The following is a 60,948-nucleotide window of genomic DNA, read 5'->3' on the forward strand; positions in this document are numbered from 1 at the left end:
TCCGAGTCTGGCAGTGCATTGTGGGAAGGGAAGGGACAGCGCCACCAAAACTGAATCAAGAGACCAAGTGACTCAGCTCAGGAAAAGCGGCCCACACCACAAGCTCCTCGCTCGTCACCTGCAGGGACCGGACAGAGGTGAAGGTGAGGGAGGAGGGGGTGGGTCTGAGAGAATGAGGGGGGGGGGGGTACAAAGAAACCTGGCAGGGGTGCACACAAAACCTGAGGAAAAACTTCAACTTTCAAAACTGTTTTGTCCAGCCACACCTCTGATGGATCTGACCTGTGAAACCAGCTCCTGCCACCATCGTGAAATTCTGCGAAGGCATTGCTGTGCTGTGCCGCCCGGCTCCACTGTGGATGAATAGCGGACCCCCCCCTCTAATCCCTCTACCTGCCTTCCACAGACTCTGCGACTGGTCGGAGGAGTGTGCCCATGTCCATACTGTGGAAAAACAACCCAGACTAATTAACCAAAATGACTGAGATCAGCCCTGAGCAGAGATGAGATTTTTTTAAGTGCTTATTTTCCTCCTCGTCAGTGCTGGCCCTGTTGAAGGGGAGGTCCCTCCTGTCTGAGTGAAACAGTGCTGACAGGGAAAGCAGTTTGGGGAGAAACTTCACATTATCAGCTGCAAAGTGCAAAATCATTGATGTTATTATTACATTTACCTACTTTATCTGTTAGCAGTCTGGGGCAAATTACAGAGCTACCAGCTGGATACATTTACTGAAGCAATTTGGTTTAAATATTTTGCTCATTACTTTAAGTATTTTTCTGAACCTGCAATCTTCACAGTCCAGCTTCACCATGATACATTACTGCCCAGATTGTTGTGTCAAATGGAGAAAATTCAGCTTTTTTCCTGAGCAATTTTCCGTTTGCTTATGGTAGTCTCTCTGCTGTGAGGTGCAGTGGGCATTGCTGTATGGCGAGGCACATGGACAGTTTCAGTAGCGTGGGCCTGTCTGGTGTCTGACAGACCTGCAGCACTGGCCAGAATTCATTACAGAAACTTAGAGTGAAATTAACACACGGACAACAAAACTTTGCACCCTCGCCCACTCTCTCTGTCTCTCCTTCTCTCTCTCTCTCTGTCTGTCTCTCTCTCACCCTTTCTGTTTCTCTCTCTCTGTTTCTCTTTCTCTCTGTTTTCCCTGAGATACACTGCAGCATCTGTGCTTTCAAGGTGTCTGGCTGTTGCCAGATGTCTGTATTTGTTGGGGTTTTTTTTATTGTGAAATTTTGCAGCTCTGCAAGCTTCCCCGTGCACAGGTATTTGGACTGTTCATTATGGCTAAGAAAGGGGATTGGTGGGTTGTAAAAGATCTCTTCCTGTTTATTCGTAGTGCTTCTATGCCTTTGTGTGACCTCATGTTCGACTTGTTGGTTTATGCTCAAGCTCCCTGGGCAGAAGGACCAGGGCCATTGTAACTGTTGGTTTATGTGGAAAATGTTTTATGTTTTATGGCTTCTATTTATTCTGTCTGATCAGTGAGAGATACAGGTCTTTAATAAATTTGTCAGCAAAATCCAAACACCATCTCAGCCTGAGTCTGATCTCACCAACAACACAGAACTCTCAGTACAAACCGGGTTGGACTGCTGTAAGTGAGAACTTGTCACTTATAAAATATTACATCTCTTGGAAACAAAAAAAACAAAACAAAATCTGGAAAAAGGAAAATGACATTTTTAAAAAGAAAATGCTAAACATTACTCTAATAGACTGCATGGAGCCAGGTCAATATATTTTAATTTCCTGGTTGCTAAACTATGGAGGATACTTGAAGGAGTATTTTAACGACAGTTGAGAAAGAATATAAAAGGAAACAGAAAAAGTAGTCATTCTGTCTGTTTTCTTTCTCAGCTTCCTACTTACCTCTCAGTAATTGGTCTCTATGGCACAGTGGGCAGAAAATCAATTCTCTAGCGGCTTTTCCTCTGATATCCATCAGTGTCACACAGATTACTCAAATATTAGTAGTGGTTACAGGGGTGTTAGTTATGTTTTTATATAAAGAATATTATTAATTTTGCTACTTGTAATTGACACTGTACTGTATTTGACCTCAACAAATGCAAATGCAATCACACAATGAATAAAACAGCACCCACTATAAGCACATAGGGGTACTTGTTGGTACATTTAAGCACATATGAGATCAAATATGTTTATCTCTTTCAACACTTAAACCTATTTTTCCTTTTTATACAAAAGCACAAATTTGAAGTAGGAACCATAATATGACCAATATCTGTTTTTATTTATTCTGTTTACAAACAAGTTCCCAGAAATCTCTCCAGTTGTAGGAAATGGGAACATTTCTCAGGACATGAACAAGCAGCACAGACATGACCGTGACTAAATGATTGGGTGGATGTTTTTAAAATGAATAACAGGCACAAAGGGCCCTTGACAGCAGCCGCTTCCAGCCTGAGCCTCATGTGAATGGAGATGTTATTTCGCTCCGCTGAGTCCCGGTTTCCTGTCGTGGAGAGAGGCAGGTGGGCAGGGAGATGCATGTGAATGTCTGTGGGTGGTGGAGACGGTGAGCGTTGTCTCAAAAGCATCCCTAATCCCGGAAAATCCAAGCTCTGGTTAACTAATTGGGAGGTTTACCGGACAGCTAGTACCGTGGATTTGCCAGTGAGATACAGACGCACGCTTAACACTCTGAAATCCTGTGTTCACAAAAGCAACTGAAAACAAACTCTTTCTGGTTCCTGCCCATTGTCCACGCTCTACAGGTGTAAACTGTTTGGAGCAGACAGGTGTGATAATTTCATTACCTTTTTAGAGTCACATGGACATCTCATACTTTCCACCTGGTTCAGCATGTGCAACTCAACACGCTTCTGCATTTCATGAGAGCAACTTAGTATCCGGGAAATCTGATCTTTACTGCTAGGCCTGGCTCAGTTTGACCAAACAGATCCACACCTGAGCCCCATAAAGACTGAAAGCATGCAGATCACCTTGCAGCTGTCATCTTCCATCGCTGACATGTGTCCCTGTTCAGCAGAATGGAGGCCCTGTCTCTAGATTCTCCTGCTTCCTACTTCCTGCTTGCTGCTTTCTGCATCCCGACTGACTTACAGACAGCAAAAGGTCAGGGTGTGGTCCACCTGCAGTTGACTAAATCAAAGTGGAAAACACCACATAAAATCAGAAACTCTTGAGTGACTTGAGTGCATATTCATCAATACCTCTTGGATGTGAGGGATGAATGTTTGTATGACATCACATTATTTGCTTAGCAGATGCTCTTATCCACAGTGATTCATACTGTTTTACACGTAATCCATTTATACAAGTGGATATTTACCAAAGCACTTTGGATTAAGCACCGCTCTTAACTTTACATTACCCATCACCCATTGTCCACAACAAGAAGGGGAAGCTGATTTGTGTGTGTCTATGAAAAGTAAGTAAAGTAAGTGATTTAAAGGGAAGATGCCATGCTGAAGCACAGGACAGAGTTTAGGGATACTGATAAAATCAAACATTTGGAGGTTAAAAGCTAAGAGGCTCAGATTACAGTGAGACCGGCCATTGGTGAGTCACTGATACCAGCTGGTCTCTGCTGCAATGTCAGCTATGGATTGTGTAGTTATACAGCTTCACCTGGACCTGTTCTCAGAAAAAGGCAAGGTCCTTTAATCTACCAAGCAGAATGCCATACACTTCTATGGCTGCATTTGTGTTAACCGTCATTAGCTATATGTGCACCAAGTTTCCGCTAATAGAGTCTGATTGACTTGCCAAGCGCCGCTGAACCAAAACTACCTTTAGAACTGAACTGTTCAGGCGCTCAGAACCTGCCTATATTTCATTGGTTTGTCAATAATAGAGAGAGGTCACCTGATTCATCATCTTTATTAATACCCCATATATTCCAGATAGTCACTAGATTCGTTCCTTGTGTTTTACCACTGGTTTGCATGTAGGGCATTGTTCTCTGTAGAAGTGGGAGATGGGAACAGTCAGGTGATGTTACGGTTCTGCAGAGTTTTGCTGTATTTCCCCAGGACTACAGAGACCTACAAATGTCATTCATCTTTCAGGGCAATACACCAGCCTGGTCAAGAAATTGGTAACCAATCTGTACTACGCGGGGTGTTTACAGTCCAGGAGCGAGATGAGCCTTAGTAAAATAACATTCACTGTTAAAGGACAAGATGCTTTGTGCTTAGATTGAATCAGGCCTCAACCCTGTTACAGTCTGCCATGCCCCGCCCTTCCTCCTCAGGGTCCTCGGACTGTGGGGTCTGGCATGTGAATACAGAGGCGCTGTGGCCAAGAGGGGGGGGGGGGGGGTTTGCCTCCCCAACACGCACACACGCACACACACACACACACGCTGCATCAGCGTCAGCTGGCCGGAGTAAATCAGCTCTGACAGTGACACCTCCCTGGGGGCCCACACATTACTGCAACAATTCAGGGGTAATGGGGCAGCAAAGTGGCCCGGTACCCCTGCTGTGGGGCTCCGGCTGGACGGGCATTTCAGGGCGTGTGGGAGGCGGAGGGTGGGGGGAGGCAGGGGGAGGCAGGGGGAGGCAGGGGTCAATCAGAGGATCAGTAAACAGTCAGTTCAACATCGCCACACGCTGCATTTGACTGCATGTATGACATATGGGATGATGGGTCCTATGTGTGGGTCGCTGCAGAGTTTAAGCACATGGCAGGGGGTCCAGGGAGCTCCACACACACACACACACACACATACACACACACACACGTAAATTACCATACACCACTATACACACATGCATGCACAAACAAATATGCATACACACAAGTATGCAGACACTTGCACACATACACACACACAAACACACACACATACACACACACACACACACACACATTGATAATGCACACACAGCACTGGGTCATAGTTGTTGGTACTGCAGATGACCACAGTGTCTTTACAGCTTTCTAATGAATTAACAGGCATGTTAGTTAGGTAGGCAATATGTTTAAGCTGATGCCTTTGATCCCGTTGCCATGGGAGCAGGTTTTCATTATCCGCTGGCTAAATGGTTATCTGCTCATTTTATCGCTGGACTGAGGAACAATATCTGGTGTTTCACCCAAGATGCTGGGCAGACATATTGTGCAATGGTGGCCTCTACACCAACAGAAAACCATTTATGTACAAATGGATTCATTCTGTGTTTATGTCTGTATTCAGAGCAGCACGCTCAGTAATTGCAGCCCTCTGTGACATGTGCTCAGGTGACCAGGTGCTCTGACCTTTTCTGTGCGTACTGCTCTTCATGTGGCCTTATGGAACACACTTATGTGCTGTTTCTGTGTAAGAACATCGGCCAAATGACTAAATGTCAATGTAAATACACTCGTTGATCCCTCCTCACGTGGAAAACATTATGTTTTAACTTCACTGTGAGACGGGCTTTTGTACAACTTCACAGTATTATTATAAATAGAAGTAGGGTAATAGTAGCGGTAGTAACAGTATTAGTAGTCGTAATAATTCATAATATTATAATTAATTAATCAGTCCATCAATCTGTTAAATCTTTATCTATGTATTTGGCTGGTGTTGGCAGCATACATTAAATACACAGCACAGGAGCAACAACAGCACGGGTGAAGAGCAGCCAGAATTACAGTAAGTAGGTATTAAGATGAAAACCACTTCTAAAATAAAAACACGACAGAAAAAAACACAGCCTCTAACCGCTATCATCATATTATTGTGTTATCAACACTGTATCTGATATGGCTTTGGTTAAATCCTCCCTGCATTTTTTTACAAAACACTCTCCAGCCATTGACAAAGCTCCTCGCTGCCTCGAGATGCACGTTCACAAAAATCCATTCTTTTTCTGTAGGAGCAGTAACTGAGCACTTTGTCTCTGTCGCCGCCGCCGGGTCCTCCTGCCTTTCCTGTTGATGGGGATGAAGTGTTAAGTGCCCCCCTGGGGCCCCGCGGGCCCTCGAGACCCCCACAGCTCACAGCTACAGATGGCCCCACCAGCCACCACACTTTTCAATTACATCCAGAGAAGAGGCCGTTCTATTGCAGCTGAGGAGGGATAGGATGGAGAGAGGTAAAGAGAGAGAAAGAGAATGTGTGTGTGTGTGTGTGTGTGTGTGAGAGAGAGCATGCGTGCATGTGTGTGTGCATGTGTGTGTGTGTGTGTGCGCTTGTGTGTGCGTGTGCGCGCGCGCGCGTGTGTGTGTGTGTGAGTGTGCGTGTTTGTGTGTGTGTGCGTGTGTGTGTGTGTGTGTGTGTGTGTGTGTGTGTGTGTGTGTGTGTGTGTGTGTGTCGCAGCATTACTGGTAATATGTTTTCATACATTTCTCTGTCTAGCACTGGGTGACACATTTATTCATAAACACAGAGCAAATCAGCTTGCTATTGGTCTGTGGTCCCATGTGGTGGTGGTCCACACCACCAAGGCAAGCACAGCCCAGGCAAACCTGGCCGCTCACACAGGACAGCCTGTGCTTACAGTCAGCTGCAGCATCTGCACAAGAGAGCCTCATAAAGCCCAACCCCTGATACAGCACTTCTGTGTAGCACAGCTGTGATCAGTATGCAGGGAAACTTTGTCCCCTCACAAGCAATGAGCTCAACCCAAGTTATACAGACCTGACAAATAGCAGGAAAAAGCCTACATGCTTTGTGTGTAAGACAAAGCCATCTGCCACAGTCCTGGGGACAAAGTGACCAACAATGCACCAGAACATATATACTGAAATAACATGCCTATAACATTATAGAGGGATATGAGAACAAATGTAGACATTTTTTCTTTATCCAAGTGGAATGTTTGAGGAAAAAACAATGTAAGCTATACACATATGGTGCGCCTTTCCACCCCCACAGGTTGGTTTAAAAAGGTTGAACATTTCTCAGGATATTAACCCTTCTGATCCAGCTCGTTAAAGATGACGTATTACTGTGTCACGCTTTGGAACAACATGTCTAGACGTGGGTGTTAAGCTGGGAGCTTGGGGGTGGGGGTGGACGGAAGAAGGGGTCTCTAAAATATCACACTGAAACGGGTCATAAATCACTTAGCGTAATTGTTGGGTTCGGGGTGCCGGGCATGCCGTCTTGCACGTGTCTGCTTTGTCGCCGACTCTCGAGGCAGGGCGCGAGGTTGCGGCCCGGCGCGCGAGCTCAGCTGATACCCCATATGTGCTCGTTAGGTTTTAATTTAAATATGACTTTATGGGTCTCGGGGGTGTTAAAGCTCCGCAAGTCGGATTTATTCAGCCCCGCGTGATTTACGGGGTCAGTTATTTGCAACTACAAGCTATTTGCGGGAGTAAACGCAATGAGATTCTTTGAGAAAAGCGAGGTTAAAAGCTAAAGCAATGATTTGTCTTTTCCTGAACCGGTGCTAAATATGCATAAAACCCCCACAGCCATGTCTGTACTTAAAAACGATACAATCAATGAGGAATGTTGTAATCCATTTTGTTGGTATACAACACATACAGGCTATTTCGTAAATATAGAATTGATAAAATGTATTTTGTAACATCTATATTTTAGTTCATACAATGAATTATTTGCTAAACAACAGGAAGGTTCCCAATTTCCTAAAATTGTTTAGATTCCTGGAGAGTTGTGCATCTTTTGCTGTCGATTGTGCCTAAGCTGGTATGCACATATTAACGGGCAAAACCTGAGCCCTAGGTGAAAACGCCCCTTACCTGAGTGTAATGTGTATCATGCAGCCATTATGCCTTGTAATGTAATGTAATGTTTGACTGAGTTTGAAAGGTTCTTCTCTTGACCCCGTGACCTTCCTGTACTCCGGGACAACAGGTGAAAGGTAAACAGGGGAATTCCAATAAAAAGTAAAAGATCAGGGCTCAGATTTATCCTCAGCAATACGCTATGTAAGTAAGTATTTTTGATTCAGAACTGTGGAGCCGCCCTCGGCTCGTGTGTTCGCACAACACGGACAGGTCTTATGGGGCAACTTCAGTCGTTTAGCTTCCTAAAGACAACGCGGACCATGTTAATTTGTTGCATCCGGTCCGCAGGGGACAGCAAATCGATGCGAGGCCGGGGATCGCAGCCCGAGGTTCGGATCTGGCTTTGATGTCGCTAAAGGAGACAGAGTCATGTCGGTAGTTAGTTAATATTTGAAGCACAGATGATCGTATTTTACGGGCGATGATTTTTTGAGCGCCGACTTCTATAAACCTGTCACAAGTTTCCATCTGTGAAACCTTAACATTTTTAAATGTTATTACCAGCAGAATTACCGTGTGTCTAATCAGTGAATTCCTCTTACAATACGTTTGTATCATGCACCGATATTTGCATGTTTGCCTTTAACCTACTTAATTTCATTCTGTGCTAAAATAAGGACAACGTACTGAAATAAAACTAATAGGGTAATAGGGTAAAATTTACGATAGGCTCCAAAATATTTGAAATAAGCCAGATCAATATTGTCCACGTGGCATTATTTATAACTGCACTGTACTATAGTACGATATATACTATATGTATATATACATATATATTCCTATGTATTATATTGTTATATAATTATTATTATTTTTGAAAATTAAAAAATATATTGTGACTTTTATTCGTTGTAACTTCAAAATGGTTTGTTTTTGACTTTTATAAACACATTCAAGATATGTTTGACAAATGTGTCATTTCTTTTAACATATTAGATGTTAGCAGCCACTGGGGGAAGAATCTAAACACCAAAGTAATCACTGCTCAGTGTAAGGATGAAGGGCATTGTGGCTGACTTGGCTCTGGTCCTGGACACTCCTGGCATTAACGCTGTGGTGACAGAGATGAGACAGCAGGCATTTTCTGATTCTTCTTCAGAGGCCCTATAAGACTGTAACATCAGCTGAACAGGAAACCCACTGCCAGAGCTCTCCAAACCTTCAGTAATCCACACACACAACACCAGGACACTCATGTAACTGTGCACAATCCAGACCAGAACATTTGTTCTCCAAATCTATTGTTTTATAATAATTCATGTCAGAAAGATCATCTTATCTCCTCAAAGGGGGGCGACAGGGGCATCCAGTTAATCCCCAGGCCAAGATGTATTTATTGAAGATTAATAATATTGCAGCAATCTCGTCCCCGGCTCCGTGATTTCATAATTTTGCCAGAGAAGGATCAAGGCACAAAGACGAAGAGAGGAAGCTCTCCTGGTGGGAAGAGTAGATTTAGGGATTTAAAGAAAAAATTAATATAAATGAAAAGGTACAAAGAGGTTTTCTTGTGGTATTAGATCTATTCCTGCTCCATCAGAAGACAAACCCAAATGAAAAATTTGATCTGATGACAATGTGTAGCTCTGTGAATGTGGTTGTCTGTGGGTGGGTTTACTCATTTGGAGTACATATTCATTAAATTACATCATGTATCTGTTTCTGAGATTGCTATTCCCCTGTGTAGTGCAATTTACACAGCTTACATTGTTACCAAATATCCATTCATAAAGCTGGGTATTTAGAGAAGCTATTCAAATGAAGCACTTTGTTCAAGAACACAACAGCGGTGTCCCACCTGGGCATCTGACATAAAACCTTTTGGATACAGTTCCTTTGGCAGTAATCCCTTTGTACTTTGTATCCAGTGGCTAAAGATTCTCCCCGCAGACCTGTGTAATTCTCTCTATGCTATATTTGCCCTCCTGGTACCATTGCCTAATGTCACTTTGTTATAGTTTGGTGTCATTTTTATGCATCTGACCGGCACCTGTGTACCCCCCTCACCAACTCTGTCCTTCACCTGCATGTTTGGGTTTTATCAGAGGACACTGAGTCCACTATAAATAATCATACCTTCATTTCATCTGTTGGGGGGGTTTAAAAAAAACAATAAAATTAATATTCTTTTCTAGCCCATCTCCATATTGAAATTGTCCCTGAGATAGCTGCATATGTAGAGTGGCCTCGTCCATCTCATTGTCCTAATGGAGACGGCCGGCATGGACATCTCCATAAACATGGCAGAGAGGGAAGCGGGGGAGGAAAAAATAAGAAAGATACATTTCTCCAGGGGTCAGAGTTCAAAGTTCAAGGTTCAGTCCTCATCCAAATTATTCATATCCGTAATAAGTGAGTGGATTGAATAGATTGCTCGTCCGTGACCTTGGTGTTCATAGAAACCTCATCCCACTATATCAGGCAGGGAACCAGCACTGGGTCTAGCAGCCGTGTTTGTCTGTGTGGAGTCGGGAGCAAAGCGGGGGGGGGGGTTGTGTGACACGGAGAGGGGTGTGGGGGGGCACCTTGTTTGCATTCCGTATGGAAATAAGCTGGACCCAAGGGTACATGAAGGGCGCTGTGTACAGGCTGCAGACAGGGTGAGGGGATCTGTGGGGTAGGGTAGGGTGGGGAGGGGGGTTCAGGGGTAGAGGGTTTTCAGGAAACGCGTTGATTTCGAGAGCAGGGAGAACACAGCACCAGGAAAACGTCCAGGTGATTCTGTTTCTGATGTTTTCTGAGAAGGTCCATTCAATCAGAGGTACAAACCACTTCAACATGCACTCATTTCATGTTGATTCATAACATTTTTCAAACAAGAACTGGTTGAGGACATATCTTCAGTACTGAGATATGATATATCTCTCATATCTCATCTCTCATATCTCAGTACTGAAGCCAGTAGATTTATACACCAAGTTTAAGATCCAGTCAAACACCTGTAGGTTTTATCCTTAGGGTTGAGTCTCGATTAGAACAGTAAAACAGTAATATTTTTTTTTCAATTTTCAATGATTTCAATTTTCAATGATTTCAATTTTCACAGATTTCAATGACTGTCGAATTCCTGACTTGTTTAAGAATAGAAAAGATGAATAAATTGGACACAAAAAAACAGACCACAACCACAATCAGACATTACATAACAGCAGGGCAGTTCCACACAGGGGCGTGTAATCAGCTGATTGTGTGGATCATGATGTGGTTCTCCTCTCTGATTCCTGTTAAAACATGTACCCAGTGGCCTGAGGAAAAGGACCTGGAGTAATGTATGGGGAAGTGGGCGGTACAGTAGTGGGGGGGGGGGGGGGGTGCTGAGCCAGTGCCGGCAGTATTGATCACAGAGACTCTCTCTGTTTCCCTGACCTGATCTCTGGCCTTTAAATGGCGAATGAATCTCAATCCAATAGACTGGAGTGTCCACACGCTCCCCCGCAACACCCACCCCCCCCAGCCACGCCCCCCACGGGCGGGGCACAATCGATGCCCAGGGAGCATGGTTCACGCATAACAGATTAGCTGCCGATTTATTATGGGAATAAATGTGTGCGTGTGTGTGTGTGTGTGTGTGTGTGTGAGAGAGAGACAGAGAGTGTGAATTTGTGTAAAGTATTTTCCAGGTGTAGGCCAGGTTTTTTCAGTCCAGACCATCATTTACCTGTGTCCTCTGTGTTTTCGCTGACCGTCAGCCCTGCGGTCACTGTTCTGTTCTGCTCTCTGGGCTCTGTGGAGGCACAGAGTCTGCAGAGTTTGTTCTTGGTGGTGCATTAGGTATTGATCAGCGGGTAGATTTTACTCTGACTGCACACATACATCCTCCGGAAAGGTCTGGGAAAAACAAAGCGGGAAACAGAAAGCTGTCGTGTTCGGCAGAACATACGAAGGAACAAATTCACATTCCAGCTTAATATATGGACCTGAAATGACCTATCATTACATTTTGGTGATGGTATGAATTATGCATCTTCTGCAAACATAGAAAAAATAATAAAGTCAAAGCCATTTCCTGCATTGCTCATGTTCATTTTCACTAAAGTTGATTGGAAATCAGATCAGCCTGATATAAAAGCCCCTCACTATTTCTTAAAATACAATTATGGATATTCCCTTTTTCATTTATTGTTGATCCTTTTTTGAAACAGACAGGCTTTTCGCATTAGTTATGACCTCTGTGCCAACTTTTACAAAACACACACACATACACACACACACACACACACACACACACACACACACAGGCACACACACACAGGCACCCATGGAGGCAATTATGCATGTGTACATGCATGTACAAACACAGACACACATGCACACACACACACAACATGCATATATACACACATCCAAGTATGCATGTGTACATACACAGACAAACAGACAGAAACACACACACACACACACATTCTCATAAAAATGCATGACATGCATATATACACACAGGCACATCCACCTCCCTCCTCCCCCCGGTCCCCACAAACCCACAGGCCCCTTTTATGTAATGAAATTACGAGAAGTCCTGTTCCATCGTATCTCAGAGTTATGGGAGTGTTTTACATAAAATTCATATTGGGACGGACTCCAGGATGCACGTGTGCATATGGATTTACATTTGGAGAGGTATTAAAGAAATGAGCCAGGAGCAGCGTGAAAAAAAGGAAAAAAACTGGGCTGGTCATTTCAGATCCCGGCAACCATAAATTACACCACCCCCCCACTTGGGTCTGAGGGCTCTCACTGTTTCTAGATGGCAAATAAAGACCTCCCAGATTTGTGTGTGTGTGTATGTATGTGTGTGTTGGTGTGTGTGTGTATGTGAGTGAGTGCATGGGTGTTTGTGACTTTTGATTTTCTTTTTTTACTAAAATATGTTTTAAAAAACATGAAATAAATAGAAAACCAAAAAGAATCCAACTGTTTTCCCCTTGTTTGTATTAGAATATATTTTAGCGTATTTTTTGTATATTTTTAGTTTATTGTTGTTCTAGAACCCTGTAGCACATACCAGACTGCAACAGCCTTGTGATGCTGGACGGTGGTGGCTGACCTGAACTCTTCACGGATGTCTGTCAGTGTCGTGGGAGGGAGGAAGAGGGACCGTTCCTCTCTGACAGGCAAGAATAACCCAACCACCCCTGACGGATTTCCACAAGTAAATCTCATATTTTTAACACGGGATTACACATTTTTATTACAACAGTGGAGAAGGAGGGGGGACTGAAGGGATTATATAGAAAAGCTCTTTGACACAAATATGAAAAGTGGAATAAAAAAAAAATTAAGATATGGAAAAAAGGAAGAACCTAAAAATAAACAAATCTTAGAGAACAAGGCTACATGTTTGTCCTTCTCATATGATCAGCACCTATCCTGATTTGTGGGAAGAGCAGAAGAGTTGTATAAATAGCTAAACACTAGGAAACGCTAGGAACATCACCCCAGCCTGTCTCTGTGATGCAGAAAGCAAAACAGAAACACACCGGGACCATTTTACATCATTCATCAATATTATGGCCCTAAAACCTCTTAAAATAATAATGATGACATTAACAATAATACACTGCATTTTATAGATGTAGATACACAAGTAGATATAGATATAGCTGTAGATATAGATTTTAATAGATGTCACAGGTAACTGGATATGAATGAAATGCTAAATTATTACCATTGTCATATTTGCAATGTTTGCCATTTACAGATTATGTAAATTATATAATCCACAATAAAATGTATATATTACAATATATGTATAGTAAAATGTATAGTATATTATTATAACAATAGATAACATTTTCATTTCATATAAACCAGAGACTCTCTACTGTCATCTACTGGAGACCTGAGTACAGTGCTAAGCTTAATGCGTACGCTTGCCTAGTGAGCCCCCTAACCTTCCTCAGTGCGAGTAAATGAATGAGTTTGCCTGGAACACAAACAGATCAGCAGCGTCTCTTATTCTAATCACAGTAATTGTGTCTGTGAGGGTCTCAGCTAAGACCTGTCATCAAAATATTTCTCTCTTCAGAACTACAGTATCTGTCATATGCACTAACATATAAGAGTATATTCCATTGTTTTCATTAGTATGTTATATTTTTCTCTTGTGGCATGTTTTTACACTCCTTGTATTATTGCACATTGTTTTTTACAGATATTTTGAAGATAAATAGGAAGGGGGTGAACACACACAGACACACTCGGGACAACCATCCCATATTCATTTCCATGTGATGATATACTGAAATGAATAAATATTTTGACTTTTTTCATAGTGTGGTTTCAGGGTTTAGAGCTCACACCTGGTCCTAAGACTGGGCTTTCAGAGAGATATCAGCCATCATCAGGTTTGTGACACAGTCCTACCTGCAGATCTCAATGCAGACAGGGGCAAGAGACCATCTTCAAGCCTCAGTTTAAATCTATATCACCCCCCCTGGGAGCACTGTCACCAGACAGAGACCTGAGTTTAACACTATAATACCTCCTGGAAAAAAAATAATGGTGAAGATCTGCAGTTAGCGATAGAATCCTATCAGCTCTCTGTGTAGTTGTAAGTGAAGGTATATACGTCATCAACCACACATAGGAAATCATTCTTCATGATGCAAGGATTGACATCTGGCTCACTAAAGCGCTGTGACATGCGAGAGAAATAGAGAAATATCTGTAAAAGTATCTCCTTTCAAAGTGTCAGAAGTAAAGCTGACAGGTTTAGTGGCTTTTTAGAATTCATAAAAGAAAACAAAACAAAACAGAGCATGCAGGAGAGAGAGCATCACCACCTTTATGCTGCCTGTAAATATATCTGTAAAAACCATGACCATGTTTTTCTGTTTTTCCCCTGGAAACAGAGGAGAGAGTTTCCACATGCTGTGGAAGTATTTTACAGTGAAGAGATCAGTGGAATTTCTTCCCATTAATGTAGATCCCATTTGACCAAAAAAAAAAAAAAAAAAGCCGGTGCTGAAATGGCTGCAAAGGCCAGAATTGCCCTGAAAGATTAAAAAGCGATTCCCAGAGGACGAATTGCCGGCCTTTCTGTGGGACCTGCAGAATGCTGTGTTGAAGGGTGCACCATTAGGAAGAGAGATCGGCTCTCTGTCTGCAATTCCCAGCCCAGCAGTGCCATTTCCCTGGGGCTGCAATCTTCAGAGACATTCCCTCACTGTGACTGACAGGATCAGACAGCACAGACTTTCACCACAGACCAGCTCCTTCACAGCCGACTGACTGAGGGGGCGTTCAATATAACGACAATGCGCTTGGTGCCTGACTTCAAGTAAGTAACTTATGCAAGTACTTCATTATTTTTTTATCATTACTTTGTAAGTCAGTGTGTGACGGAGCTAGCCGATGCTCTGCACATAAACTAACAGAAGGAGTAAAACTTTACAAAAAAAGCAATAATTTATTTTTAAAAAACCACTCGCAAGCACAGGAGAACCAGTCTACAACCTCCAGCACACCAAAATGGCTTGCAGCAATCTGAACCTGGCCACATACTTGTATATAACAAGCCTTAATTAGTGCAGGTGTGACCAGTTAACTGGTTCTCAGAGACAAGACAATTAACAAAACAATTAAACAATTATTAAATAATCAAGACAAACATGAAACCTGTTCCAGTTGTGATTTATTGATCAAAGCGCTTATTTTACCAGATGGAAAGTAGACGATGAGCATCCTCAGTTTAACCAATTAAACAATTAGCATTGAACATTCAGTCTTGGGTTGGGTGAAGGGCTGCTCCTTCACATTTCCTCCCCCCTCTCCCTGTCTCAAGCCAGTGCTGTGGCTCAGAGTCCATAATGTCCATACACAGCAGGCCTTGGCACATCCATTGTGGGTCCCTCCTGACAGGACCTCCGGCCAGCAGGTAACTTCCTACCAGCCTTGCAGACAACCACTCCCCCCTTTCCATCCTGGGCAATGTAGCTCTCCCCTCTGGCTCTATCCAGCCCTCTCTGGGGCTCCCGAGCTACCCCCACCAAGGGCTACAGGGTGGTCTCTGGCTGGTCCCTGGGCGTTCCCCTTCCAGTCTCCCAAACTGCTCCCCTTCTGCTGCCCCTGCACCAGCTCTCCCTCCTGGCCTCGCCAGTCCCCGAGGGCTCCCTGAGCTATGCCCCAAACCGGGCCCCAGAGGTCAGCAGTACCTGGAACAGTTCTTCTCTGTCCTCTTCAACTACCCCAATGGCTATCTTGCTTTGCTTTGTCTTCTGGTTCTCCTGGTTAGCTTTCCCCCTCCTGCTTTCTCTTGTTATCATCAAAAATTAAAACTGTGGGTCACTCCTTTGTAGCAGGAAGTACGATCTGACACCAGATGTCGTGGGATGACCGAGAGGCAGTGAGGTTGATGAGGTGATGGTAGTTTATTCCGCCCAAGCAGTGACCGGTGAAAATAACAACAAATAATAATAAATTAACAATGAAGAAAAAAGAAAAAAAAAACAAAGAATATCACAAACAAAATGCCAATAATAATTGCCTAAGCAGGCATAAAAAGAACACATCAATTATACTGTGATTCTCAATCCCACACAGTGCAATTACAGTTTTTTAACCGTTTTCACACTTAGGTCATACCATGCCCACTTTTTCAAAACTCTTAACACAGTGTGCTTAACAACCATGCATATGGTTCATGCAAAATGCACTACAACCACCAAAACGCTTCATACTTCACCCAAAAGTGACTCTAGCAACTATAGCAAATGCTCTCTCCCAGCAAGACTACTTTGTCACTCAAAATACAATAGACTAAAAAAAGGAAACAACTTGAAGCATTGCAAAATGCATATAGAGAGTATCTAAATGTCTGCAATATTTGCTGTAGTTGTACTGAATTTTGTTGGTGGTGAACATTGACTGAGAGAAGTATTCACAAATGTGGTGATTGAATGCATTTTGTATCAAAGCAATGCAAAAGTATACACAGTTTAGTTCACATAGTCTACTCATATGGTGGATGTGTTAAGTGTTTTGAAAAAGTGGACATGGTATTGAGACACGTGTGAAAATGATTGTGAAATACTGTAATTAAAAACCGTGCAATAATAAAAATAGTAATGTCTTAAATGAATGAATTGAATTTCCCATCAATATCAGAGTCCCAATAATGTGGTACTGATCCACAATTGATTCACAGTTTAAGAATTAGTCTCGAGATTCTGGTCTGGAAGAAAGCACACGGTGAATCTGATCTGGTTTGGGGGTTTATTGGGTTATTTTCCCTGTGTCAACTTAATCAATTTGTAGCCAATGCTGCGTGAGTGCAGAATCCACACTGTGATGTTTGAAAAGTCAGAAGGGTTTGTAACCATGACAACAGGGGTCCTGAATGAAGGGGACCTTGAACACCTGCCCGAGCACCCCCACGCATCCGTACCCTGGAACTTTGGGAAGGGGAAAACTAACAGCCACCCCCTCTGCCCCCACGCTGTGATTCATCTTTATGAATTCCACGCTGCTGATTAGGGCCCATAATCGCCTGTGCAGTTCGCCACTTTAATTATCCGAGCTGCATCTGCCCAAACACAGCGGCCAGCACTTCATAAATCCCGGCTGCGAAAAAACCAGGGATCTGACCCCCGTCTGTAAATCCCAGCACAGATGAAAGCATGGGTGATCAAAATGGTCTTACTTCCTCTCTGATTTATACTATGTGTTTTTTTTCCTTTAAAATTAGGTCCAGATTAATTTGGAGTTGAGAAACTAAGTCAGGATCATATCTTTTCATTTTTCCAGCAACCTAAATTTTTAGGTTACAAAAATGACAGGAACGTGTCAAACATGATGAAAGGAAGAAAATCTTGAATTAGTTACTAAAAGTTACTGACAGCTTTTGGATTTAGACCTTAAAATGTCAAGGCCAGTTTAGTCTTTACCCTTGATCCCGTTTAAGGAGGAATGGGCAGAGCCTGGTGCTGCAGACTACTGTGTGTATGTGTGTGTGTTTAGATGTGTGTGTGTGTGTGTGTGTGTGTATAGATGTGTGTGTGTATGTTTAGATGTGTGTGTGTGTGTTTGTGTGTGTGTGTGTGTGTGTTTAGATGTGTGTGTGTGTATAGATGTGTGTGTGTGTGTAGATGTGTGTGTGTGTTTAGATGTGTGTGTGTGTGTGTGTCACATCTACACACACACACACACACACACACACACACACACACACAGAATTACAGAGGAAAGAATCTGAAGCCTGTGTGATAAAGTGTGGTAAAGTTTTTCATGCCATACCATCTCTACAGAGCACTGAACGCAATGAATGGGCCGGCCCCATGCCAGCTCCTCACACTCTCTCTCACTCCACCTCATTCTACATCTCTCTCTCACTCCACCTCATTCCATATTCAGGTGGGTGTTTGTACTGTTTGCGAAGGTGACTGCAAGCAGACGTAGCGTCACAGAGTCCAGAGACCTGCATGAACTCATTAGAAAAATTAATTTCTCATCATAGATGATTCATCTGAAAACACCAGTGTGTTCTTTGCTGTGACAGCATTGAAAACAGCCAAAAAAAAGGCAGGAAATCAGAACTCAGTCTTACCCACAAAGGGGTGAGTGTGACCTTCCTGCGTCTTGTCCTCCCCTTTTAACTCTCACCTGAACTCTCACCCTCCTCTTTCTCAAACGTGCACCCTCCTCCCTCCAAATCTATACCAGTGCCAGTGCTCTCCTCCCTCCCCACTGAGCATGCAGCCCCCTCTGCCTCTTAAATGCTCTCCAGAGCTGCTCTCTCTCCTCCCCAGCACCCCATCACCGAGAGGAATGCTGTGGACATGGCCTGGGTTTCTGTGGGCATGGAGAAACAAAAAAAGGAAATCAATTCATCAGAGGTGAAAAGTTTCCTCAGCGATCCACTCTGCCAGGGAATGGGATTGCTGTGGATTTCACACAGGTGTCAAAGAAGGAAAGAGAATGGGGGGGGGGGGGGGGGGGGCTGGTGATCGGGGTGGTGTGCAGGGAGGTGATGAGTGGGGCAGAACCATTTTTCACAACAGACAAAAGCATTTTCCCGGGTATCAATTTGGAGAACCTCAGCAGTCTTACTCTTCCACCTTATCATCCATCATCTTTTACACCCCTTCTCCCTCCCCCTCCCTCGCTCTCTCTCTGTCCCTCTCTCCCTCCTCCCCCCATCCCCACCTCCCCCTCACCCTAGCCTCCTACACCTGCGACCAGCCTTTGGGCAGGTGTGGCAGGTTGCGGAGGGACGGGGCTCTGGGGTCAGTTTCCTCCCAGTCTCCGGTGGCCTGGGGTCCTGTCCTGAGCAGCCCCTCTGCTGGCACCCCCTGCTGGGCCACATCACTCCACCCCAAACCTCCATCCATCACCCACTGAGACCAATACAGTAAGCTGGGGAGGGGGGGACAAGGGGAGGGAAAGAGGGAGAGAGAGAGAGAGAGAGAGAGAGAGAGAGAGGGGGGAGAGAGGGAGAGAGAGAGAGAGAGAGAGAGAGGGAGAGAGAGAGAGAGAGAGAGAGAGAGAGAGGGGAGAGAGGGAGAGAGAGAGGGAGAGAGAGAGAGAGGGGGGGGAGAGAGAGAGAGGGGGGAGAGGGGGGAGAGAGAGGGAGAGAGGGGAGGGAGAGAGAGGGGGGGAGAGGGGGAGAGAGAGAAAGAGAGGGAGAGAGGGGGAGAGAGAGAGAGGGAGAGAGGGGGGAGAGAGAGAGGGAGGGGGGGAGGGGGGAGAGGGATTTTCATGCCTTTTCTTCTTCATTTATTATGATGATGATGATGATGATGATGACGATGATGATGATGACTATACTTTGGCAAAATTGACCTTACACATGGTCATGCCAGTGGAAACAAGTTTGTGTGTGTGTGTGTGTGTGTGTGTGTGTGTGTGTGTGTGTATATGTGTATGTGTGTATATGTGTGTATGTGTGTGTGTATGTGTGTATATGTGTGTATGTGTGTGGATTGAGGGAGAGGGAAAGATAGTAATGTATGAATTGTATGAAAAGTAATGGATGAATTTAATGAATTTTATCAATCTCATTCTAGATGATTTAGGATTTAAAATAGGATACCCACATATATGGGTTGTGAATATGTGAGCAACCTGCTCATACTAAGGTAACCTGGGAAGTACTGAGATACACTGATACTCACTAAAATGATTATTTTTGAGAAATCATATTTCCCAGCAACACCCTGCATGCAGTGTCAGTAAAATTCCTCTGTGTAAAACGCACTCTTTGCAGGAAAGAGGGAAAAAAAGTGAGGGGAAAAAAATCAATGATCCCGCTGGCTGCTCCGTGCGTGACCTTTTGATAAGAGGCCGGTTGTTAAGTGAATTTCGGGAATCCCGTAAACACAAATTGCCGGTCGTAATTCCCTGCCAGTGTGTGGGGAAATATGGCTGTGCAGTAATCAATCAGACACTTAGAGCCCCAGGTACCAGAGAGGGACAGGAGGGGAGGGGGGAGAAGAGGGGGGTTGGAGGCGAAAAAGAAGGAGGAAGAGGAGAGAAAAGAAGAAGAGTGAGGTAGAGAGGAGGGGAAGGAGGAGAGGACAGGAGATGAAGGAAGTGGATGAGGAGAGAGAAGGAGGAAGAGGAGAGAAGGAAAGAAGAGAGGAAGAGGACAGGAGGAGAGAGGAGAGGAGAGAAGATGAGAGGAGGGGGTGGGGAGAGAGAAGGAGGAGGATGAGGAGAAGAGGAGAGGACAGGATGGGGGAAAAGACGAGCAAAGGAGAGGAGGGGATAGAGGAGATAGAGGGAGAGAACAGGAGAGGAGAAGGGGGAGAAGAGGCAGAGAGAGCAGAATGGAGAGGCATTCTGTTAGCATCATTACCAGCAACAGGAGGAATTCTTCCACTCCTCCCTCCTTAATCTCCTGAACTCTGACCCCTGACCCTGACATGAGAACAGAAAGTTTAAAGGTATCCCCTGAGCTCAGTACCCTGGCTGTATGTGGGGTTGGAGGCTGTTCAGATTCAGATTTCAGATTTCCTTTGTCATTTTCTCATGCACTTGTGTACAATCAAGAATGAAATAATGTATCTCCTGTACCAACAGTGTACATAAGTTAAGAAAGAGAGTTTCCAATGGTATCTGACATTAGGCTGGGCAAGTATGAGGAAGACTAAAAGAAGTCCCAGACCTGATCCACTTTGATCCAAGCTGAGAAAAAAGCTCTCCATAATGCATGTTTTTCCAGTAAGTTACAATCTGTTATTTCAATTCTGATGTTGAAATCTGAGAACTTTTGAAGAGAAGCATGTTTTTGCAAGTCGCAATACACTTCACTGGATATGTTTTAACATGTCTAAGAAAAAGCAGAAAATCTCTTATCTGGCTCTTGTGTGTTTTGGCTTTCAGATATATCGTTTTATTATTGATCGGGATGTCCCAGCGGCACCGTTAGCGACCAAATAAGGCTTGAACTTTGATATGACTCCATCGCGCCACGTGATTCATATCGGCTGTTTCCACAGAACACACAGGAAGTGGGAGTGGGAACTCTCCTGACATTGAAATACACTGTGTAAAAAAATGAATAATTAACACATAAATCCCCGCTTGTATGAAATATTCATTTGAACTGGTCAAGAAGAAAGAGCGTGGGGAGGTGTAAATCATGAATGAAAATAAATAAATGGGTGAACTGATTGATTTCTCTGTAATGTAGTGAGACCTCAGTCTGCTCATAACTCAGGCTGAGTGGAGGGTGATGGGCCTCACCTCCCCAACCCCCCCGCCCTAGCTCCCTGCATCCTGATTGGTTGGAGGAATCGACGTTGTGATTGACCCCCTATGACCTCTCAGGCCAATCAGGTTGATGGGGCACGAGTGGGCCTCTAACCTGCCCCTAATGCAGCGGTCTCGTCCTGAGCGCCGATATCCCCGCGTCTGTCCGTGATGAAGGTGTGTCTGTGCTGACCTCTCTCTTTCCTGTGGTTCACAGGGCAATAAAATGTAACAGCCACCAGCTCAATCACTTTTTAATAGAGGGCCGGGGCTAAGTCAGGCTCTTTACAATGCGGGGGGCATTTAGACACAAGGCATTTCCGTGACTTAATGTTTAAGTCAAAAGAAGTGACAGACAGTTATTTGTCGGACAGTATGATGTAATGCTTTGGGTTCTGCAGTGTGATGTAATGCTCACGGCTCTGTGAGGTGATTTCATGCTCAGAACTCTCTTGTGTGATGTAATTCTCAGGACTTAGCTCTGCAGTGAGATGTAATGTCCAGTGCTCTGCAGTGTGATGTAATGCTTATGGTTCTGTAGTGTGCTGTAATGCTCAGGACTCTACAGTGTGCTGTAATGCTCAGGACTCTACAGTGTGATGTAATGCTTATGGTTCTGCAGTGTGATGTAATGCTAAGGACTCTACAGTGTGATGTAATGCTTATGGTTCTGCAGTGTGCTGTAATGATCAGGACTCTACAGTGTGATGTGATGCACAGTGTTCCACAGTGTAATGTAATGCTCACATAATGAAATGCAGATCATGCCTAACTGATTATGACCTGAATTCAGCGTTTGATTTAGCTGATGAGAAGAAGGACCTGTGTGATCTGCATGTGTTAAAACACACTTGGACCTGGCAGGATGTGTGTCTCTGCCCTGCAGGAGAGCTGGATGCAGGGTGCAGGGTGCGGGGTGCAGGGTGCGTGGTGCAGGGTGGTGGGGGGTGCGGGGTGCGTGGTGCAGGGTGGTGCGGGGTGCGGGGTGGTGCGGGGTGCGGGGTGGTGCGGGGTGCGGGGTGCGGGGTGCAGGGTGGTGCGGGGTGCAGGGTGGTGCGGGGTGCGGGGTGCAGGGTGCAGGGTGCAGGGTGCAGGGTGCAGGGTGCAGGGTGGTGCGGGGTGCAGGGTGCGGGGTGCGGGGTGCGGGGTGCGGGGTGCGGGGTGCGGGGTGCAGGGTGCAGGGTGCAGGGTGGTGCGGGGTGCGGGGTGCGGGGTGCGGGGTGCAGGGTGCGGGGTGGTGCGGGGTGCGGGGTGCGGGGTGCGGGGTGCAGGGTGGTGCGGGGTGCGGGGTGCAGGGTGGTGCGGGGTGCGGGGTGCGGGGTGCGGGGTGCAGGGTGGTGCGGGGTGCGGGGTGCGGGGTGGTGCGGGGTGCAGGGTGGTGCGGGGTGCAGGGTGCGGGGTGCGGGGTGCAGGGTGCGGGGTGCAGGGTGGTGCGGGGTGCAGGGTGCGGGGTGCGGGGTGCAGGGTAGTGCGGGGTGCGGGGTGCGGGGTGCGGGGTACGGGGTGCAGGGTGCAGAGCACAGTCAATCAGATGGAATTTGCCCCGTTCTCACTGGCTCTCTACAGCCGAACCCTCCAGGAAAAAGTACGGCTGTTTCAGTTACGATCTGTGGTGATGCTGGATTAAGGTTATGAATGGACAGAAGGAGCTGGTGAGAGGGATTAGCATTTAAGTCCTAAAACAAGACTCCCAATCCCGTCTCTGGGGCCTCCGTCATGACCGCTGCAGGCTGCCGTACTGTACTCCACTATACTGTACATTCCAGAGAGCTTTAATCTGGACAGTGTCCCAGAGTCCCATGGAATTCTGCCCCCAGCTGTCCTGTGTTCACACACACAAAACACACCCAAATACATTCCCACACACACACACACACACACACACTCACACACACTCACACACACACACACACACACACACACACACACACACACACAAACACACACACACACACACACATGTGGGGATAAACTGCACATCCTCTCCAAACAGAGAGCAGTTCCTCCACCAGCTGTTGAGAGATGTAATATATGTAATATGTATATATATATTGTATGTAAAGCAGTTCTTGCTGATGCAGGACACTAACTCCCCCAGCCTGAGCCCAAACCTCGGTAATCTGTGTCCCCAGCTATAGAACAATATATACAAATGCACATATATTTCATGACATTAAAAATGGGGATGGGCATGAATGTACGATCCATTGACCGCCGAAGCAGAAATGAGACCTTGTGCTGCTTATTTTACTGAAAGATTACTTTTTTTACACAAGCCAGTCTACATTTACTCTGGAACTCTCAAAGCAGTCTTCTATGAAATATGAATATGAAATCTAACAAAATGCATATAACTGCAGCACAAATAAAATGCAAATATTGTAATGGCATAACATGATATTTAATGGCAAAACATATTTAATGGCAAAAAACTTTGACATAAAAAACAAATAGCATGATATGTTATATGCAATTCATATGTTTATTACTTTCCCTGTTCTGGTTCTCTGCCCCCCGGCCCTCTTGGTACAGACTACTGTAGATGCTTCTGAATCACTGTAATCACTGTAATTCAGCCACAAGGATCAGCAACAGAGACCAGCCATGGGACAGGGAAGGAGGGGGAGTAAAGATGAAATGGAGTGAAGAACAGCCTTCACCTGTTCCCCAAAAAGCTGCCAACTTTGAACATGTGTGTCAATAGCATGTTAATTGTGTTTTAAACTTTGTTGAAGTAGAACTCCCTGTCTTACCTAACCATTCAAATTCATCAGAAGCAGATCTCATTCCATCAGCTTCATTTGAAGCAGGATAGTTGTAATTGTGTGATTGTGCATCTGGTAGCCAGCCATTGGCTAACGAGCCTCACCTGCCTGATTGGAGGCGTGTTAAATACAAGTGTGCGGCTAGAGAAGCGGGATCGCCTTTTCAGCACTTTGGGTGTAATGCTGCTCAGGTTGGCTCCAGTTGGGTTTTGGAAGTTCAAAATGAGTTTGTTTGGTCTCTTTCTGCTGTTTTATATGCAGTTTGTCAGCTGGCACTGTAACAGAGAATGAAAGGAAGGGAAGAGAGGGGTGAAAGAGGAAAGGGAGGGAGGAGGAGAGAAAATGAGGAAAGGAAAGGGAGGGAGGAGGAGAGAAAATGAGGAAAGAAAGAAAACAGATTTTGATACCAGGGGAACCTAATTCTATCAGAAAACGGCTCTATTGACAGCAGGTGGTGTCTTTGGGTGTGCCATGTAGACAGGAAGATGATATTGGACAGGATCTATCAGAAAACGGCTCTATTGACAGCAGGTGGTGTCTTTGGGTGTGCCATGTAGACAGGAAGATGATATTGGACAGGATTTCTAACTTTGCTCCGTTCTATCAACATGGATAAACCAGTTAATAGCCCTAACAAAATCTGAAAACTCCTTTTCTACCTGCAACAGAGAGAAATGAAATTAGACAGACCAGCAGCAGAGCAGTTGTGGGTCTAGTCTTTACAGGGAGAAGCGCTTCAGAATGCGATTACACTTCAAGAGCTTCCATTTAAAATTTGATAAATCTTCATTTTTGTTGCATTTTTGCCATTGCTCTGTCTTAAGAACAGAAGCAATTAGTGGTGAACTAGCTATGCTCACCAGCTAACTAGGTATATAGCCGACACTAGAGATGACATACCCATCCATGTATGCAAAAGGGTAGTGAGCTAAACATGACTATTTTTCTAAAGTATGCTGATGGGTGGTAAACCTTTATGTGAAATGTGAGGGACCGCTAGCTTTGCCAGGCAGTATGGAGCATAAAAAAGTGCCCAGAAGCAGGCGTGTGGTTATTAATGCTGCATTCGTGCCGGTCAGCGGCTGGGAGGATCCTGAGCGCTGTGCCCAGACTCTGGCTCTCTGGGGGTACGCTGGAAAAGCTCATCATAACCACAACCCCAATGCTGCTGCAACTATACCTCATTTAATTACAGCCCCCCAGGGTCTCATCAGCACCAATAACTGATTTAATCACCTTTTCCCAGAGCAGGAGTTTCTGCCAGCCTCTGCCAAGATCGTTTAGCCATGTGTGTATTGTGTATGTATGATATGATCGCCATCATGACACCTATCATTGTCACATTGTGTGTCCGTACCAAACTGCTGTAAATGCAAGCAGGTTCAGGACTGCTCCACAAGTCTGTCCATCAGTTCCTTTATACTGACATGGAACAGAAATTGCCAATCAACAAAGAAATCCAATCAATCCAAAACTGGATTCACACTCTTTCAGAAAGTCACCTAGTGGCAGCAGTGTGAGGTGTGAGAAAACACCACTGACTGTAATGGAATGCTGATGTTTTTATTACACTAGCAAAAATCTGTTTCTGAGTGATTCATTTAGTTTTATCTTGTGAGTAGTATAGTCTAAGTTTATTTATTCAGCTGGAGTCCTGCAGCTCGAAGCCAATATGAGCTGTCATTTCTCCACACTGACGGGGAGACTGCAGCGAGGGACCATAATGGGCTCGGGTTACACCGGGGTCAGGTGGGGTCCCCTTGTCCTGCTGCTTCAGCATCCTCGAGCAGCTTGAGATGCATCTGTCCCCAGATCAGTGTTTGGTCTGCTGTGGTGGACTTGCAGAATGGAAAAACAGCTGTTAAATGAAATGATAAAATGTCAGCCAACCCAAGGGGGAAAGCCACCTTTTCAACTTATAAACAACATGTAAATTTCCTTTCCCTTTCTTTCTCTGTAAGTGGTCATATCTTTCTAATATTCTACTGACAGTTCATTTGAGTTAATATTGCTGTTCCAAGAGTTATTTCATGGTTAGCTGAGAAAGTTCTGGCCATGGTTTACAGTTTAGCACACTAATGTTAAATTACAGCAGAATACCCAAGGGAAAAGCCAGATATCCCAAAATCATACATCCGTTACTCTCAGCCACTATGAAAACTGAATAGACACTGCCCTCTAGTGGTTGTAAAACGTTTTACCACAGGAAAAATACAGTATGGGTATTATACACATATACGGTATATTGGGGGAACAGGCCCCCATACATCTGCAGCACTGAGAATTAGAGCCTTTGGTTCCTACATAAATAACCGCAATGGTCAAGAGGTCTGACATTCCAAATTCATCAGTGTCCTCTAAGCTCATTTACAGTACTCATGCAGAATTTGCATACTCTCCTACGCACCACACACAATAAATATGCAAACTTCGATGATTTTCACTTTCTTCCTTATTTTTTTCATCTTTGATAAAATATGTTAAGTATTGTTTAATTTGCTACTGATTGAATGTGATTGCTATTTTCTATGCACAGACCAAGCTTACACACTTGATATATCAAATTTGCTAAAATTTGGAGATGGTTTGAGTGGAGGCAGAAGAGGTCCTCGCGGGTACGCTTCACGTGCCGCCACATTTTAATCACCATCAATGCGCTGCCCTCGTGCTGCCTTCCATCTGCGCGCGCATCTATCACGGCTCACTGCCGAATTATTACGCTGTTGATTAAATTAGTAAAAGCAATCACAATCTCCAAGCAAGTTAATTGGAAGAATTTATTTAGCCCCAGTGACAGCTTTACGCGTGTTTGATTAAGTATTATAAGGTTTGTTTTTCTGATTTTGCATAATATCCTTTAAATTTTGCAGCGGGAGTCAGCGCGCCATTAACGACCGTAATAAACTCTTTTTAAAAATGCCTATGTTTATGATTTATCCGCCAGAGCCCCGTCTCTACGCATGCCGTCTGGCTAGCTGACAAATAGGCTGGATGTAATCTTTCGACCAGCGCATAAATTCGCCCCGAGAAGGTTGTCCGCTGCACTGGAAAAGTTAGAGAGGTGAATTAAAGTTTACAAAGACTGATCTGCCATCGCAGAGGATCATGGTCAACGGGGTAGTTCAGTCCTTCCTGCAGACATGAGGGATGTAGGCACTTTTTTCTACTCATTGGTACCAGAGAAACGTAGTCCGCTAGCAGTCAATTTAATACATCATCTATACTATTGCATAGTATTACTGACATGCTAACTTAAAATTGGGGGGTGCATAGTAGTTTAGCGAGTTATTATAATAATCCAGCCGTATTGTTATAGTTGTTGAAGATGTTATACTGTTATAACTAAGAGGCGTATTTAATATAGAGTAGTGATTGTACGTAGCTGGTAAACAACATGTACGTCATTCATCCATTGTCTAGATGCGACTTTGACAAGCTGCTGTTTCCTCGCTACAGAATGAGCACCTGATGTATGCAAATCACGTGTTTACATTACACAGATGACGTCACGGTTAGCAAATTTTGAGATTTTGAAACATGTTGGGTACCTATGAGGCCGTTCATTACAGCCAGTTCTAACATGCCCTTCTGACGTGTAGCCAAGTTGTTTTTGCCCTTCCGCTTGGGTAGCCAGGCGTGCAGGGACAGGTTGGAGATTAATGCCAATATAAGATGTGCAATTTAGTAATAAGGCCAACCCTTGGGGCTTTTCATCATGATAATTGATTTACTATTAAAATTTAATGTTCGAACAACTTATTAGGATGGCCTGTAATTTTTGCTGAAGAGTCCAGCATGTTAATATAAAACATACACTCATGAGGGAAACATTTTCTTTAGAAGCATGTTTTTTTTTCTCATAAATTTACTAAGTGACAAAGCTGCTGTAGTGATATTGGTATAATGTCACACACCTGGATGTTTTCCAGATGCAGTCTGTTTTTAAAAATGTCTGAATAAAGGCAAATTACACAGAATAGCAAAAGACAGAAGCAACTTCATCATATTTTGATATGGAAACAATGTAGCTGGTAATCAGCCACTTCACAGATACTTAGGATAAAGTCTTGGAAGTATTTTTGCATTTCTTGGTAGCTGTACATGAGCCTTAGCTGAATGAGCGACACAGATTTCATTTAGACAGCTAAATGAAGAAATGAATGATGAAAAAATGCGCTCAACATTTGATGATATACGTGAAAGGTATGCTGTAGAAATTTTAAAACATAAGCATCATATTCATATTTTTAAATTTTTAACAAGGTTCTAAATGATGCTGAAAACTTGCCATGCCCTTTGACCCTACCCGACCAGCAGACAGATCCAAGATACAGGATACATATTACCCAGCCTGCAAAGCATCTCTCCATCTTGATTCAGCTGACTATGTCATAGATCAGATGGTCATGATTCAGCCTCGGGGGTTGCTCACACATGATAGGATTAACTTTATGAGCTGTGGTCCAGCCACAGTGGCTAAATTTCTCCTGTTATCCCCACACTTGTCCAGAGGATTGTGACTGAGACACCAACAGGCACCTCCAAAAAAGCACAAATCACAGGAAACCGTGTGTTTTCATATCTTATTCATTCAGTATGAAACATCTGCATATTTACGGACAAACTCAATATGGATGTTTTCACAAATGTCATATGTCAATGTGATATCTATCATATATCTTTATACCCATTTGTAATAGGAGATTTGGATGGAATGTGCAGGTAATACAGCCCCCCTTCTTGCTGAAGAGGCATGCAGTTAAGTTAAAACTATTAATTTTATCGCAGGTAATTTTTAGCAAATTTCTGGTTCATGGGCGTCGCTTGGGGCTGCGTAGAATAACAACTTTTAATACACATGAACACACTATGGTTATTTTCTCTTGAGCTCTGAGCTTATCCAGATGAAATAGGAATCTGTGAACCTGCGCAGCGACCGCTCTGAATTTCCGCCAATGGCAGCTTGTTGGTTTCTGCTCTTCACGACTGCCGTAAATTGCGAGCTGCACTGTAGGCGTTCATTTGAGAATTCTGATGTGAAATTGCATGCTGGAAAAACCAAACAACTTAATGTGCCGTCGTTTCATTTGTATTTTATGGGGCTACTTTGTCCCACAACTGCCATTTGTAAGTCTCATGGTACGTTAGTTTTTTTTTAGCGGGCTAGCTGGCTAACTAAACAAACTGTGAAATCCACAGAGAACAGGCTAACCATTTGACAGCAAAGTAGGAGGAGAGCCCTGGCTGTCTACACACTGCATTGGTTTAGCAATATGCAAAACGATGTGTTAAATGCGACTGTCTCAACAGCTACTTGAACAGAAATGTTATAAACCATCGGAGTGTTCTGGGCACTTATAGGTACGGTTCGCTGTGCCTATATGAACATGTTAAGACGCAAGATCTTTCTCTGCATGGAAAAAGTATTGTGCGTGTTTTCATTAGCTCATATTATCATATTAGGGAGCTGGCTAGCAGGCTAGGATATATCTAGTCACCACTGCAGCCTTATTGGAGTACAACCTGTGGAAACACTGTTTTAACTGGGTGTTTTAGATAGTGCTAATGTTGTCCATCCTTTTGGCTGGCTGGCTGGACGTGCTCTGAAAATGTCGCTTCGTGGTGGATAGTTATTATTTTCGAAGCCCATGGGAGCAGGTGTTGTTGCATCCATTTGTTGTACCTGCATTCTGTTTGTAACTGGCTACTTTGTTTCATTGCATGGCTAATTAGCATTTAGTAAATATTACAAATCCAGTTAGAGAGAATTATTTCCTAGTTTAAATCCATTGTGTTAGATAAAAAGGCACTTGTACTTCATGTACAGTAAACGCCATTCTAGTCGCTGTCGATCTGAAGCTTTGCAATTGTAGGTGAGCATTTGCTTAGTAACAGAGGTGTCTCTTCTCACTGCTCAGACTTCTTGATGACCAGGTCATGCTTTCTGAGATGGAAGGCGTTCTGCTGTAGTAGAGGACCCCCACCTGCCCACTGCGTCTGGGTTTCCATGGTTACTGACCGCTGGGGCACACCCCCAAAGCCTGGGACTCGATTAGCCCACCCATGCCTGTGATCCCCACCCCGCGGTGGGCATGCTCCTTCCACGGCCCCCACAGCACCTGCATGCCCTCGCCCCGCCCGTGTGCACCTGGTAAGACAGCTTCCACCTGTACCTGAGGTCACGCTGGATCCACGGCTTCGTACTGCTGACCTCCCTCCTGCAGGTGGCGATGTCCGCGCTCCTCTGCCTGCAGTAGGCGGGCGTGCGCGTCTTCTGGTGCTTCCAGTACGAGCTCCACGTGGTCCTCCTGCTGCTTGTCCACTGCCGCTTGGACTTCTGCCTCCTCAACGAGCTGTTCATCTACAGCATCCACGTCACCATGTTCCTGCTTGGAGGTCTAGGCTGGTACCTCATGGTGTTTGTGGACATGTAGTGACATGTATTGGCCTGTAGGGGGTGCTGTGTGCCAAACAGAATGCAGCAGAAGTTTATTCTACATTCCAAATGTTAATCTCTGGTTTGCTGCCTGACTGGAGCTAATGCAGGACCAGGCCTTTTTGGTGCGGGACACTGACCAGCTAGCTGCGGCCCTGACGTTCACTCACCATCTGGGTTATGACACTGTTAATGATGGTAACAAAAAGCAAGCAGATGCAAGTCTCTGTCAGGGGCTGGAACCATGTTAAACTAAACACAGTGACAAGAACCAGCAGGTGGAGGAGTGTGATTTGATTAAATGATTGGTAGAAGGAAAAAATGTGCAAAATATGACAAACTGTACATTACATTACATTCATTTAGCAGACACTCTCATCCAGAGCGACTTCCAGCAAAAAGAGAACAGAAGTGTATCCATTAACACTCCAGAGATATGAGAATGCATCACACCATCACACAACTGTGGCTTCACTGCACTGGAGAGGGTGGTGCTTTGGTACACTGGCTGGGGACCCTGTTCATCACACAAGGCTTATAGTGCTAGCAGCAGTGTGAGCGGGTGTGAGGGTGTCAGTAACGTCTGCCTGGTGCACTGCAGTGCAAGGTATAAGGGGGTTGGGTGCGGTTGACATTTTGTGGCCCGCATGATTAACCTTTGCATTTGCAGTAACTCAGCAATCAAATATGTACATCTGTGGAAAAAAAAGTGGTTGGTTTGTTTGGAATTTTTAATATTTTTCAAAATATTAGAACAACTAATACAGTATAGTTACACCAAAAATCCGTACAATGTGGATTTTTCTAAATGTGCAGAATATATACGATTAATGTGCAATATTGCAGGACTTACGGTTATTTTGATGGTCCACAAACAGAAGCCGCAGCAGTGATGGTGGCCGTGTTCTTGCGAATGCCGTCCATGCTCCATGTGCCTTCCACCAGAGTTCCTCCTCCCCCAGAGACAGCCAGGATGTTTATTGGCCTCTTTGTAACTCCAGTCCTCTAAGCACGCTCAAAGCAGTCAGGTACTCTGGCAAATGCATGAATTCAGAATGGCCCCAGTTTAACCTGTCTGCACATCACATTTTTGTAGACTCCATGTGTCACCGGTACATTTCTGCCTCCCGTTAGGTCCTGACACTCCAGCCTCTGGCTTGCCTGTGGCCTCGTCAGGTATGGCAGTAAGGGTGTTTGTGGGTTTGTGAGTGTTTTCTCCAGTTTCTTAAACTCGTGGTCCACAGTGCAGAAAATCACCAGAGAAAAGCTGTGTGGCAGTCAACCCTGACGCCCCTGCAGTCAGACTGAGGAGTGTCACTGGAAATCAGGTGAAAAAGTGAGTCGTGTTGTTCTGTGAATAAAGAGATGTGAGTTTAGAGAATGTTGAGCACTGCGCACTTTTAAATACTGTTAAATATTGGTATATATTTCTGGCAAAAAGACAAGGCTCAGATGTAACTGTAAATTGTATCTCAGTATAGTTTTCTATTAATATGTATTAAATCGTATTTTATGTGCCCTGTCTGGGTGTTTCATGCACATGCACCATGAACAGAGTAGGAAAGATCTTGGCTCTTCTTTCCTTTTGCTTCATGTCAGTGTATGTTTTGCTCAGCCCTGATGTGCTCTAGCCTCTTGCATTGTCTACAGGCCTGGAGTCAGTGATCCTCAGATCCTTTCTCTCCCATAAGCTCTCATACTGCTGAACCTGGGTCAGCCACCCTCAGAGTACAAATAGCAGTCACACTGGCATGCATACGTCACTGCGAACCCAAAGCGAGGCATCAGATGCTTGCTGTTGCATTGTGGGATAGTGTTTGTGCCAGAGGCTTGCATGGGGAGCATGAACCTGCATTTCTCAGGGATCAGGATGTCTTGCGCCTCATAGTTGTCCAAGCAGGTGTGTGTGGTAGTTTGCTCCATTTTCTCATCTTAATTTTTGTGATTATTATGAATGTATTTGGTGGAGGGATGATAAGAGGGCTTTGGCCTAGAGCACGTGGAGAATAGCGAGACATGCAGAGGTGGATGTGGTCTTTTGGAAAATCATAAATATCATTCCTTCTTGAGCCTTGGGTATTTTTAAATACACATACAAACAGACATTTTTTTTATTTTTGTGCCTTATTTAAAGACTTCAAATAAACAATAAACATATAAATGTTAAAATTGTAGTTGCCATCAAATATGACTTTTGGCTTGTTTTTGCTGTCTTCTCATGAATAGCCTGGGAAGTTGTTGATCTTCCTTTTTCTTTTGAAATATGAAGCAACTGTAGTTCATGAAGATGCAAAGGAAAGCAGTGGTTTTAGGAGATTCCCCAGTGTGACTTCAGGATCTGAACAGTGAGAGCCCTGATCCAGCACCTCGTGGATCCTGGCTGAAATTGAAGGGTTACTCTGTGCCAGGTGAGAGTGTTCTTTTCACCTCAAAGTGAAAGACCAGGCCTCAGTCAGCGTTTCTCCTTATCTCTGACTCACAACTAAATGCAAGTGATACTATTTTCATACAGTTTGTGAAAGTCAGCAATCACCTGAATTGAAGAAATTGAATTGTGTTTTGCATTGAAAAAGTAACATTGCATTTTATTAACTTTGCCTTAAAGTTTAGCTAAATTTTCTTCAAATCCAGGCATGATGGTAGTAAAGGGTATCTGTGATTTCTAAGTGTTTATGTGGATTAATCCGCTTCTCATGGGTCATATACTCGTGCCTGTTGTGTTCAACCAAACCATACGACACCTGCAAGACTGCAACGCAACAGTTTAGTGTTTAAAGGGCTTACAAGGTGTGAGGGGTAAAGCTGCTCCCTCCAAACCTGTAATTTCACACTTGCGTGACAGATCAGGCCCAGGTGATCACAGCGCTGCATCGTTGGCAGGTGTTTATGTCCAAGGCACTGAAACATGCGCCGAGTCACAGCTGCTGGTGTAGAACCTGCTGTTTCCGCAAGAAGAGAAATTAAACAGGGTGGGCACAGCACAGCCAGGGTGTAATTATTACACATTGGTGAATTATGATAAATTATGCATGCTTCTTCTGTTTATACTGACACTCTCAGAATCACTGTCACTAGGTTACATACACCAGCTATTACTGAGGGCTGACTGTATGCCTTCCTTCTGTTCTTAATTGGGATGCTACATTTAAACAACTGTGGAAATGGAGTTAACTGAGAGCAGCGGCCCATGTGATGCGGTACTACAGAGCTCACTGGCAAACTCAGTGTGTGTATATACAGCATAAATACCAGAGCTGGGGTCAATTCCATTTTAATTCAGTCAATTCAGGGGATGATTTTAAATTCAATAAATGAATAAAATATTTGTAAATAAATTAACAATCAACAATACACACATACACACAAATAGATGTAAAGATATGAGCAAATAAATGGCCATCATTTTCAAAGAAAAGTAATTAATTGAATTTCGTATTCTATTTCCGGAATTGACCCCAATTCTGATATTTTTCTTTATTTATGCTGGCGGAGTAGCGCAAAACTTAATAGTTTGCCAGGTAGCACCGCAACAAGGATTTTAAAATTGTTCGATTTAAATTTTAATCCTAAAAAGTAAGTCATTTTTAAGTTCGTGCTCAAATGCCGAAGCTTGCTCTGACTACTTTTATTCCGTTCGTAGCTCTTGTTCCTGTACGCCGCAGCAATGTAAACGCATTTGCGAGCGCAGCTGTACTCCGAGTTGGACGCAAGTACAGTGACGCATTTTCGAAAAATACTTGCTCCTTGCTCCCGCACCCTGCCTGAATGCATCGAGTGTTTCTTTAAAAACTCGAACCGAATTGATGTCCGGGAGAGCGTAGCTCAGCGACCGTCCATGTGAGCCTCACTCACTTCCTGAACAGTGGAAGCGACAGACAAACGGAGGGAGGGGGAGAGAGAAGGGGGCGATCGAGCGAGCCAGCAGACAAGGATAGGGGCCTGGGAAATTCGGACTCCTCAACTTTGCATCCGAAGAAATAACGCACCGCCGAGAACGGGAGCTGCCTGCTTTTATGGAGGAGAGACATAGCGGGTAATTTTTTTTTGTGTTATAAGATGTATACTTATGTATGATATCGCTCGATGTCTTGCCACACACGTCTAGACTGGTTTTAATTTAATTTTATGCTATTTATGTATAAGTATGTATTTAAAAATATGACTGCATCGTTGAAATGTGGGTTTCGGCATCATTTGTTTAATTAGTGGCATACGTTGCTGCCGATGTGCCAGTTCTGTAATCGACGCTGCAGTGTTCTCCGCTTAACGTGACATTGATTTGATAGACCAACTTTATTCGCGACAATTACCAGCGCTGTAGGGGAATGCAGATACGGCCGGGAACGCTGTTGGGATCTGTACGGTCTCTATTGTAAAACATTTGCTGTGGTGTTTATTAGGAAAGAAGGGCAACAGTGGTTTTTCAACGGACGATTTATTTATAAACGCAAAATACAGCCAACGCTTTACATGTCCAAAATGTAATATGACATTCGCTCACAAGTTCATAGCAACGTCATACGTACCAAGTCACCTCCTCCTCCCAAATCGCCGTTAATGTCCCCGTCCTTACACACATGCACGCACGTACACACACACAACCCGTCCAACAGCCCGACTGCGTAAAACAACAATTTTGAAAATCTTTTAAAAAGAACAATCCACAAGTTAACTCCTTCTGTGAGCGAAATGCGGTGGTAATTACTCGCTTTCCTATACGCGGTTATGGGTCTGCTTGCCGGTTGGTTTATCAGACTTACTAGGAATAATAATAATAATAATAATAATAACAATATCGTATTTACATATTCAGGTTGTTTCCGGGATTCCGACAAATACTGTTGACTTGCACAATATCAACATTATGCCTATATTAATTGATGGTGATATCTTACAGATAGGCGCGAGAAGGAACCCACTCCTTGAAGAACTGAAAAGTGACTATATGGTTAGAATTTACTCAGAACTTGCTCCAGCGGCTACAACTCGCGTTTTTAAAACCCTAAACAACTGAAGTGCCGAACCTGCACTTTTTATGCGACGACAGAAACATTTTTTTGAACTTTGAAAGTTGGAAGAAATTACAGCACGAGATATCCCACGGAAGTCCATAGCAAAACACATTTAAACTACTGCGTTTCCTAGTTGTATAGCTTGCATTTTGGTGTAGATTGTGTTTGCCTTGCGATATTAATTTTGTTTTAGGCACAGTTTATAAATCGGATTATAAGATTCATAAGATTGTTTGGCTCCATCATATCTGAGAAGTAATTAGGCCAGTTCTCCTGCGTGCTGTTTTGGACCTTCCAGACACGCCAGGATTTAAAGCGCACGGGTGTGCGGCGGCGGGATGACCTCACCTGACCTTGGCTTTCACGCCTGGAAGCCTCAAACACAGCGCAACTTTGATGTTTGTCTCGTGTTGTGCGGTGCTGCGCGTCATTCCAATAAAAATGTGAGCTTGTGATGCAGCTGCAAACTTTTCGTTCCTTAAGGAAAATCTCACATTTTAAAAACGCATTCATGAAATATTTAGTGAGACATTTAAAGCTAAAATCTGCTGCAGTGCACAAAAAAGGCAAACATTAATTGATTTAAACTCCAGTTGGTGATGGAGTTCCATCGGAAGGATGTGGACCCATGCTCTGCAGGTGATCTCTCTGCACACATCTCCCTGTTCAGGACACAATTCTGGGACAGTTTGGTGGCCCACGATTTTTCCCTGCTATAAATTAGAGTTTGACATTAGCTTGACGTTGAAGCTGTTGAATTTAAACCAATGGAGGAATATGTGCCATTGAGCTATGCTTTAAAAGCAATTCCTCCATCTGTACGTGTCAGGTGCACAAGGGCAGCAAAGTCAAGAGGAAGCTCTGCTGAAAAATCATAATTTGATCTGTTGATCCTGAACTTTTAAATCCATTTTTTTATTTTTATTTCTACCTTTTATCATGTCTCAGATGGAACCTGGTAATCTGGAGCCCAGGCACGTCCCAAAAACGTCCCCATTACCTGGAGACGAAGGGGAAACCGGGGAAGGCACAGATCCACTGATGTGCAGGTTGCCTGGATGAGTTGAGGGTAGGCATAGTGTGTGAGATGAACCATCCAGATAATTTAAAGATCAGTGAATCTGTGCAGCTTTGTGTGCGGGTGACAGACTCTGTGAGAACGTGCTTGGGGTCTGGATTAGCGGGTTCGGTTTCAGACATGGAAGAGCCCAGATTGAGAGGACTAGCAGCACATTGGATTGTATTCTTTGTGTGTAGTGCTGTTCTGTAGCAGCAGAGAGAAAAAGGTTTTTCATGTCTAGAATATTTTGGGAAGTTTTGGGGACCATTTTAATTGAATTAAGCACAATTAACTTATGACAGATAGTACTATAAAATTTGAGTGACTAGAAGATGCAACCACCAAAGTTGCAGTAAAAATCAGATTTATACAGATATCTGCTCAGAGATAGGATAAATGTAAATCTAATGTGTATTATAGTGGATATAGGAAGCATACTCTTTGAGGAGGAGGAGTAGGAGGAGGAGCTGTTTTCAGTAGGTCAGCAGGAGGTCGGGCTCGGTGCTGAAGTCCAGCCTATAGCGCAGGTTCTGTGCATCTCTCCTACTCATTTGCAGTGCCTGAGTGTGATTAGCTTGTCTGTTCACTGAATCTCATTATCTGAGGATCAGTGTCGCTCTGGGTTTCTCACTGTCTCTTTCACTCTCTCTCTCACTTTCTCTGTCTGTTTTCCTTTTATTATCTCCCCCTCTCTCTCTCTGTCTCGTTCTCCCCCTCTGTCTCACACACACACACACACACACACACACACACACACACACACACACACCATCTCTTGCTCTGTGATGTCAGGTGCATCTGGCTCAGACAGCAAGTCTCTTTAAAGGAAAGTTTAAAAACACACACACACAGAGGAAGGTCTTGAGCTGATTTTCAATTTGCCTAGCGCTAGACAGGCATGCTTTGCATAACAAATTGTTCTGCGACGCTCCCCCCTCCCCACTGCCACCCCCACCTCCACTTGTCACAGGCTGGCATGCGAATCGGTCAGCTATGGGCAGCCAGAGTGAGAGGGACCCTGCAGACTGGCGTGGCAGGGTGGCCTGACCAGGGCATTGTGGGACTGCATGTTCCGTGAAGACTCTGCCTTTAAAACGCCTTCCCCTGGCACGGCAGCCCGCCGAGACAGAGAAAGAGCTCCTGTGTGTCTCCTTGTTCGTTCGGTTTGTTTTCGTCGGTTTGAAAGGCAGAGGCCGAAACGGCAGCTCCTCTGTGGAACTGATCGTTAGAGAGGAGAGAGGTAGCTGGAGGGGCAGAGGGGCAGAAGGAGGGAAGGGGAGGTCAGTGCGATAGCCTCTTACCTCTGACCTCTGACTCGCTTGCATGTTCCTGTTGGCCCCTCAGCGGCTCCGCTGTGACTGCAGGCTGCTTGCTGATTTTGTGTGGTTGGTGGAATCGTGGGGCAGTCTCAGTTGCTTGACTGGGCAGCAAGGCAGACCAGACCAGGAAAGTGCTGCAGTTACCAGGCCAGGCAGAGAAACACTCTCGTGTCATTGGCCACATCTCCCTCTGTCACAGTGGTACCCCACCTTTTTCTTTAGTGGGGTACATCGTATCCCGGCACCCAGCAGTATTGACTAGTGTTTGTAGTAGCCAGGTGGTTGCAGGATTGAGTCCAGAGTGGGACACAGATGTCGCTCCCCTGAGCAAGGTTCAATAAATATCCAGTTATGTGAACTGTGAGGTGGTCGCCTTCGTGAAGGTTTTTCTGCATGCCTTCTTCTCCATCTTATTTTTTTCCACCCTTTAGTCTTCACAGATGCATTGTTGACATGACCATAATAAGTTGACACACACACACACACACACACACACACACACACACGTACAAGTACATCTCTGTCTCAGTCACCTGCAGTGTACTTCAGAGCTGTTTTGTTCTCTCTTTAGGACTTGATAACTCTCCTCCAGAAGTGACAGATATTATATTTTTCTATGTGCTTGCTGGAGGTTTTATTTTGTATTGAAACTGTAGGGTTTCAGTAGGAGCTTTTGACCCCATTGCTGGTATTGATGTGTGTGTTTGTGTGAAGTGGATGGGGTATTGTAAATCATGGCCATTTTGCAGGATTTGGATTACAGAATTAAAATGTTGAGCTGGATTTTTTTTGCCTTTTTATTTTTTGAGAGTTTTGTTGTTACGGCATAAAAAGCATGCCATCTTAATGCATTTAAATGAAGAAAGTAAGGTGACCTGTTTTGCCTCGGATCTGGATTTTTTCTAGATTACCATAATTCTGACTGTGTCTATGTTAGCCATCAGTGCCTATTTCTGACAGCACTGCGTATGTTCTGACAGTCACTGAGTACGACCATGTAGCCCTTGCTCTGTACTTGACTTTGAGAGAAAGTCCTTAAGCTTTCTCTCAAATTTAAATTAGCTTTATTGGCATGAAATACATTGTTATAAATATTGGCAAAACATATAACATACATTCATACATTTGCATACATATTTAAATATATGTATATATGCAATACATGAAAAGACAGAAAGGAAAATAAAAACAGTTTACAAGTAAACAATGGCTAATGAATGTATAATGGTAAATTGGTGATAAATTAATACATGATTCTCTCTCTCCCTCTCTCTGGTACTTGGTGAGTGTTTGATATGGTGACAGCCATTTGGACTGTGAGCAGTGAGTGAGGTCTGGCTCTCTGTCTCTTGCCTGAGAACGCCGGGGCCTTCTTCATGGCGTTGGTTTCATGTCAGTGTGGCACAGGTGGGGGGGGGGTGCGGGCACTGAGCCACTGGGGTCCTGTTCAGGCCGTCCGGTTTCATGCCTGATATCGACGAGCCGCCGTGCCCTCATTCAATGCTGTGGCAGTTGGCCCTGCGCTCATGCCAAACGAGGAGTCCAGAGCAGGACCCGTTCCCCTGAGAGAGGCCCCAGCCCCTCCCGACATTTTAGGGAGCTGCTCCTGCTTAAGTCGGCTCTGTGGGGTTGTTGTGAAGTCTTTAGTCTGTTTTTTTTTCTCCTTGATATTTGATTGCTTCACTTTTTATTGTTTTAAACAAGTAAGCACTGAGAAATGTGAACTGTGCATTTCAGGCGGCTTGATTGGGCTTGCTTGCAGGCACTGTTCTGAATTCACAGCCTGTCTGCAAAGCTGCAGGGCACTCAGTATGTTTAATACATACTTGGTAGCCAGTGCTAGAAAGTGTGCAATATGGACCCGTATTCTTCATAAAAGCCAGATCACAAGTTATGGCATGATGTCTGTTCAGTGTGTGTTGTGTATTTGCATGTGTATGAGCTTTCACTTTCAGACCTGAATGTTTGATCTTTACCAACACTAATCAATCTTTTGGAACTGTGAAAGGCCCTTTGGTTCTGAAACTGGTGCAATGGCTGGGCTGTTCAAGAGTTCTATGACACAGTAAGTGGAGCAAAAATAATCCTCCCCCTTCTAATGCTTCCAGTCTCACACTGGAGTGGCATTGTTGGAGGAGAGCTGGCAGAGTTAACTTTGTGCCACAGTTTGGCTTGGAAGAGGCCGTGAATCCCAAAGGCCAGTCCAGTTCCCAGGTGGGGCACTGCTCTTGTATCCTTCAACAAGGTGCTTAACCTGAATTTCCTGAGTAAAAATCCTGCGGTGTAAACAGATGGCATGTAAACTGTGTAAGTTCTTCTGTGGCATCTTCCAAGTCACGACATAATGCCAGAAATGAGATTATTATTTTTTCGCTTTTTGCTTTTCGCTTGCCAGCACTGATGTCTCGTGTGCTGATCAGTGCAGAGGTGATGGTGCGTGACAACATTGCGAGCTGATGCTGTCGGGGGTGGGGCAGTTGGTGAGGGGGGGGGCGCAGTGTGGATGGGACGTGACTCATGCCAGGCAATCTTCGTTTCTGCACACATCAGTCCTGGGCTTCCTGTTTGAGAAGTGCTTGAGGAAGGAGTGGCTTCTGTTGTGGAATCAGTGACCGCCTTTTTCTCTGGAAGGGTCCTTTTCTTTTGTTCTGTTTTTTTTTTTTTGGGGGGGGGGGGGGGGGGGGGGGGGGGGGGCATGCAGAGGATGGGGGAGGTTACTGTCACACAGGCAGGTGCTGTAATATTGTTAGAAGGAATTATGGCATGTTGCATTTTTTGGTTTCTGTTGTTTCTGATGTTAGGGGTGTTTTCCTCTGTGCTTATTAATGATAAAGTACTGAAATTTCTCTGCAAAAGTTGTACAAAACAAAATGTATGCGATAAATAAATGAAATATAAATATATTTATATTATGAATGAATATGGGTTTTTCACCTACTGTCTGTCAGTCTATAAAAGATGTGTTTGCAGATGTACAAAAGTGTCTCAGCATTTTTCCATCATAATTCATAGTCCAGGTTTGAAGTGTTGCACCGTAATTTGCTCTAGCTTTGGCATTTTGTCAGTTAAAAAAAGAGAACCCAAAGGATGAAATGAATCTGTGATGGAGTGTTTATCTGGTTATGATCAGCTCAAGGTGAGAAATGAAAGCCTCATGTATGAATGAGTTTGCCTTTTTCTTGGCTTGTCTGAGGAGAATGTAGTGAATATTTAACGGGCTGCTAGGCTGTGTGAATGTTGTGTTTCCCGTATGTCTGCTTTTCCTAGTTTGTTCAGACACACATTACCGGCTCTAAAGGCCTTCTCTGCTGCTACATACACACTTACACACCTACCCATCTGCTCACACATACACTCTCTCTCACACACACACACGTGCACACAGATGTACACATACACAATCACTCGCACACATACACACACACAATCACTCATACACTTGCACACACAGGCACACACTCATACACATGTGCGCGTGCACACACACGCACACACACATACACACACAAAATCATCATACACGTACACACACGCTCACACACACACTCATACACATGTGCGCGCGTGCACACACACACACACCTGGAAGGGTGACGTGAGTGTGTGGGAGAGAACTCAGAATTCATTCCTGTATTGTCTGCTTCTCAGGAAGAACCGCTGTGTTCCCTGCAAGCTGCCCTGCTCCTCTCACTGACTGATCCGCAGGCAGTCTGTAAGAACGCCTGTGTCTAAAGAGACTGATCGGAGAGGAGACTTTTCATTTCCCTTTTCCAAATGTGCTAGGAGAGCTGAACTTTTTTTACACTCTTTTTCCTCCTCTTTCAAAGGTTTCTGGTAAGCATGGTTGCCCACTGGCATGATGCCTGGTGGAGTCACATGGCATGAGTCAGGTTTTGCGTGTGTGTGCCTGTGTGTGTCTGTGTGTGCATTTAGAAAGGAGAGTTTCTGGTCTGTTTTGATGTCCCGGTGACAGAAAACGAAAGGGTCATTGTGTTTTGTTTGGTTGTCCTTCCACCATTTGTTGTTCAGAGATGAATGTCTAATCAGTCGGCAGAATATCTTTGGCTGGACCCTGTCAGTTTTTAGGTCACATTGTCAAAGGCCCAGGTTATGCTCCTGATAGGCTGGCAAAAATACCATTTTAATTTTGCTTCGTCTTAGAGCTCCACTGATCTCTACGCCAAAGTTGTCCACAACCTCCAAACTAGTAAGCATGCAGTAGAGTACCCGGCTTCCACTTCTATGCGTAACATTAATTTCATATTTATACAGTATTCAGTGTCAGTTCCTTGTGCTGGAGTACAGGTGGGTGTCCGCCCACTGACCACTGACCATCTCATATCCATATTTCCCTCCTACTGCTGTGATTCATGTTGCATCCTGTTTTTCCCGTAAGCCTCATATGTAAAAGGGCTGCAAGAGGAGGGGGTGATGCAGGAGAGCAGATTCGGGGGGTGAGGAAGGGCATGTGAGCCGCCTAACACACCAACCGCAGCACAGTTCTCTGCGACTGTACAAGCTGTTCAGGGAATATAGGTGAAGCTCTGGTCAGGCTGGGCTTTGGATCTTTGTATAAGCAGGTGATCAGGGAAGAGAGAGCAGGCCCTGACTGCATAGGCTGCATATAGATCCAGAGGGGAACATGCTGGTCTTGGGTCCCTTCTCAGTATGTCAGCAACACATGAAAGTTACAACGCTGAAAAAGAACTAAAAGCAGAAGATTGCGAAAGGAAAACAATAACAGTATTTTTCAGAACATTTATTAGTTCATTATTTGCCCACCCCAGTGCTGTGCAGGTTCTGCAGTTTGGAGTAGCTGGCAGGGACGTTGACATGTAACTGGAAGAATTAATGTTGCAGTATGTCATTATCCAGGGCTGCATTCTAGGGCAGCAGTGTAGTGTAGAGGACCTGGCCTGGACACATTGCCTGAGGGGAGCATTTTTGGAGTATCCTCAGGCAAGCTCCTTACCCCTGGCTGCTTCAGTAATTATCCACCTGTGTGAGTGAGAAACGTGAAAAAATGTAAGCTAGGGAGTGTGCCAGTGGTGTGCGGGGTGGTACGCTTACTTGCTTGGCCATTTCTTTGTCTTCTGTTGTAAATCTCTGTTCTCTATTCGTCCACTGTTCCTCTGCTGTTCTTTCTCCTTCCACCCTCTCTGTTTTTCTTTTCCTCTACTCTCTCTCTCCCCTCCCCTCCCCTCCCTCCCTCTCTCTCTGTCTCTCTCTCTCTCCCTCCTTCTCTCTCTCTCTCTCTCTCTCTCTGTACAATAATGCTGACTCACACAGGAACAGGAGAGTCTCGTCCTTTAAAGGCAGTGACTCAATGGCAAGAAGAACACTGCAGCTTTATAAATTGACTTTTTATGGAGTTGAGTGGCGTTGCTGTAGGAGTGTACCAACCCCCCCCCCCCTCCCCCCACCCCCTCCAAAAGCAGGCTCCAGACATTTCTCTGCAGAGCACACAGCACCTTAACAAAACTCACACGCACAGACTCATAGTGTGCAGACAGACTGCACGGCCCAGTCTGCCGTGTTCCTACGTGCTACGCGCCGAGGAAGCGTGTGGCTGTACGCTCTGTAGGAAAGCGTGTCTCTCTATGTGCTGAAGAAGTGTGTAACTGTACGCTCTGTAGGAAAGCGTGTCTCTGTATGTGCTGTAGGAATGTGTATAACTGTACGCTCTGTAGGAAAGCGTGTCTCTGTACGCGCTGAGGAAGCGTGTGGCTGTACGCTCTGTAGGAAAGCGTGTCTCTGTATGTGCTGTAGGAATGTGTGTAACTATGCTCTGTAGGAAATTGTGTCTATGTGCTGAAGAAGTGTGTAACTGTACGCTCTGTAGGAAAGCGTGTCTCTGTATGTGCTGTAGGAATGTGTATAACTGTACGCTCTGTAGGAAAGCGTGTCTCTGTACGCGCTGAGGAAGCGTGTGGCTGTACGCTCTGTAGGAAAGCGTGTCTCTGTATGTGCTGTAGGAATGTGTGTAACTATGCTCTGTAGGAAATTGTGTCTATGTGCTGAAGAAGTGTGTAACTGTACGCTCTGTAGGAAAGCGTGTCTCTGTATGTGCTGTAGGAATGTGTATAACTGTACGCTCTGTAGGAAAGTGTGTCTCTTTACGCGCTGAGGAAGTGTGTGGCTGTACGCTCTGTTGGAAAGCGTGTCTCTGTATGTGCTGTAGGAATGTGTGTAATTACGCTCTGTAGGAAATTGTGTCTCTCTACGTGCTGAAGAAGTGTGTAACTGTACGCCCTGTAGGAAAGTGTGTCTCTTTATGTGCTGTAGGAACGTGATTTCTGTACATGCTGTTGGAAGTATGCATCTCCGTACCCACTGTAGGTGTGTATGTTCCAGCACTTGCTGTATGAATACTTATCTCTATAAGGGCTTTGAAAACATCTGTCTCCATAAGAGCTGTTGAAGTCTGTGGCCTGAATTCAATCCGCAGTAGTCCTTAACTTTAACCTTAAAACTTTAAAAGTGAAGGAAATTCTTACTTTTTTCTTCTCTTCACAAACACAGTGCTGGAATTTCAGCAATCACCAGATTTTTTTTTTAAACTAAGGATGAAAGCTGATTGAATGAAGACCCATGTCTGCACTGATTACATCTGCTGGCATTGTTGACTGTATATGAGAAACACAGGCCATAGAGGGACACTCTGGGGCACATTCCAAAGTCCTGTCTCCACATGAATTCCTGCTTTCCTCGTTCTGTAGTCTGTTAATGTAATTAATATAATTCCTTTGTAGACGCCGTTATCCTGTGGGACTAGCATTTCTACACAGTGTTCATTTTTAGGGTTGCATAGGCGGCAATTCAGGTTACCTACTTTTACTCTGTGTCTTTCCAACGGCAGTGCACCACTTGGGAATCAAACCAGCAACCTCCTGGTGGTATGCCCAGTTCCTTAAGCAGTGACACTTGTTTCTACCTTTAAAAGCCCTGAAGCAGAGATTCAAGGAAGTGACCTGGGACGCTCCTGAGTTAACTGATTCATACTGCATCAGCAGGGTCGCTCTGTTCATGAAAACGATTCATGTAGCAGACTGAGAGATGTGTATGTATAGAGGGTTAAAATAAAGAGAATCACTTCATGCTCGGTCTTCCACTCTGTTATCATCAGTGTAGTTAATTTCTGTACCCTGCAGCATGTGGTTTGCCATGGAGGACGTTAGAGATGTATGAGAAAGCTCTTTAAGCCTCTTGATAGGAGACACAAGCAAATCAAAGGACCTCATTGTAAAATACTGTGATTGGTTCAGTGCTGTCACTCACTGATAACACTTGCTAGCTCCTCCCCTTTCTAAGGTTCATGAAGCCTCATTCTCCTGCCGCTTGTATTTCCTGTTTTACTCTGAGCTAAAAGCTTTGCAGCAAACTGTCAGTCCCAGGGGCTGCTGTATTGCCAGCCTGATTAAAAAAAAAACTTCTCTTCAACTTCTGCAGCAGTACTTTCAGTTCTCGGCCAGCCCGTGCGGCGTGTTCCGAGGGAATGAGCTCTTTTATCAGGCACAGTCATGGTAACGGCAGCCTGCAGCTGCAGCGTGGTGAGGAGCACCCCGTCCTGACCTGCTACCATCTTTTAGCGAACCGTAAGGAGAGTCGGCCCGTTTCTCAGGCCCAGGTGGAAGGGGTTCACCTTGGAGCACAGCGGGGTCATGTTTCACTCTGGGTCGCAGGCCAGAATCGAACCAGCGTCTGCGTGATACAAGAGGTACATCTTTATTATCTTGGGGGAGCAGGTACAGTGTGGTAAGTGTCTTTATTTATATTAGCATGGACCTGACAGGGTGACTATTGCATTCAGCTTGCTGGTTGATCAGTCTGTAGTCGAACCCATGTTCAGGACTGTGTGGATCAATGGGGAGGTCCCGCCCTGATTTGTGTAAAGCGGCTTGATGTTTATAGGGTTGTGCACACTAGCCTCGGATCAGCTGTACTTCAGCGTTGATGGGGAGTTTGGCATGCATACAAAGCCTTTTTAGCGCGCCTCGACGTGGGCCGAGACCGGTCCCTCTCAGCGCGCTTTCTGTGTGATGCCGAACACAGGCGAAACTGGGGCGAGAGGAAGTGGGCGTGTTTATTTCCAATTGTCCAGTGAAGAATGAGGATGTTTCCATTCACACTTAAACTCCCACCATAAACAAGCAGTGCACCAAAGAAAGGCCTTTGCATTTTGTCTCATTCATTTGCTTTTTAATGGCAAGAAATATTCCAAAAAGATAATCAGCCAATCAGAGTACTTATTTTGCTTTGGGAGAGGGAGGAAATAACTGTCATAACTGTAAACAGTAGCAGGCACAGTTTGTCTCCCTCAGTTTCTATGTCTCAGTTGTCAAGGTGACGGTAGCTTCCACACAGAGATATTACTAAGGGCTGTGTCCCAAAGCGCACATGCAACACGCAAGTGTGCTGTGTAGTACGCACTTTCTAATAAATATTTTAGTATGTGTAAGAGGTATACAAGTATGCAGAGTGCATTAATTGTGAATGCACCTCTATTTTTACCTCAAATGAACTTTGAGCACAGCTACATTAGCCAGGCTAGAGAGCTAGCAACACATATATGATATTTTGTTCTCATAAACACTAGAACTGCCGAGTTTACTTACTTGACAGTACATCAAATGATCTATAGCTAAACCACCTAAAACAGTAATAATACCTAAAACAGATTGAGAAATCTAAAACAAATGAGATATTCAATAAAACAAACAGTTTACTATGTAACTGCTTACATCTGTATACAGACTCTGGACCACCACTCATATTTTCAGTCATGTTTTATGTTCTGAACTTAAGTTCCTCCTCTTCATTTGGCAATGATATCTGGGAAATATGAAACACTGATTGGGCAGTGTGTAGCCTGTGCATCCACAGATTTATTTTCTATATGGACTAGCTAGTCAGCTCATTGCTTTCCTCGTGGAAAATTCTGTCTCCACCATTGCTGAAGCTGTGAGTGTTCTGATTTGCTGGCTCATAATGAAGGGGTGTGGTCTAAAACAGAACATCCATAGTCATCATAACTAATCAGCCAGCACCAGAACCTGCTGTTACCAACTGGAACCTCGTAGAAGGAGGAACGCAGGAGCCGAATATCTGGTGATTATAGGATATCCATGATGCATCCTCCTTTTTTCTGTGATTGTAGTATGACATCTACATACGTGTGAATGACCTTGATGGTTACCCATGCTTGCTAAGCATACTGCACAGTATGGTAGTGCGCTATTTGTGGTGCAGCCACACTCTGCACTGCTGTCAGGTTTCATTAGAAAGCACCATATAGAGGCAGAAAGAGGGGTTTGGGGTTCAGGTGCACCTGTGGAGATTAAGTGGCAAAGCAACTAACCCGAGTGGACAAGTTCCGCCTACACCCGAATGCAGCCAATGGGAAAGCAGCACTGTTACAGATGGATGTGCACATCTGATTCCCGGCAGCAGGCTTGAGATCGTTTCGTGGTGTTAACGTGCATGCCAGTTTAAAATGAGGACCTTGCTGCCGAGTAACTGGGGGAGTCGTCCACATACAAACAAACTTCACTTTAAGTGACACTCATATTAATCATGCAGAATAATGAAAAAAACATAATGGGACAAATCACAGTTTAAAGGCATGTTTTCAGACCGCACTGTTGTGAGGTGTAACAGGAGATGCCACTGTGTGTGTGCTCAGTTTGAACCCGAAGCCCTGACCGCATCTCAGCACTGCAGCCACCTCTGTGAGTTCAGAGCCCCTGTCCGTCTGGTACAGATTACAGCCGCTGTGAGACGGGAGATCCTGAGTGCTGATTGGCTGTCCTGTTGCCAGGGAGCTGGGCCATGTTAGCGTGTGTGGAATCTGTTGTGTCTGCTCGCTCAGAGGCAAGAGCACACACACGCACAGGAGGGCGAGAGAAGTCTCTCAGTCACAACTTTTTCCTTCATTATGAGCCTGTAGACAAGAGCTATATTTGCATAGTGATATTCATATTTTTCATAACTCACTTTGCCATCCGATCAGCACCCACTGTGTTCTAAAAAAAACCAAACGTGTTTTTCAGACTTCACTCCATTAGCTTCGATCCATGCATCGCGCCCCCCCCCCACAAAAAAACTCCCCACTAATGACCGTGTCTGAATGTCATCTGTGCAGGTACACACGGGCAGTCTCACCAGGTGATGGCGTTTGAGAGTGAGGAAGGTGCGGTGGGCTGGGGGGGTGGCTGTGTTTGTGCCGCTGCGTTTTAGCGCGGGGGTGTCTATATTTAGCGCGGTGTTCCGTTGGCCTGACTCATCAGATCCCGCGCTCCGCTTCCTGTCCGCTGGCAGCCCGCCTGGCACGCACGCACATGCATGTCTGCGCCCCGATCTCCCAGCATGCCCTGCTGTGGCAGCCACTGCATTGCAGGGCTGTGCGTTTGCTGCCAGCCAGACAGCGGCTTTGGAAAAGCACACGAGGTGTGGGGGGCCGGGGAGGGGGGGGTATCCTATGGGCGCGCGGCTCACTCCAGCGCTGTTGTTTCAGGGGCAGAGATGTGGTTTAAACAGGGAGATCTGCGGGCTGATATCCCGAAAGAGAACAGCACGTCCCCTTCATGTGCCAAATGCACAGAATGATGTCATGTTTGTTCATTTATTTATTTGTTTTTGTTGGTTTGTTTGTTTCGGGTCTGTGCTTTGCGTCTGTCATGATTTCATACGGGAGACAGAACCACACTGAAGTACAGCCAAAAAAAAAAAATCCACAACAGCATCTTGTTTCACGTTACTTCACATTGCTCAATACTGTAAAATGATTATTTAATCTGTGAGGTGACTCTTTACAGCATGACACTCTGATTTGTGGATTTATTGGAGGGAGTGTGATCTGCCACAGAGAGAGGTGATAGAGATGGAGGTGTGGCTCAGGTACTCACACACCTGCAGGGTTGAGGTGGGGGGGGGCTTTGATTAAATTAAGCTGTTTGAATCAGCCTAACTTTTCCACTTTTAAAGCTGTCAATCACTGGTGCCGACTCCCCCCAATGTGCTTGTTCAGAAGTACAATAATGCACATGGAAATGTGAAAATGGACATGTGCGGTTGTAGACAGAGACATGTTCTGGTTTTCTAAATATTAAAATGCCTTTACGTTTGTGCCCCGTTGTTCTCGGCTGAAATGACCGTGAAGCACCTGCTGCCGTACCCTTGAGTTTTACGCATCTGAATAGCTCCGGGGACCGTGCTGTAGCTGGGCTGTGATTGGCTCTGTGCTGTGTACCTCACTCGTGGTAGGGTCTGCTGAGGACACAGCTAATATATGCAGGACAATTAATGCCTGTCATGTTGGAAGTCCGTGGCTCAGTGGAACGTAATTTCAGAAAGAGATGCTCTGTCTCGTTTGCGTGACACTATCAATGTTGTTGTTCCTTTTAGTAGCCCTTGTTCCCTCTCTTTCTCTCTTACACCCCATAATAGTCAAGAAGCATCTCCCAATCCCTTTCTTCCTGTCTTCCACTCCCTCTTTCCCTCTCTCTGTGTGCTTCTCTCAGGCTCTCTCTCTTCTTTTGTACCTATATGACCCACTTATATCTCTGTAGGGCAATTTTCTCTGTCCTGAGATGACTCCCTTTGTCACTCCCTCCCTCCCTCCCTCCCTCTCTCGCTCTCTCTCTCTCTCCCTCTCTCTCCCTCTCTCTCTCTCTCTCTCTCTCTCTCTCTGTCTCTCTCTGTCTCTCTCTCCCTCTCTCTCTCTCACCCTCTCTCCCTCCCTCTCTCTCTCTCTCTCTCTCTCTCTCTCCCTCTCTCTCTCTCTCCCTCTCTCTCTCTCTCTCTCTCTCTCTCTCTCTCTCTGTCTCATGCCTCTTCCCCTCCCCTCCCTCTCCCCCCTGGTCTCTGTCTGTGTCTGTAACTGTAGCCTGTTTCTCCCTCCCTCCCTCCCTCCCTCTCTGCGATGTATAGATGGTCCATTGATCGCACACAAACCGTCTTCCTCTTTCATCACTGATATGCTCCCAGCTGCAACACTTGTTGCTTTCAGCCTTGAAAGGAGAGAGAGTGAGAGAGAGAGAGAGAGAGAGAGAGAGAGAGAGAGAGAGGGAGAGATAAAGGGTGTTAGGAGATGTTTCTTGCCTATTCCGGGACACATGAACGTATGAAACTCACATTATCTGTGACTGCCTCTCGCGTCTTCCTGAAAGTTGAGCACTACAGGTCAGACTTTTTGATGATGGCAATGATGATGATGATGATGATGATGATGAAGATGAAGATGGTGTTGATAGTGATAATAATGATGATGATGATGATGATGATGAAGATGAAGATGGTGTTGATAGTGATAATAATGATGATGATGATGATTATGATGGGTGAGTCTTGGTGAGGTGTGGTGTGTAGGTGGGGAGGACTTTTATGGTTGGGGGGGCAGTGTGCATAGTTCTTGTAAACGTTGTGCTCCATTGCCTGACATAGAAGCTTGTGGAAAGTGAGGGAGTGCTTGGCTAAATTACTCACAGATGACTGGAGGTCAGGGGACAGGATGTCAGCAGAGAAGATCGCGTTTTCCGTCTCTGTGGCTGTGTTTGGAGCAACGCTCATTACCTGTTTGTTGATGTTGGTAGTCTCAGAAGCGGGTCCATTTGGGACCTGTATTGCCATCCCATTCCAGGCTGTAAAAGTCAGATTTAAACTGTGGGACGGTCATATGCATTTACATGCTACAGCCTCTCTGTCCCTAACTCTCTCTCCTCCCGTCCTCTCTCACAGATACCCCCCCAGTTGGCCCTGTCCCCACTGAAGCCCCCCCCTCCCACGGTCACCATGGCGCAGCTCATGCACGTGGAGATCCCAAACTTCGGCAGCACCGTGCTGGGCAGTCTGAATGAGCAGAGGCTGCAGGGACAGTACTGCGATGTGTCCATCCTGGTGAACGGCCAGACCTTCAGGGCCCACCGCGCCGTGCTGGCGGCCAGCAGCCTGTACTTCCGGGACCTGTTCAGCGGCAGCTCCAAGGCCCAGTTCGAGCTACCGTCCTCAGTGGCGCCGGCCTGCTTCGGGGAGATCCTGTCCTTCTGCTACACGGGCAAGCTGACCATGGCGGCCAGCGAGCAGCTAGTGGTCATGTACACGGCCGGCTACCTGCAGATCCAGCACATCGTGGAGCGGGGGATGGACCTTATGTTCAAGGCCAACTCCCCACACTGCGACTCGCAGACCGTTGCCCCGGACGACCCGGGCTCCGCCCCTCACAGCCCCACCCACCTCCCCGCACCCCCGCTGGGCCCGCCCGGCTGGTCGCCCTCAGTGCCCGTGAGTGGCCGGAGGATCAAGCAGGAGGCACCGGAGCCCCCAATCGGAGTGCCAGGTGTGGCGCAGAGGCGGGGCGAGGGGGGGGCGCTGGGGGGCCGGCTGCAGAGGGGCAGCTCGCTCTTTTACGCGGGGGTTGGGGGCGGGGCCATCTTCCCCGGCCTGCAGCCCTACCCCCTCCCCTCTGGGGGGGGCTCCAGCCCCGGGGCGTCCAGCCTGCCCACCACCGACAGCCCCACCTCCTACCAGAATGAGGAGGAGGAGTTTGAGGAGGAGCCGTACGACGGCGGCGTGGGCGAAGATGCCTACGGGCAGCTCTACGGCCGCTCCGCCTCCTACGGCGGTGAGTACCATGGCAATGCCGCGGGTTATCGGGAGGCCCGATCGATCCTGATCGATGAGCTGAAATGGAGGGAGCTCAATATGAGCGGACGGACATTAATCACTCTGAGTAGATTTAATGGGCTCAATCTGAGCGGCTGACCCCTGCCGCACTACCTGTCAGACCAAAGCCATGATTACAATCACCGTGATTCATTCCTCTTTTTAAATATTACAAGATTCTGAGGCTTTGTTCTCATAAATCCTAAATCCTGTAAGGTGTGTGGTGGTGTAGCATCGTGGCTTGGTAGCTGTTATGCATAACCAGAAGGTTGCAGATTCAGATCCTCAGAACTGTTGCACCCCTGAGGAAGGCTTACCCTCAGCTGCTACAGTGAGTACCCGGCTGTATAAATTTATTATGTGTGAAATGTGAGCTCCCCAGATCACACTGTAAAAGGGTTTTGCTAAGCACAGAAATCATGCAGTGTAGCAGTGGGGAGCAGGTCCTTACAGCAGAAACATGAACTGAAAGGACCATCTGGCAAGAGCTCAGTTTTCAGGTGTCGGTGAACATGGCGCATTAATTCCTCCTTCCAGCCTTGGTTCTGTGTCGCGAATTGAAGAATCTGAAGAATTACTGTCTTTGGCAGAGCACAGAAAGCACGTGGACCTCTCCACCCTCCCCCTCTTTGACATGATTGAAGCAAAGCTGTCAGAGATGTTTTAAAGAAGATGAGAGAGAGTGAGTTTACAGGATCTTTCCTAAACAGTCGCGTCCTAAAAAGTCCCTTTTCCTGAAGAAGCTGCCATGCTTTTCAGCGTCTGTGTGCACATGGCCAGCAGTTTCTCAATGTTCCCAGGCTGAGGTTTCTCTCGTGGCCATACTGAAACCCCCCAGCCCAGCCAATCGCTTCAGACAGGGTGTCATTTCAATATTTATGGAGGCCTCGGTGTCAGTATTGATTCAGGAAGTGAGAAGGTGACTTTGGGGGATATTGGAGAAGCGTGTGTGTGATTTTGTGGAGGTCAGAGAGAAGAGGAGCTAGGGACAGGGTTTATAATGAGGGAGGGCAGGCGTGCTTTTCCTCCGGGAGCTGCTGCCTTAAACTCAAGTGAAACTTCACTGGAGAAGTCTGGGTAAAGCATCCCCTGCCCAAGGGTACAACAGCAGTACCCTGCCCAAGAATTAGAATGAACAACTCTGGGTTACAGAACCTGCTCTGTAACAACTAGGGGCAGCACTTTAGCATAGTGGTAAAGAGCTCATAACCGAAGGGTTGCTGGTTTGATTCCCTGCAGGGGCACTGCCGCTGTACCCCTGGACAAGTTACTTACCCCAGAATTGCCACAGTAAATGTCCAGCTGTATAAAAGGATAATATGTGAAAAATATTAGCTAATTTAAGTTGCTCTGGATAAAAGCATCTGCTAAATGACAATAATGTAATGTAATCATAAAACAAACAAATCATTTTATGTAGGTTTGTTCTCAGCGATCCCCTTAGAGACGTTGTGTGACTGATTGTAGGCTGTAGTTTTCGTGAGTTTGCGTTTTGTGTAAAACCTTCACCCCACGCTGTCTCCTCCCCCTCAGGCCAGGACAAGTCGGAGGTGTCGGCCATACCCCTGGCTCTGGAGAGCCGCTCCTGCGTTCTGATTCGCCGGGACCTGGTGGCCCTCCCCGCCAGCCTCATCAGCCAGATCGGGTACCGCTGCCACCCCAAACTCTACACCGAGGGCGACCCCGGGGAGAAGCTGGAGCTGGTGGCAGGTACACGGCAGTGTGGTACAGCACTTAGGACAGTGTACCACAGCACTTAGAGCAGTGTGGTACAGCACTTAGCACCGCATAGTATGTGTGCTGTTGCATTTAGTAAAGTACACATAGTGAACTGTAGTATAGAACTTTACTGTATCACCCCATACACAAAGGCTATATATTGAGAATATATTTCAAAGAGTATATTTTTAGCTTCATTAATGTATTTAAAAAATGTAAATTATTACCATTTTGGTATATTTCACTCTTTCTGATTTCCATCAATATACTTTAATTTTATTTGATTGTATTTAATTGTATTCTTTGGTTGAACAACATAATTCTCAATACATTACAATATATTCCATTCCTGTGTGGGACAGTGAGTGCACTGAGTGGGGTCAGCTTAGTCCACCTGTGTCTCCTTAGCCCGGCCTCAAATTATTACTGTAACCTCCCAGAGGTTATCATTTTGTTCATTTTTCTTCAATATGGGTGTGATTTTCAGAATGATCTACTGTGTAAGGTCTTCCCGGGAGACCTGTGAAGAAAAGCATGTGTAAGGGTAGAGACAAACACATTTTCAGGTTCAGCATAGACCTGGTAGAGTGCAGTACCTGTGCATCTCCTGGGTTCTGTGCCCTGTGTGTGAGGTGGCCTCCTCTGGTCCAGGTACGGGAGTGTTCATGACGCGAGGACAGCTGATGAACTGTCACCTGTGCGCTGGGATCAAACATAAGGTGCTCCTGCGTCGCCTGCTGGCCACCTTCTTCGACAGGTGAGCGGGACGGTCCAGCCCACCTGAGTGGGGGAACGGGCAGAGTTGCATTGAAGGGGTTGAAGCTTGTCATTGAAGCTTGGATTCCAGAAGTGGGGTAAAGAGTGTGCCGTTATAATGGAGAAATATTTTCAAAATACTAATTTTCCAGTTTTTTCCAATATTAATATGCACATAGTATTGTAATGTTTGGTTTACATTTTGCATGTGTTACATGTGAGCTTTGAATGTGTCATACCCAGTGTGTGTATCAGTGGTGAACTGGGGGGTTTGTTAGAAAGTGGTGCTGCCATCTGGTGGTTGATGGTGGCACATCCCTTTGCAGGAACACACTGGCTAACAGCTGTGGGACAGGAATCCGCTCCTCCACCAGTGACCCCAGCAGGAAGCCACTGGATAGCCGTGTGCTCAACGCTGTCAAACGTGAGTCTCACACACACACACACACACACACACACACACTCGCATGCACACATATAGTAACGTGAGTGCATGTACAGGAATGCTTACACATGGTCAGACACACACAGATGTGACGGTGAAATCCTGTGTAAAGCCCCTCCTCCCGTCCCTGTTTCCTGTGTCCCGCTGCAGTCTACTGTCAGAGCTTCGCCCCGAACTTCAAGGAGAGCGAGATGAACGTGATCGCGGCGGACATGTGCACCAACGCGCGGCGGGTGCGCAAGCGCTGGCTGCCCAAGATCAAGTCCATGCTGCCCGACAGCATGGAGGTGTACCGGAGCGGGGCATCGCTGGGCGTGGCGCACCTGGTGGGAGGGTCCCAGGCCAGCCTGACCCTGCCCTTTGAAGCTGACTTCAAAGGCCTCATGCCGTCCGGCCTGACCTTTGAGCAGCGACTCTACGGGGAGCACAAAGAGACGCACAGAACTCACTTACAATTGGCCGGGGGCAGCCCGGGGGCGGGGCCTGTGGCAGAAGGGGTGGAGCCTGAGATAGGCGGGGTGCAGGCGGAGGAGGAGGCGGAGGAAGAGGAGGAGGAGGGGGTTTCTCTGGAGACCCCCGAGGGCACGGCCGCGGTGACCCCTCTCAGTCCCGGGGACGGGGCGGGGGGCGAAGGGGGAGGCGGCTGCCAGCCCCCCACGCCTGACGGACAGCAGGGGGAGGAGTCCGGGGGGGGGCTGAGGGGGAGCGGCCAGTGAGCGTCCCCTGGCTGCCAGCAAGCTGTCCTGCACTGCTGTGCCCTTCCAAAGGGAGCAACGCAAACATAAGGCCAAATACATACACCTCACACCTGCATACAGGCGCATGCATGTACACAAACACACGTGCACACACACAGTCATCCGCATGCATGCACACACACACAGACACACACATGTACACTCATTTACACAAACACACAGTCATTCACACACACACACACTTAAACACACATTCTGTGCTCTGTGGGGGGTTGTTAGAAATGACTGCTGAGACATGCACCAAAACAGGCAGTCAAGAGAGGACTGGTGTTCTCTGAGAGAGGGAGAAGAGAGGGGAGGGAGAGGAGGAGGGGAGAGGGAGAGAGAGGGGAGGGAGAGGAGGAGGGGAGAGGGAGATAGAGGAGGAAGGGAGAGGAGAGAGAGGGAGGAGGAAGAAAGGACACAGACAGACAGACCGTCAGAGAGTGACATGTTCTGTTCAGTTCTGTTGTCTAAATGCCTTTTTTCCCATAATCAGCCATAACAGTGTAATAAAATAGCCTTGCTCTTCTGGACAGTGTGTTGTGTATAACAGTAATAATGATCATACTGACTTCATTTGCAGTAGAAATTGTGCTTAAATCCAGCCAACTGTGCGAATTGAAATTACAAAGTAGAAGAACAAAGAGACAGATTGTTTGAAGATTATGGGATCATAATTCGCCCGCTGAGAGATGCATGCGGTAACGTTAGGCTTCATGCCGCAGAGCAGAGCGACTCCGAGAAAAAGACGAAAATTCTCTGCTTTGTAGAAGACGAGGAGCTGGATTTGGGTCGTCTAAAAACCCGTATCTTTGGTGCAACAGAAATAATTGGCAGTTACAGAATATTTTTTTATTTTTTTTATTTCCATCAAAGACATGATGTTCTTGGGAGACATGTGTTTCACACAGAGAGAGACAGCTAGCCAAAGCGCTCTCCCGGCAGACTCACTCTTATAATGAATTTGGATTAGAACTGCCTTGAAAGAGACCGCAGTGATAAAAAGAATGAAGGAATTTTTGTGTATCTTAAATCCCTTACTGTCTCCATGCTGCAACTGTACTGTCTGTGCCTGTTTGGATTAGACTAAAGTGATGCCTAGTGGATACACACTCCCCTAAATACACATACGAGTGTACAAACACACACACACACACACACACACACACACACACACACACACATGCTTGCATGCAAAACTAATGGATAATAAAAGAACCCAGCCACTAACTAACGCGCAAGAGAAAACGCAAAAATGCTGCAGTTGCCTGAAGACGCGCCATCAATTATTGTAAGCAGATCCCCTTTCTCTGTTAAAAACCCATGGATGACAAGGAGCAGGGACGAAAGTCACAGAGCTGGGGGGGGGGGGGGGGGTCAACAAGAGGGGGGAGCGGGACCCAAAAGATGCCACCCGGCGGTCAAGAAAACTCAGAAACTAATGAACTGAGCACGCTCAGTGTCTCTGTCACTGTGTTGGTTTGTTTTGTTTTTTTCTTTTCATTTTCCTTTTTGTACTGAATCGAGAAGAAGGATAGTCCTGCTGGCTCATCGCATTTGCACTACAAGGACCCAAGGAGGTCAATGAGACTGTGGATTGTGGAGCTGCTTTGTTACAATATTAAAAAGAATGGACAAAGTGCACTGACACTTTTGTGAAGATTCTCCTGTTTTATCCTGTCCTGGTGTGTCAGATACCATGTCTTCGCACAGAAATGGCTGTTGTTTGGCCTGTGCTGTTGGGAGGCAGGAGATTACAAAAGCCATTATCCTGAGAGTCTATCTGAGGCTTTTTATTTTGTGAATCTTGTAGTGTACCCAGACGAGCGAGATCGGGAACAGGAAGTCCACTATTTGCCGTGGTTTGTTTTGCACTCGGCCTCCTGTCCTTTGTATGACACCGAGGCTTTATGTAACACTGGGACACGAGGACAGAAGTGCCACGCTCACTGCTTTTCTTTTTCTGTATCTCTCTTTCCCTCTCTTTCTCTGTCTCCCCTCATTCCTCGCCTGTGTCTCAGACCAGCATCTGCCTGTCACGACCAAGACGTTTTCTGCTTAGAGCAGATAGACAGCACCATTAGACAGAATAATCATTCATATTAAACGTGCACATTTACCTTGCATTCACAAGAGCAGAATTTTCTGGAATAATATTCATTTTCTCTCGTCAAAAAATTATCTTCACATTAGGATGTGTGGTGTTAATTCCTGCAAGTGATGTAAGAACCTCAAGTTTAAGAGAGTGACGCAGAAAAATCTGCTCTGTCAACATAGTTTTTTTTAATAAGGGAACATTAAGGGAACATTACAGATTTACATACATGCTCATGCTATGATGATCTAAAAATGGTAATTTATTGTTTTCTCTCATCTGCAGTAATTCACCCATATTCCTGCTATCTGAAGGGCTATTTGCTGGGACACAGTGGAACAGTGTGTGATTGGTGAGGGGGGTATGACTCTGTCCAGAGGGGAGGGGGAAGATAGATATTAGCACCTCACTAAAGAATAAATATTTATGAAAAAAATGATATAACAGCTAGTTAGAGTTTGGAGTATGTGTTTACAGATCAGGCCTTTGCCCTGTACAGGGTTGTGCTGGAATGTTGTGTGTGTGAGTGTGGGATGGGGTTGAAATGTTGTGTGTGTGTGAGTGTGGGACAGGGTTGAAATGTGTGTGTGAGAGTGGGCCAGGGTTGTGCTGAAATTGTGTGTGTGTGGGACGTGGTTAAGATGTTGTGTGTGTGGATGTGGGATGGGGTTGAGATGTGTGTGTGTGTGTGTGTGTGTGTGGATGTGGGACATGGTTAAGATGTTGTGTGTATGGATGTGGGACGCGGTTGAGATGTTTTGTGTGTCCATGTGGGACGGGTTGAGATGTTGTGTGTGTGTGTGTGTGTGTGTGTGTGTGTGCGTGTGGATGTGGGACAGAGTTGAGATGTTTGTGTGCGTGTGTGCGTGTGTGTGTGCGTGTGCGTGTGAATGTGGGACGGGGTTGAGATGTTTGTGTGCGTGTGCGTGCGTGTGGATGTGGGACGGGGTTGAGATGTTTGTGTGCGTGTGCATGTGCGTGCGTGTGCGTGTGGATGTGGGACGGGGTTGAGATGTTTGTGTGTGTGCGCGTGCGCGTGCGTGTGCGTGTGGATGTGGGACGGGGTTGAGATGTTTGTGTGTGTGCGCCTGCGTGCGTGTGCGTGTGGATGTGGGACGGGGTTGAGATGTTTGTGTGCGTGTGCGTGCGTGTGCGCGTGCGTGTGGATGTGGGACGGGGTTGAGATGTTTGTGTGCGTGTGCGTGCGCGTGTGTGTGCGTGTGGATGTGGGACGGGGTTGAGATGTGTGTGTGTGGATGTGTGTGGTTGTTAGCTGCGTGTGTGTGTGTGGATGTGTGTGGTTGTTAGCTGCGTGTGTGTGTGGTTGTGTGTGTGTGTGTGTGTGCGTGTGTGTGTGTGGATGTGTGTGGTTGTTAGCTGCGTGTGTGTGTGTGTGTGTGTGCGTGTGTGTGTGTGTGTGTGTGTGTGCGTGTGTGTGTGTGTGTGTGGATGTGTGTGGTTGTTAGCTGCGTGTGTGTGTGTGTGTGTGCGTGTGTGTGTGTGTGTGTGGATGTGTGTGGTTGTTAGCTGCGTGTGTGTGTGTGTGTGTGTGTGTGGTTGTGTGTGTGTGTGTGTGTGTGTGTGTGTGTGTGTGTGTGTGTGCGTGTGTGTGTGGTTGTGTGTGTGTGTGTGCGTGTGCGTGTGTGTGTGTGGATGTGTGTGGTTGTTAGCTGCGTGTGTGTGTGGTTGTGTGTGTGTGTGTGCGTGTGCGTGTGCGTGTGTGTGTGTGTGTGGTTGTGTGTGTGTGTGTGTGTGTGTGTGTGGATGTGTGTGGTTGTTAGCTGCGTGTGTGCTGCAGGGCTCCTCTGCCCTATGATGTGAGGCACACAGTTTTCATTCCACTGAGAACAGCAACAAGAAACATTTCTGGAAGTGTTAGAGAGTGAGAAATCTCACCTTCTAAATGTGAGGTGCAAGAGAATTTGTGTGTGTGTGAGTGTGTATGAGATGTGTGTTTGTGTGTGCGTGTGTGTGTCCGTGTGCGTGTGTATGTATGTGCGCGTGTGTGTATATGTGTGTGTCTGTGTGCAAGCGTGTGTGTGTGTGTGTGTGTTTGTGTGTGTGTGTGTGTGTGTGTGTGTGTGTGTGTGTGTGTGTGTGTGTGTGTGTGTGTATGTGTGCATGGTTTTCTCGGGCAGATAGTAATGCTCAGCTGTGCTTGCTAGATGAGGGCTGACTTGTGTTCAGTGTGCTTTATGCTTTTAGCTGACTCATTCAACCAGCACTTTGTCATCAGAAGCTGACAGAGGAGGGAAGGGATTCTGTGCTCTGTCCCCCTTTTGGAAGGGAGCAGCGGCAGTGCCTGTGTTTCTGCCGTTAGCGGCCGTGGACAGGGCTCCCATTTTCTCTCTCCCTTACACTCACAACACTTAATAAGTCACCAGTCCTGGTACAGGGACTCATACTCTTACTGTTTAGCCCATACCCAGCCGCTGCTTCCAAAGGAGCAAATTAGGTCTGTCACAATACTGCTAATCTCCAAAATAATCTTCCGTTCACTTCATGCCAATTAGAATGGCGGAATGTTCTGGCAATAGAGAGAAACTGAGTGACCTTTCAGTGATCCAGGCATGATGTACATTAGTGTGTGGATGGGTGTGTGTGTGTGTTTCTTTGTATGTGCATGTATGTCAGTGTGTTTATGAATTCGTGTTTGTGTGTATATGTGCATATGCATGTGTGCATTTGTGCATGTATGTGTGGTGGATGTTACTTGGAGAAAGAGTGCCTTAAATATGTTAACTGGTGAGAGTGTTTAAAGGCCACAGGTTCACATTGTACGCTGTAGGCATGCTCAGTTCATCCATTACAGTCATGCACTCTTTGAACTGGAAGACTGAAATGTAGCTTGACACTTTCTGTGACCGCTTGTCCCTGTATGAGAAAACATGTACAGGTCTGGAGCAGCCATCAGAGCTGGTGTTGAGACTGAGGTAACAGTCTTTTTTTGGTTGGGTGTATTCCATTGTTTCTGCAGAGATATGTTGCATGGGATTCTGGGAAGACAGAACTGTGAATGCAAAGGAATTCTGGGAATTTGTCCAGTTTTTGTCTCAGTGGTTGTGTTCTGTCAGGAACTCAGGATCTATCCATCTGTAACTCTCACATGATAGCGAAACCACAACCAAACGCAGTCCTGGCGTCAGGCACCAGGTGGCGGCAGTGAGCGCAGGCTGTAGAGTGCATCATCTTCAGCCTCCAGCAGCTCCAGGTGTCCTAAATGTAAATGCAAACATGTCGTCCTGTTGAAAAATGTGTGTCTGAAAGGTACAAGTACTGTTCATCCAAGTACAAAAACTGCACTATGATTTAGTGTGCTTAAATGCTCATTGTTATTGGTCAGGGTGAATTGAAATGATCCGAATGCATTCAAGCCAGAATGATCCAGTACTCAAAAATTCTTGCATTTAGTTGCACTTGATTGACTGCAAATGCATTTGATGCCAAGTCTGTTGTTTGTTATTCTATGTGGTTTTTTCTGTATTTGTTTATGTTTGAAACAT

At 45.7% G+C, this 60,948-nt stretch overlaps 1 protein-coding gene and 1 pseudogene across 2 annotated transcripts; both read left to right on the forward strand.

Moving 5' to 3' along the window:
- Positions 1 to 29,220: 29,220 nt before the first annotated feature.
- Positions 29,221 to 31,312, forward strand: LOC118777240 (annotated as a pseudogene).
- A 2,999-nt stretch (positions 31,313 to 34,311) lies between these two features.
- LOC118776667 (nucleus accumbens-associated protein 2) lies at positions 34,312 to 55,494 on the forward strand. Of its 2 annotated transcripts, none has more exons than XM_036527153.1 (6): positions 34,312 to 34,673; positions 50,767 to 51,649; positions 53,224 to 53,400; positions 54,061 to 54,166; positions 54,492 to 54,589; positions 54,761 to 55,494. In XM_036527153.1, the coding sequence occupies exons 2-6, from the start codon at positions 50,821 to 50,823 to the stop codon at positions 55,324 to 55,326; spliced, it is 1,776 nt and encodes a 591-aa protein (XP_036383046.1). In that variant the 5' UTR covers positions 34,312 to 34,673; positions 50,767 to 50,820; the 3' UTR covers positions 55,327 to 55,494. The 2 variants fall into 2 exon arrangements, with proteins under 2 accessions (XP_036383046.1, XP_036383047.1); XM_036527154.1 differs by lacking the exon at positions 34,312 to 34,673 and adding an exon at positions 36,665 to 36,721.
- Positions 55,495 to 60,948: the final 5,454 nt, after the last annotated feature.

This window comes from Megalops cyprinoides, chromosome 4 (genome assembly GCF_013368585.1).
Source record: "Megalops cyprinoides isolate fMegCyp1 chromosome 4, fMegCyp1.pri, whole genome shotgun sequence".
NCBI lineage: Eukaryota > Metazoa > Chordata > Actinopteri > Elopiformes > Megalopidae > Megalops > Megalops cyprinoides.

Excerpts from the sequence above, each read along its gene's own strand:
- LOC118776667 (XM_036527153.1), top strand. The coding sequence starts at position 50,821 with ATGGCGCAGCTCATGCACGTGGAGATCCCAAACTTCGGCAGCACCGTG. Across the intron at positions 53,401-54,060 it reads GAAGCTGGAGCTGGTGGCAG|GTACGGGAGTGTTCATGACG; the intron begins GTACACGGCAGT and ends CCTCTGGTCCAG. Across the intron at positions 54,167-54,491 it reads CTGGCCACCTTCTTCGACAG|GAACACACTGGCTAACAGCT; the intron begins GTGAGCGGGACG and ends ATCCCTTTGCAG.